Genomic DNA, 72,089 nt, shown 5'->3' on the forward strand with positions numbered 1-72,089 from the left:
AAAAAGGAAGGAGAATGACAAATGGAAGCCAGGATAGTTTTCTGATTTGCCAGAGTGTAACAAAGCATAGGTGTCTATGTCTGAATTAATACAAAATGATTGCTATGTTTTGATTGTTTTGTGTGTTTTCAGTATGCATGAGCTTAAACTGTAATTCTGCAAACAATGCACAATGTTCTCGCTCAGTAGTCTTGTAGAGTCTACTTTTCTCAGATGGAATTATTCATACATGTTAAGGTAAATAAATTCAAAGTTTTTGCAACATCAGGGTCAGATAAAACATAATGACAGTTTCAGTATGTCAGTTTCTGGGAACTTTTTATGTAGAATATGTTAGAGCTACCTAATAACCAGTTATTTTAAATGGGTTTGGTTTTGATGTATTTTAAATCGAACATAAGATACAGACATAAAATTATTTATACAGAGCACTGTAATTTTATAAATGTGACTCATGCTTTTGAATTTAATGAGACTCTTTGTATAGCTAAAGTTATTAATGTATTGGGTTTTTTTTCAGTTTTATTTGAGTCTATGGAGTATAATAGTTGTGTAAAGTACTAATGTGACCATGTATTTAATACTTTTAGACTCTTATGCAAAAACGTAGAGGGTAATTCAACTTTGTTATTGGAAATTAGCTAGTCATCTTATGGCACTGTCTCATTCAAGCATAAGTGCCCTTTTATAGTTCCTTTTTTTTCTGAGTTTTAGAGGATGAATGACTCAGCTAACGTCATGCAACATTTTTAGTGCTCCGGATGCAGATGCAAAGCCAGGTGTGTAATTATTCTGGCCTTTATATACTGTCGTCATCTACGTCCAGCCTTCTCACTAAAAGGAATAAACACATTCTATAGAGGCATTTGGCCTTTAGGCAGCACCTAGTTACTCTGTTCTAATTGCAGTTCTCTTCCTTTCATGTGATATTACTGATTCAGCATATGAGGTGAAAGGTATTGTGTTAGTCAGTGTTAGTCAGGCAGGGTTTTCCTTTCTTTTTTTTAATTGTGTCAAATAAGCTAACTTACATGACTAATATTTCCATTTAATACCTAAACTAGAGGAAAAGTCAAGTATACATCTTTTGTGGTAGTATGTGCAAGGGTTCAAATTTAGTACCCTAATTTTCTACCATTGTTAAATTTTTGTTTTAGCATGGAGTTTGTCAAAAAAAGAAATGGCACCTTGGCAGAAAATAACACTCCTGACAGGAAACCAGTGTATTGAACAACATGGTTGTTTTCTGTTTGGTTGCAGGAGCCTCCATTGCAAGAATCCTTGCAGCCGTGTATTCACCTGGATCAGGTTAGACTTCTTGTGATGCTATTGCACTTATTTCCTACAATTCAGTTGGTCTGCAGTCCTGAATGACCACTCCAACATGTGGAAGACCTGTTTATACCAATTGTTTTAAATTATATACACAACATCTCCTACCTAAATTATACGTAAAATACTGTCCTGTATGACCATTTCTGCATCTGCACAAAAGGTTTCTACTGGCTGTTTACAACTATCTCTGTTGTTTTGTCAGTGTTGCATCAGGAACTGCCCAGAGGACACAATGGATCAGCCAGATTCTTTATCCAAGGTAGACGCATTTTTAATAAATGCATAATAATAAATCATGTATGAATAGCATATGTATTAAAGCATACAGATGGTGCCTATCAAAAAGTCTAGACACAACAGGGTCTGTTTAGGAAAATTCCATGTCTGTCTGTGATTCCTGCCTGGAGAGCACTGGTAACAGAATTTTTGTTGTGAAGCTGGCTAAAGGCTCAGTCCTTGACTTTACCACAAAGTAGTTTCCTCTATATGGAGATCACTTGGGAAGCTCTTGCACAACCCAGGAATTCGCTGACAGAGGGTGTGCATGCAGCCACAGCACTGATACCCTGCTGTGCCACAAGATGGAATTATTGGATGGACTTGAATTTTATACTTATATCCCTATTGTAATTTATTTTACAGCTTTTACCACAAAACCAGTTGAGTCCTGTTGGAATTCTTGCAGACTGATGCATACATTCATATTTCAATTGAATTTTGCCCAAGGTCTTCTACCTGAATATGCTAAAAAAGTAAGAAACAGATTTGTGGTTTGGCTTGGGTTTTTTGTCTGGTTTTTTTTTTTTTTTTTTTTTACTTCTAACAATGGTATAAAAAAAGAAAAAAGTTCTATTGTAGAAGTACAGCTGGATCAAGTGTGTAAAGTTATTAGGTTTGTTCAGTGAGATCAACAGCGTTTTTGCCCTTGTGACACAGAAATAAGCATTCACAGACTGATAAAAATGGTAAATGAAAAAGCAACAAGACAAGTCATTAGAGTTTTAAAGAAAACAGTTTTCACTGTTCAGTTGTACAAATTGAGGATTACTAAATATAAGTAGGAGGTAGAACTTTAATTCAGGCAGGGTTACCAAATTGTAACTAATTGTAGCATGTAATGCAGTTGCATAACTCATCTTCCAAAAATATTTTTGATGGGCTCTCTTCTATTAATCTGAAGGAAATTTTTCAGCCGATCGTAACAAGTAAAGTAGCTACTTGGTGCTTTAGGAATTTGTCAGTCGTAACTATATGAACTTTATTATTTATGACTCAACACATGTATGATTATTTGGAAAAGATATTTTATTGGAAATACTCTGGGAACTTATCCATAAGTATCCATAAATAGAACTTATCCATAAGTATCCATAAGTAGAATAAAAGATAAGTAGAATAGCATAGAAGTAGAAGTAGACTGGAATAGAATAATTAATTTGGAAAGGACCGACAACAATCATCACTCCTATTCACCTCTACACCAAAACCTATGCACAATTTAAAAGGGAATCTCTTATCATGTCTATTTGTGACACAGTCACTGGAGGGCAGAAATTATGTGCTATATGAATTTTGCAAAATTTTAGAATCTATAGTTACTGATTCCAAATGGAAGCTGTGCATGGAAAATATTTTGTGTGATCTCACTGCTTAACTTGTTTGAATGCTTAAGATTGTTGTGATATTCAAGTATATACTTCTGTAGGAAATACCCAGATAGATACTGCTCTATTCAAAGCTATACCTGATATTTCCTGTTACATTTGGTGCCATATGCTGTTGACATTGGGATTAGTAAATTATATGATTAAATCTTTTAAGCAGCACCTGCAAAGTGTTCAATAACTAAATTCTCATGAAAACCAAAATGAAAGATATAAGGCACCTTGAATAAAAAGATCTTTAAATAAGAAAATTATTTTCTTGGTTCCAACTTCTATGACTGCATTCTCCCATGTCTGCATTTCTCCCAAAGGTAAGAGTCTAAAAAATATTATCACATTACTAAAATTTTTACGTGTTTACTGCTGCACAGTATTACACACTGCTTCCTGTATTTCATATCAAAAGAAATTATAAATAGTAATATATGGGTATACATGAGTTTGCTAATGAAAAAATAACCTTGCACTTACTGTTACATGATGTGTAAATAGATAGTAGAACAAGATCAAGGAGGAATATCCTAGGAAAAGATTTAAAGAGTAGAAATTCTTATTTACTGCTGTCTAAACATACCTATAAGTATGTTACTGAACCTCTGGGCGTGTATCTCACTCATTTTTCTTATACAGCATAAGGTCGTACTACAGAACTTCCAAGAAGATGCCATATGAATTCTCTACTGAGAGTATATAATAAAATCCAGTTTGGTTTGTTTTTGTTTTTTTTTCTTTTAAGTGTTTGAATGCTTTCAGTTTCTATGAAGTTATTGTAAGGTAATACGTGTTCTGATTATTCATGACTAAAAGGTCATTAAATTACAATGTCCCAGTAGAAAATACTGCAATTTACATGACATTTAGCAAGGAGATTATATGAATCTACTTGTGTTCTGTGAGTTTAAAAGGTGAGACTTCTTGCTCTTTTCAATAGAGTAAAAAAATAAATGAAATTCAATTCCATAACATTCCTTTTTATTTTTATTTGAAAGAAAACATTTTCTTAGGTGATTGTAAAGACATTAGTGCTAATAGAACTGTTCTAAAGAATTCTCAGCACGTAAGTAAAAACCCTAAAGTTAATCCAACATTACCATTAGTTTCTGGTAATGCTCTATTTTTTGTCTAACTGGTATCTTTTATCAATATACATGTTGTATTATCTCTTAAAGTTCTATTGATCTGAAGAAGCTCTATGCTATAAATAAATCTATTTGCTGCAGGGTGTGAAGCAAAGGTACGTGTGCTATGGTTTACACAGCATTGATAAGGATTAGAAATCACACCCTCAGTAGCATGTAATGGGATAATTCAAAATATGTGATCATATTAATATGAGACATAATAGCTATGCTCTGCCTAAGATACTACTGATCATCTTGGTGAAGAGTTACTACTGAAAAAAAAAAGGAGTTGTTTATTATATCCATGTCCTTTGGGGGTAGCGGCAGTACAATGTGAGAGACAGAAACTAAAATGACTGCCCAGGGTTTGCCCACATGCAAATATGGTTGCTTAGGGACATTAGGGTGCAAATTCAAGCTGTGTCCCTCTACAGTATGCCCCTTGTAACAGAAGCAGAAATTTGGAGGGTTCATTTATGCTAGAGTTTTTAGCAGCTTCTTCAAGCAAACCCAATCTCCACGAACGCACCTTTTAATCCAAGGGACTATAGGCAGACCCAGAGTAAACTCATTGAATGCCAGCAAGTTCCTGGTACCAAGTGCTTTGCTCTGCAGATGCTCTGCAATGTAATTCATGACCTTCAATGAGTCTATGTTTTTCATCTGACAGGTTCAGGTGGATTGCAACACCCCATAATTATCACCTTCTTTATTGCTCCTATTTTATTTTCCACCGAATAGTTATCACAAAATTTCATTCAAATTTATGATTGTTACTAACATTTAGTTTAAACTTGTGTACCAGCTGACTCAAAGGAAGATAAAATATGAAATTATTACACTTTTTTTTTTGAGTGAAGCAAAAGCTGAAGAATTGTGACTAATGTATGTAATTTTCTATAAGACTAGTGAAAAGTGAATAGTCAGAATAAGACTTGTAGAAAGCATGGGCTGATACTTTGCTAGAAAATGCTAAAAACTGTTTGCTTCGTCAAACTAGTCATCGGTACTTTTAAAGAAAGAAAAAAAATTCAGTACTCAGTACTCAAGTAGACACTTGAGTACACACTTGCACTCAGGTACACACTTGAATCAGGGTGCTGTGTTTCTACAGTTTCAAAATTCAATATCTTACAGTTTTTCACATTCTGTGTTGGTGTTGCAGTGACCCCTATGTGTTTATGGTGGCTATGTTCGTTACTGTAAAACAGAGCTTTTTAGCTTTTTTTGTCACAAATGCTGTTGCATCGTGGATAGCTGGGGTGGTTGCCATTTGCTTCTAACTACTGTTGATAGTTTCAGTCAAATCATTGGCAGTCAGTCCTTATCCTCTTAGAAGTATCTGTGAGATAAAGATCAATTGGAAAAGTTAATTTTTACCACAATTTCTTCAGCATCAGAAGGAATTACCACAGCTTTGCTGTTGGTACGCTACCAACTTTGTGACTATGTACTGGACGTCAATATCTAAGGTTGACAAGGCCTGAAATTCACCTGTAACCAAAATGTGCTGCAGTCTGCTCTATATCGCTAGAACTAAAAGCAAAATACTTTGCTGTAACACCACTTTTTCTGAGTCTTTCCACCCTTTAGAGCTATCAGTGGTAACAGATTGTAATTACCTTTTTTGACAAACCTCTAAAATACTGTGTTGTACAAAAATGGTGCAGAATTTTGCACCAAATCTTAATTGTTTTTTCCCATGCTGTTCCGAGAACCACTTTTAATTCTTCACCTAAGGGGAAAACAGGATGATGCATGGAAGACACATTGCAAATCTAAGCCTCTAGTTATTGTCAGTAAGTGTTCTTTCTGCTATAGCATAGCTACTTTGGCATTCTTTCAAAGAAAAGAATGGTTCAAAAGAAAATACATTTGTTTCACAAAGAACATATATTTTCTACTGTTGGAAATAAGACAATAAGGTGTGATGTCACATTGTACAATAAGTCATTAAAGTTACTGTGTCTTTTACTAATCTATTTTAGAAATTATTATGGGAATAAAAATGGTGTGCAGTGGCCCAACCTCTGTAACAAATACCTGAATGTATTCCATAGTTTTCTCCAGAATGAGAAATTTCTATTTAAAATTTAAATAAAATTAAAGAGCAAGATATTATCATAACATAAATTATATAGCTATTAAGAAAAAGAGTATTGAAACACACATTATTTAGGATCAGAAAACAAAATACTAAAGACATTTCAAAAATACATACTTCAGAAGCAAATTGAATTTGTGTTTTATAACCCTTCCTGGTTCCACACAATGAAATCTGCAACTATTTTCTCCATTGGGGGGCAATTATCTAGTAAATTCTTCCCTGAAAACTACACAGTTGAAACCTACTGTAGATTATTGTTACTAGTTTAACTATTTCATTGATCACTGAAGTTTCACTCTTTGAGATAGAGATAAAAAAATTGAATAAAATTAGAAATCCCATAAAACAACTGGGGAGAAAAAAAAAACGGAGAAAGCAGTACATAAGGTAGGAGGAAATGTACTGCCATATATTGTGAAGTGTACAACACACTTTTCTCTTTGCTAGAGGAAACCTTGAAAGAAATCAAATAAAATCTTACAAAAACTCAGGAGTGAGGTGAAATTAAAGGGCAAATATAAAAACAGAATGATTGATAATGTCAAAGCTTTTTTTAACAGTGTATAGGAGTATTCTGTCCCTGTTTAGAAACCTAACATGAACCAGCCAGCCTTTTTTAACGATGGAATTAGGGGAGAAGGCAATCAGGGTTATCCTGTAAGTCCTTTCAGTTGCTGACCTGTCTCACTTAAGACCATTCCCCCTCTTCTTTAGCCTTATCTTGCCACTATCCCAGTCCTGGGATGTCAGTGTTGCTGCATTTTTCAGTTTCCTGGTTTCAGGTAGTTACCTCACTACTCATGCTCTTACTGAGGGTTTTGGTGTCCTTCGCTTTGAAGGGCTGGCTGAGTTCCAGACAGAAGGCTGGAGGGGAAAAACCTCTCAAAAGCTGGAGCAGGGAGAGACTGTTGGCTTGCTGAATTGAATGGATGACTTTGAGTTGTGCTAGGCTGTGAGGAAAGAAGTCGAAAAAGCCTGATGAGTGAGACTACTCAATGGTACTGATTGGTGTCAGGAAAGATGTATCAACTCCTCGAACTGCTCTGCAATGTACTTCCTGTCAAATGACAAGAGAGGCCACTTCATTTTTCCCTCTATACTGGCTGTACTAAGGCAGTGGAAGTGTGAAATGGGTTTCACAGCAGATGCTTCTTAGCTGACTGGAACGGAATCTAGAAGCAAAGCCTAGCTCTCCATGTCATATGTAGGGAAACTGGAGAGCACTATAAGTGCTCCTGAAATCCCAGAATTTTATCTACCTGAAGTGAGAATGATGAGCAGGAAACTGCTGGCCCTGTGAGAATGCTGAGGAGAGGGTGTCTTCAGCCTAGACTGCACTCAGATTCCTTTGATGCTGTGGAGCCTCTACAGAGGATTTATATACCAAAAAGACCCTTAGACAAGAAGTCCCTATGATATGTCTTTCAAAAGAATTATGCTTTTAACAGAAGACAACTTTTCTCTTTTTTTATTGTAACTCCTGTTTGTTTGTTTATTCATTTTTTTTTTGTTAGTCTTCTTCCACAATGTGGAAGATCAGAATTTTGTTTTTCTTTAATTAGTATTACTCCATTCAGTATTCCAGGAAAGTGTTTTAAATAGCAGAATATACATCTGGCTTCAAAGAAGGTGTGCTCTGTTGGGATTTGTTTGTCGGTTTTGTAGAGTTGCTTCTCAATTACTTAAAATTGACTAAGATGACAGGAGAGAGAAGGAATAACAGGCTGTTTTCTATATGTTGTTCTTCCTTTTGAGATAAGGCATATTTATTTCACCCTTTTTTTAGAGATCATTTCAGTATGTGTGAGCTATTGCTTTGACTGCATATTGATACATTTTAATGAGTCTCTTCATTAATTTTGCAGTGAAGTTTTCTTTTTACACCATGCCCTGCAGGTTTTTCCCACTCCTGTACATCCCTCTGAGTTTCTTTGGTGGTTTAGCATCCTAATGTACCTAGAAGGGATGCTTAATGTTGTATTCATAGTAACAGCTACAGCATCTGCAAACAAATTACAACCTAAAACAATTGATCTTCCAAGATTCTGTACAAGTAAGCACTTTTTGGGCAGACGTATATGTGCTTTTTCCTGTCCTTAAAGACTAGACACCTCCTTCTCAAATTCCTCATAGAAATATGTTCCAGTAAACTAGCTTGTGTCTGCAATTAAATGCTTACACGCTAGGAACCCTGCTTGCAGGCCAGATGTGCACATACAAATGGGAACTTTGGTGCCCTGTTAAGGTACCTAAGGACAACTAAGGGGGCAATTACCTTGTTCTTTGATTATTTGAATTTAACTTGACAAAATGAATTTTGGCTCGGCAGTCAGAGGCAAATGTTTCAAACCAACTGTAACTACGCCGCATTCACACAGGACTAAATTTGGGCATACCTCAGCTTCTCAAATAATTTGCAAAGTAAACTGGTTCATACTGAAGAGCAGAAAACCAAAGTCTAGGACTAGGAGCAAGTTGTACTGTATATAGAACTTGAGAGAAAAGAGCTCTTTACCAGAGTTGATGCTCAGTGCCTGAGCTGCAGTGTCAGTGTGCAGCCTTCACTGTCTCCATCCAGTAATCACTTCTGCCAGTTTGTCTTCCTCAACCTCTACCCAAAACTCTTCTGCTTCAAAGCAAGCTGTTTAACTGACATTGTCAGCTGTCATAATACAGGTGTGCAGTGCCATTAGGAGCACACTGTCTTAGAATGGCAAGCACTGCAGGTGTTATTGAGAGCTTCGTTCAGTATTTTCTTTCCAAATGTGTAGGGGTTGTATAATGGAACATGAATACCATCTGTTGATCTCTTGAGGTGTGTACTCTATAAATAACTCAGAAAAGACTGCAATTCTGCTTCTGTAATTTGAGATATTTCAGCTGCCTCTAAGACTTTTGTATCTTTTGGAGTTCAGGGGTTTTAACTTAGGTTAAGCCAGCTTTCTGTTCACATCTGCAAAAAGGAATATTTATTGATCCCTAGGAGCCAACTGACTCTTTTTGTAAGCAGTGTATGTTCTACTATCACATCTCTGCTTAAGCTGGCTGCTACAGACTCTGTCTGTGTTAGTTAACAGTGCAGCACAATTAGTTGAATAGATTTGTAGCATGAACAGGTACCAAGAATTTAGTATCAACACTGTCCGTGTGCTGTTATTTACCCTTCTAACTAGCTTTGATGTGGTCTTGTGCACTGAACCATTGCTGTTTGTCAGCTGTGCTCCTGGCTCTCATCTTTGAGTTTCTTCATGCTCAATGGTTCCACTGCACAGATGCCAGAGTGTATGTCAAGGTGTGGTAAATGGATGTGAAGCTTTGCTCCGAAAGTTCATTTCTCCAGGATAGAACTCTAGTATGGATGTACCTATCAGCTCTTCAGTTAAGACATATTTGGCAAAAATGCCTTAGTACTTGAGATTTAGTGACTGAATAAGCAAAACATAGATTTTTGCTGGGCTCACAGTGGTTATGTAATTTCATCAGTGCATGAGCAACTGTCAGTGCACCGAGCTTTACACATGTGCCACTTATCCCATAGAATCCTTTAGACTGGAAAAGTTATATCATCAAGTCCAGCTGTAAACCCAGCACTGCCAAATCCAACACTAAACTGTGCCCTTAACTGCCACATCCACAGGTCTTTTAAATACATCCAGGGATGGTGACTCACCCCCTTCCCTGAGCAGCCTGTTCCAGTGCTTGTCAACTCTTTCGATGAAGAAATTTTTCCTAATGACCAATGTAAACCTCCCCTGGCACAGCTTGAGGCCATATCTTCTCCTCCTATCTCTTTTTACCTGGGAGAAAAGACCTAGGTTTACCTTTCTACAATGTTCTTTCAGGTATTTGTAGAGAGCGATAAGGTCCCAGCCCCAGCTCCCTCAAATGCTCCTCATTAGACTTGTGCTCCAGACCCTTCAGCAGCTTCCTTGCCTTTCTCAGGACACACTCCAGCACTTCAATGACTTTCTCGTAGTGAGGGGCCAAAAACTGATCAGACTATGCAAGGTATTTTGCCTTGGATCTTTGTGATTGAAGAAACTGTAATTCCCCTTGGGTCCTTACAGAATACAACAGTTTTTCCTCTTCCTTTGTGTCTTCAGTTATATGATTTTAAGAACCCTGAAATTGGACTTGTTTTACAAAAATCTACTGGTTTCCTTAATGAATTTTTCCTTTCACACAGAAGGTGATGATTACTTTCAACTTTTCCCTGTAGTTATGCACTTTTCATTTCTGTCCTGCTGTAGGATGTGTTTCTGGGTATCCTTTTCTGAGTTAATCTGGGGAAAGCTTAATTCAGTAGAAAGTATGTGGCAATTTCAATAAGGCAAGTATGCTTATTTCTTCAGGAACATTAAGGTTCATGATCAGACTTGATTATGCAAGCAATATTGAAAACTCAATGTTTTCAGTCTGTGTTCTCTCACAGTTGAATAACCAAGTTAAAAAATGTTGAAGAAAAAAATCAAATTTTCTTGTACATTCAGTCTATTGACTGTCCCGAAAGGTCTTCAGGAAAAGTCCCAAGTAATTGTTCAGGCTCACACAATCCTGCTCTCTCGACAGAATTCGAATAGTAAATCCTGCCTATGTGAACTGGTTGCTGTTCTAAAGCCCATCTTGAGTGAACCAGTGGGTAGGCAGTATAAGTAAGTAGGAAATAAAAAAAGTGTACTTGCATATAAATGTCCTGGTTTCAGCTGAGGAGAGGGTTAATTTTTTGCTGTAGCCATGAGAGGGTGGAGCCTGGAGCCCTGTGGATGGGGCCAAGACCCTAATGTTATTCAATACCAACCCCCAGGGACATGGGAAAGGGACTCTCCCTCTTACTTCCAGGAAGAAAAGGCATTCCTTTCTGGTCCTGGAAAAGTGTGGTGTGAGGAGGGTCTGTCTGCCTTTGTTTTTCATTGTCCCAGGCTTGGTGAGCATTTTGCAGGTAGATCGCTCTCTCTTTGTACACTTGTTATTGGTATTGTTGCTGTTACTGTTTGTTTTCTTATCTCACTTCTTTTTCCAGTGAATTGTTCTTTTCTCAACCTGTGATCTTTGCCTTTCTGTGCTTTCAAGGGGGAGAGGAAGGGAGTGCCAACACACTTTTGGTGGGAGCACTAAACTGGGGAATATCATTCCTAAACCATGCACTCACAATCTCACAATGATGTGTTAGAATCTATTCAAAGCCTACTCTAATTAACTACTGTCACTTAGTTACTACTTTTTTTATAGAAAAAGAGAACCTGTCTGCTTTCCATAAATATACTTGGTGGGAGGGAAGAAAATCTTTGATATCTTACATACATCAGTCATATGAATTGGAGGTTAAAGGCTAAAGTAAAAATGTTTATTACATCTTTTTGACTTTTATTCTGTTTTGCCAGATAATAATGATAGCATTCCAAACAAATGACAAAAAGTTAATCCTCACAGTATGCTGTATATTTTTTAAATTAGTGCAATGATTGGAAGAATGTAAGGATAATTGTCAGAATATCTGATTAATGGCTAGTCAGCATAAAAAAGACAGGGTAAGAGACAGGAAAATTAATACATTATACCCAAAGACATACCAACCCTGAACAAAAGTTGATAACGGAGACAATTGCAAAGACCAGAAGTCTTAGGGCACTAAGATGGATGGGCCATCAGAGGAATCACTCAGGCATATCTTTTGAAGAGGTTGAATCAGTACTTTGTAGCTGATAGAAGGGAGAGGAATGGGACACAAGACTTCTCATATATTTCATGGGAAAGAGTTAATTTAAACTATAGTTGAGAGGAATTGTGGGATTATCTCCATCTGCAGAAAACAAACATATTTCGTCTCTACATCTTTTGGTCAGCAAATAACTTTGCTGTCTTGAAGCTTAGTTTTTTATGATAGATTGACTTATCCAAACAACTCCTGAACTAGGTTTTTATCTATTGTGATGAGGTCATTGCTGTTCTGTTTGGATGAAATAGCATCCTCTTTTAGGATACACAGTCTGTGACAATGTGTAAGCACTGTTCAGCAGTAAATAAAACATTTGTGTGTTATCAACACTATTTTCAGCCTAAACGCAAAACACAGCCTCATACAAACTACTATGAAGAAATTCAACTCTATCACAACCAAAACCAGTACACAGTGGTATAAAAAGGAAATGATTTCTGAGAAAAGCTTTATTAAACCAGATACTTATCTTTGTTAAGAGACAATTAAAGGCCATACTACCTCTCCAGACAAACCAGAGGAAGGAATCACATCTGAGAGGTCTCTAGTGCCTCTTTCCATAACCAGGTATGAATTACCTCTTACTGCAAAGACATCTGACCTGCTATCATGACTTTTTGTCTGAGTATTATACATCTTAATCCTGAACAAAGTGTTTTGATAAGATGGTCATTCATATTCTGAAATGCCTGACCTGCTGAGAATATGAACACAACAAAGTTACATGTCTCTGCACTCACTTCCTCCCAGCACATTTACAGGTAATAAAAAGCTGGAAGGACTGATTGACGCACTATGACTGTGCTAACATTCAAAGTGAGTTTGATGGGCTGAGGAAATGGGCAAACAGAAATCTTACCAGTTTCACCAAACGAAAATGTGAAATCCTGCACCTGGGGAAGATTAATTCCATACACCAGTACATGCTAGGGACCAGCTGTTTGGAAAGCAGCTCTGTGGCTGCATTAGGAAGAGCATTGCATATTGAAAGAGATGATCCTTCCCCTTTACTCAGTGCTGACGACAACACACATGTAGTGCCGTTTCCAGTTCTGGGTTCCCCTGTATGGGAAAGATATGGACATGTGGGAGGAAGCCCTGCAAAAGACCACAGACATGATTAAGAGACTGCAGCATCTCTCATATGAGGAAGGACTGTCAACTGGAATTGTTTAGCCTGGAAAAGCAAGAGGAAAGCTGGGGGAATCTCATCAATGTGTATAAATACCAGTTGGGACAGAATATAGAGTATGAAACCAGACTCTTTTCAGTAGCATCTAGTGAATGGAAGAGTCAGTAGACATAATATTAAATAAAACCCCCCAACTATTTACATTTGATTTTTTTTTCAACTCTGAGAAAAATTGAGCAGAAGTACAGGTTGCCCAGAAAAGTTATGGGGTCTCCATCCTTGGAATTATTTCACATCAGACTGGACAGCCTGCAGGCATGGGCAACCTGTCCCAGCAGATCCTGCTTTGAGCAGTGGTTTGGATAAGAATATTTCCAGAGGTGCCTTCAATCGTTCTATGATATTGTGACATGTGCTGAATTTTTGAACAACTAAATATGGGCTCCTCATCTCATATAATTTCAGGGAAGTCCTTTTAACTTTGAAAGTCCAAGGATTCACTCTGACTGATGGTCCTAAAGGCCACTTTATCCATTGGTGCTGTATGTAGCTCGAGACATTGCTTTTAAAAAGATAGTGTATGAAATAAAGTGCAAAATTACAATTTTTTCCAGAACAAGTAGGAAATCTTCTGTATTACACAAATTAGAGAAGTAGCATCTTATTTCTGACTAGTTTACATGAGGACAGTCAAGGATCTGGGAAGACAAATATTTGGCTTGCAGCTAGCCTAGCTCTCCTCTGTCTGTCTGTCTGTTAGGGTGTCAGAATTATGGTGAAAGGTACAGCACGGACTCTCACTCTTGGGTTTTTTTATACATTGTTCCATTTCCAGTCAGGTATGTTCATGTATAAATGTTTTACTGCTTGTATGATTTACAGTAAAGCACTAGTTCTTTAGGCTTAGACATGATCCCTAAATTCATGTCATTTGAGGGAAGAAAGAGTCTGCTAATCTTCCAGTACAGTTAATTAATTCTCTATCTATTTTGCTAGAGTGAGTTAAATGCAAATGGACTCATCTGAATTCAGAAGTACTGGCTAGCTTTTTTTCTGATGAAACTTTCCCAGGCTTTAATGTGGGCTCACTTCCGCAGGCGGCCTAATAAGAAGCATTTCTGTACATGCTGCCCCGTGCTAATAGCAGCAGTTTACTCTGCCTTTCTCCTGACGTGGCCTGCCTGATCATGCATCTCCTGGACAGCTGTTTTAAGCAAAGCAGGTCTTGACCAAATCAACCATATGAAGTGTGCCCTGTTAGCAGGAGACTGATCAGTCAAGATGATTATATGCATTTCTTTCTGCAACCTTTCTTCTGGTTCTGAAAATGGTGTTTCTTTTACAGTTGCCTACCTTTTCTATATCCAGCCACTTGCAGAAAAAAAATCAAGGTTTCTGATTTTTCAGTTTTGAAAATCCTTTAAGTCAAAGTAGTTGTACAACACATATAACAGAGTTAAGAGGAAATTGTATCATGAAAGAATGTCATAAAAAGTAAAGTGAGTGTTATTATTTGTGGAGCTTAGGAGACCTGCACTTGAATCCCTAAGGACAGACAGTAGCAATGTGTGAAGTTGTATTCCTTGTTTTGGACACACTCCCAGAATGACCACTGGTGGGTGAGACAATTCAACTTTTTCATCCAGACAGGGTTTTTACGGGCTTTGTATTTTCTGCATTGATGGAATCAGTTTAAGGCTTTTCCATGATATGAACCACTTTCTTGGATATATGTATTATGTTTTCTACCTCTCCCTGTCACATCCAAGTACCATTTCCATCTATGAACTCATTACCATTCTGTCAGAGTACAGAAGCCCCTTAGCAATATAATTAGCAGTATTGTCCAACAAACCTCATAAGTTTAAATGGGTAAAGTTGTAAAATTTTTAAAAAACGGCATTCTTTCAAAAAAAGCAGTCTTTTCTCCAGTGTCTTTTTTTAAAATTTCTGAACTAGAGTGCTACAACATCAAATTTCCTCCTACTTCTCTTTCTAAAAGCTCCATAATGATCTATACATTTTCTTTGCCTTAATGCTTATGTTTATAAGTCTTATAGGCTTCTACAAACCTTTTTATATCACTAGGCACTCACTGAAGTGTACATAGCTTGTACAAATGGAGTATAAGAAAGATCCTGGTTTCAGCTTCCTAGATAACTTATTGGTTCTCTGCCTGATGAGAGGCAAGAGGAAATAAAAATCACTTTTAATGGTTGACTGCCAGTGGTGACTTCCAGGCTTTCTCTTCTTTTAAAAAAATCTGTTATTATAGTTGAGTGTCAAGAGAGTCTTGAAGAAAGAGCTGTAAAAGAAAAAAGGTAATCACTAACACTACAACAATTCAGGACTGAAAATAACCTCTCTGCTTATGGGACTGGGGGATTGAGAGTAAAATGTGCTATTTCTGGCCCCGAAATTTGTGTTATACGGCCTTTTCTATGTTTTTGTTAACAAATAATTTTCTTCACAAGCAACTACTTAATGAGAATAATAATCCAAGGTTTATTTTACTGGGGAACTTTGAAGCTGAGTGCTATTAAGGTATTTAAGAAAATATGAAATGAAACTAAAAAATATAAATCTTGAGTATCAGAATTAACAAGTTACAGCATGCAAAACACATTATCCTTTTCTCAAATACTTGCCTTGTTTTTCAAGAAAGCCTTTTTATTGTCTAGTTTTTACCATAATTTGGAAATATGCCCATACTATGAAGACTCAACAGTAAGCTACATAATTTCTGAATTAGACATAGTCAAAATGTATCCCAAAAATTGGATTTTGTAGTAATACAAATAAATTAGTGGTGAAGGTGTTTTTTTAGTCATATATTTTGGTCTACATCTGAAGCTCTGAGGTACTAAAAATGTTTATCAGACAGTTTTGGTTTAATCTTCAGCTTTTTTTCCCTGACCTGTGAATTTTTCCCTTATATATCATTAGTTGCACAATACCATCTTCTTGCACAGATGGGAACACTGTTTGCCATTTGGTCCAATTGGTCTGCCCTTTCCAGTGAGGAATTCCCAGAATCACAGAATTGTTAGAGATGGAACGCAACTCTGGGGATCATATAGTCCAACCCCCCTGCCATAGCAGGGTAACCTCAAGCGGGTTACACAGGAACACATCCAAGTGAGTTTGAATGTTTCCAGAGAGAGAGAGACTCCATGCCCTCCATGGGTAGCTGCTTCCAGTGCTCTACCACCCTCAGTAGAAGGAAGTTTTTCCTCATGTTCACAGAATCACGGAATATGCTGAGTTACAAGGGACCACAAGGATCATTGAGTCCAACTCATTGTCAACCCATTTTGCCATGCCATCATAGAAGGTTCTCACATTGGTAAAGCATGATTTCCCCTCAGTGATCCATGGAGAATACTTGGCATGATGTCTTTTCTTCTACATGCTTGGTGATGATCTCCAGAATGAGCTGTTCCATCACCTTTGCAGGGATGCAGCTGAGGCTGACTGGCTAGTAGTTTCCTGGGTCCTACTTTTTGCATTTCTTGAAGATGGAAGTAACATTGGTCTTCCTTCAGTCATCAGCCACCTCTCCCATTCTTGTTTTTCTTCATCTGTGCTTTTGTCACAAGAGTCTGGTCTTGGAATGAAATGCAGGAATGTTTAAGAATTATTATTCAAATACTAAGAACCATTATTCAACCTAAGTCCTTATGGTTTAGTACACCTTAGATATGTGTGTATTTGATTCCCATCTCTTTGGCTGACTCTGCTGTTTGTGATTCAGTATGCCCATAAAATTTGGGGAGACAACTGGATCGAAAAACTGTCAACAAAACAGAAAAAAAAGGTGAGAGTTTTTAGTGCTGTGGATTTGAATAACAACATGGTAATACCACTTTCACATTTTACAGTTGTGTTAATGGGACTAGAAGGTTGTGCAGTCTACTCTTCTAGTAGGAATTGGAAATTAGAATATAAGAAACTTTGGGAGGCTTCATAAGTGCTTTTGTGAACTTTTAGGTGAATGTCAAAGAAATGGCAAATGTTGTTTTGTGGTTATTTTCCTGAAAGAAACTCTCATTTAGGCTACTGCTAGCTTAAAAAGACTGAGCAAGATGGTAAAAATATTTCCAGATCTAGGAAAATAATATGGTTTTAAATGCCATTTGAGTACAAAGAAGATGTTTTTTAGCTTGCTTGTCTACCGAACGTAAAGTATACATGAAAACAGGAAGGCGATGCTAAATACAACTGTTTTACATATTTAACAAGTATTATCCTAGCATTTGAAAGCATGAAGATAAAATCTTGGAGCACAAAAGATTCATAAAATGATAACTAAGTACAACCTGATTAAATATTGGGTGATGCCCATCACAGAATTAGCATCATCAGGAGATAATTGTGTCAGAAGCAATCAAATGTATACAACAAAAATCTATCTCTCTGACTATGGATTACCAAAAAGCTGGACCTCACTATGTAGACTACTGGAAAAAAATTGCATGCCTACCTCATTGCTTTTACACAGGGTGAGAAACTGCACTCTAGAGAACAGGTTGTGGCTGATAGGAGAAGCCAGTTCTCATCAGCCCATCTTTCTAGGGCTGGAAACAACTCTACAGAGCTGTCAAGAAAGTTTCCAATTTCCATTAACTGTGAGACATCAGCTACAAGCCAACATAAATTTTCCCTTTACTGTACTCACAGTTATCCCCAAACAAAAAAAAATCTCTTCGCTTTTGAAGATATCCCACCTTCGTCCCTAAAAATGTAAGACCTGGGTTCAAGCCACATGCTTGTCCAAGCTTTTTACTTATATTTAAGGCCCCAAAATAATTTTTGCAAAGCCTTTTGGTTCTTCAATACCTCGACGTTGTATAAAGAAAAAGCTCTGCATGTGTTTCCCAAGAGATTTCTTTAAATTTAGTAAGAAAATAGGTATTTTGACAAAAGCTTCACAGCTTAACATACAACCAACGAAGAGAAACATTCCACAAAGCACCCAGTACACACCAACTCACACAGCTTAGTAAAATACAACCCACAAGTTTTAGATTACCTAAAAGAGAATAAGGAAAGAGTAAAGAAAGGAGATTAAGAGAAGAAACAGGAAAAAAGAGGGAGAAAAGAAGAGAGAAGGAGTAAAGGAAGAGATTAGAATAAGAGAATTAAATAGCTACCACCAAAGAGCCCTATGGAAATCTGGGGCAGTGGCAGGTCCCGAGAGAAAAAGCAAGATGGAGCTCCTGTGCTGCCGTATTTATGTGGTCTGGCTACCATGACCACCCCCCTCAGGCGAGATGTCCGGCTCACTCACCTCAGTGCCCTCCAGGCCAGAAGAAGGGGTGGTGTGGGCAATCAGAGGCAGAGCCAGGGGTCCCAGGAGGAGTAGTGTAGGTGGGCTGCCAGGCTGGCCTTTCCACTGTCAGCTCTGCCACGCAGCTTCCGTGGCTGCTGTGATACTGAAGGCCTGACCATGTGGAATCTGACCTGACCCTTCTGCCAACACACACACCAGTTGGTTCTGACACAGTAACACAGTCCAGTGAGATTCGAATCCAGTGTCTCACAAGTATAAATATAGATAAAGCTTTTAGTTCAAGGGTGACAAACATATGAATGTCTGGGGATCATAAAGCTAAAGAGACAGAAGTTGGGTACCTGCCAAAATATGCATTAGATATCTATATATTCTGCATGGCCACATCTTATTGTCACTTTTATTAGACTAAATGCACAACCTTCTATAGAGTTTGTTCATGTTTGCCTTGGTTTAGTGCTTAATTTGTCTCCTTACTTGCAGAGAAGGACAAAAATACCAAAATTACTGTAATGTACAAAAATATTTTTCTCTTCTACATTACCCTAATACACATTTGTTATAAAGTAAGTCTTTTCACAGGAGAAAAGTGTCTAAAGCTTTTACTCTATATTGTTATATTGTTTTACGTTAATCTACCAATTAGTCAGGTAAATTTTTATACAATCTTAGAGTTGTTTTCACTTTCTGAGCTGTGTTTTGGTTGGCAAATAAAGAGGAACCGGTAGAGCTTCTTCTCATTATGAATTATATGCAAGCATCTGTCTAAATGCAGTCTGCAAACTAGGACTTTATATCTTTCTAGTAAAGTTTCATTGTCATTTTTGAATGTACAGAAGTTCAGGAAGAACAGTTTAAATTAATCAAGATATAATCAAAATGGTAGAAAACATAAAGAGTTGTAGTCAGTATTGCTTTCAAGATGCCTTTTCGTGAATCAGATATTTTTAATCCAATATTTTTTTCCATGCTGTGTTTTCAAAGATCAATTAGAAATTTAATTTTTCTTAAACATTAAAATTGGCTCTTAAAAATTAATTCAAGAGCTGAAACAAAAAAAAAAAAAAGACTTTTAGTACTCATCATGTCACTGAACCATATTCGTTACTGCAATTTTTACAGTCCATTTTTACATCAGTGAAAGTCCATTGAGATTTCTGTTCTAAAACTAGAGCAGTAAGTCAGAGTAGTAAGTCAGGTTTCTCATAGGAAAATAATAAATGTCCAGTCAGAAATCTCGGGAGAGTGTAAGTTGAATGACCTTTAAATAATTCTTCCCAATTAGGTTATATAGAACATATTTATAGTCAAGGACTTCAGGGGTTTCCTTTCTCCTTAGTTGACCCAATTTTTTTTAGTTAAAATGTGTTACTGTAATCAGCTCATTGAACAACTAAATGCTGGGCTGAAATTTATGACCTTTTTGATAGAACTTACATGTTTTGTTCACCAAAGTAGATTTTTCTGGCAATGATGTTGTGGCAGCTTTCCTTGATATCTTTCCAGGCTAAAAATCATGTGTGAAGCTTAGTTGGTTTCCATCTGCTCATCAAACCTTTTTTGAATTCCTTTTATTAAAAATTTCTTTTTGCCAAAACACCTCTTTCCTCCCTAGAACACTTTTTTCCTCATTTCCCCCCCTGTGTTTGTTTGTTTTTGTAAAGCATTTAGTTTCTTTAAAAGACTGTAATGCTTACCAGCTAGGCAAGAGGCTGTAAGTAAAAAAGATTGTATCTGAAATATCAAAGTTATTACAAAATCCGTTCTTGAAGATACTTCTTGGTTTTGTTTACAAGGTGATGTTACTGCTAGTTAGGTGTAGGTAGTGCTCCTCTAAACAATTCCAAGCATGGAGCTTTGTGGTGAAAAAAAAAGGGGAAAGAAAAAAAGGACTGTTCCATGAGACAAACATTTCCTTCACTTTGCTACTCTAAGTGTCTTCACTTAGACATTTGCAATGTCTAAGCCTCTCAGAAAACCTGAAGAGTAACAAGGCAATGGGTTTGCAGCTCTGCACTAAGTTTGAGAAATGACCTACCAGAGAGCAGATGAACATAATGAGGGAACAGATGAACGTCATGAGGAGGCCAATGGCCTTCTATACAGCAGTTACTGACCTTGGCATTTTGCTGCTGTGCCTGGCTAAGAAGAATGGGACATATTCCTGCTGTGTTGGCCCATTCCAGTACTCACTCTCATGTCTTAATTCACGTAGGGATGGCACCCAACCGTGACTTTACATTTAGAATACTGTAACTGAAAGTTGTTTTCATATCAATTTTTTTTTTTTAATTTGAAAGACACTATTTTGATTTGCCAAGTTACATTATTTCTAAAGCTAAAAGTCAAACTTTAAGTTTGACTGTAAAGCAAAATTATAGAATCAGAATCATAGAATAGTTTGGGTTAGGAGGGACCTTGAAGATCAGCTAGTTCCAACCCCTCTTCCATAGGCAAGGACACTTCCCACTAGAGCAGGTTGCTCAATGTCCCATCCAACCTGACCTTGAACAGTGACAGGGATGAGGTATTCACAACTTCTCTGGGCAACCTATTCCAGTGCTTCACCACCCTCATAGTAAATAATTTCTACCATATATCTAACCTAAATTTCCTCTCTTTTGGTTTGTACCCATTACTCCTTGTCCTATCACCACAGTTCCTGATGAACAACCCCTCTCTGGCTTCCCTGTAAACCCTCTTTAGGTACTGGAAGGTTGTTATGAGGTCTCCACACAACCTGCTCTTCTCTAGGCATAACAGTCCCAACTTTCCCAGCCTGTCAATTGCTAAGTATTATGGTAACTATACCTGAGGGGGCAAATAGGCTCAAAAGATCATCTCAGCAAGATTTAATCAAAGGTTATGGATGGATGAAACAGTTTCACTTTATGATTGGAGTGCAGATGGCAAACAACTCAAATTCATCTGGTATACAGAAACATACCCAACAGATATAATGGATATGTAGATAGCTGCAGATGGAGGACTCTATGTGTGACAATAGCATGGGAGTATTTAAAATCCCCAGGCACATACATTTCTCTTAACTATAGCTAATTAGTAAATAGGAGTGAGTAATATTTCAGAAGGTATATTGACTCTAGGAAGAATATAATAAATAAAAATCACATGCCTAGAGGTGTGTTCTGGACCAGCAACTTTAAAGGTCACATTCTTCATTTACTCTTTCTGAAAATGTTAAATAAATAGCTGAGCTACGTTGACTATACTGTATTTGTATTAATTTGGTTTCTATTCAGAATGTCATTTATCCCGTTAGAGTGTGAAACTATTTAGAGGAAAGATTCTGTTAGTTCTTTGCTATATATTTACTCATTACATGTTCTGTAGCTAACCAAATATAAATAACTCTAAAATTCAGTGTTCTAGGGTGATAATTTTTATGTTTCAGGGTGCTCTTGTTTACTGGTTCTGGTATCTAGCAATATGAATAGCATGATCTTCCATCAGACTGGTCAAATAAAAGGCCTTTTTTACTTTAATCTGTACAGTTTTTTGTGTGTTTAAAGCAAATCAGAGACTGTAGACTAGCAACCATGAAAACTGAAATCCTTTGACTTTACTTATACAGGCTTTAGCACAAACACATTGCCAACATGCTCACTCATTTCCTGGTCTCTAGGTTGCAAGTAGTAATTTAGTTTTCCAGCAGTGCAATCACCATTAGTTCTGTTATAAACATCTTAATTCACAGAGCATACCTGTCTGTTAAAGCTTTTTGATTTGGCAAGTCAGAAATCTACTTACTCTTGTTGAACAATATCTTCATATATGAATTGATATTGTAATATTCAGGACTACTTCTTCTGGTTTTCCTAAATTCAGTCCTTGGACATAGCCAAGGTGGTAGTCATCCTTTTGTCCAGTGTGAAAAATTTTCCATTGCTTTTTTTTTAGCACCATAGAAAAATATAGAGATTGGGTTGTCATTTTTATACACTGCAGTGATAATTAATGATGTATAAACCTCAAATTTGTTTTTTTTAGATGGAAGAGATTCAGAGATTAATTTTCTTCTCTGTTATTGTGTTTGAAGTTATGCTCTTTCCTGATGACATTTTCAGAAGACTTTGGAAGGCTGTGAAAACCCTTCTATAAATCCTCCCTTCCCCTTTTTTTTCTTCATCTTATTTGACTGCATGTCTTTAATCCAAACAAAACTTTGATTTTTAAACTACATTTCCTTTTCCCTCCAGGCATTTTGGTAGTTTCCATGTAACACTAAAAAGCAAAGAACAAAACATAGAACAAGACTGATGGAACAGGGAGCATAGTGTTCTTCCAATTCAGATCTTGTGGGTTAAAGCACTGTAACATCTGGAGTTAAAAATGCATCTCTAATTCCTACTCCTGCTACTTACCCTCTGATTGCAAGGCATTTTAGAAAAAAAAAAAAAAAACACAAAAAACAAAACCCAAAACAACATAACAAAACACTTTTTATCTTTTTTTGTGACAATGTTATGCTTTACATAAGCAAAAATTCACTGGAGTAATGAATTCCAGAAATACTTGTTAATTTTACAGGCAGGGAGAGCTTCAGCTAGAAACATAGCCAACATCTCATGCATAGCATGTCCTTGATCTCATGTTGGGATGCTCACCTGAAGATGAGAACTCAGACCTCAGTTTCAGACTTAGTGTGAGGAATAGAGAAACATTTAAAGCTCGTGTTAAGAGACTTCACAACTTGATTCCAGTTTCTGTTCAACACTTGTCTCACTGCAGCCTGTTGCTGTGGGCAGAAGTTTGTCCACAAATATTGAGTCAGTGCTTGTGGCCCCCGGAATTTAAAAAGTAAAAGGAAGAAATTTTGTAACAGTACCTTACTCGTTTGGCATTCTTGCCTCCTGGTTGGATGATATTGGGGAGCTAAGTCATCTGCAGTGAAGGAAAGGAGAGCTTTGGAAAAACCCATTCTCAGAGTACTATTACACTGGGTCATGCAGGAAGCCTGCTGGCAGGTGTAGGCTTGTATTCAGATTCTTGATAGGCAAAGTAGTCACTGAGTCTGGACAGGTGACAAATATCTCTTACACGGGAGTGTGACAAAGAAAGAACATTTGTTCTTCTGGATTTCTTTCTTGCAAATACAATTCTTCCCCCCCACCCCACCCGAAGTTGTTCAGCTCATACCATACTACATTACTTATAGATTGATTATTTAAAAAGTTGTCCATGTGTAGCTGCTAGTCTATACCTTGTCTTTCTAGATGTATACATGATCTCAGTTTTCTTATACAGAAAATACTAGAAAAAAAAAGGATCTGAACATTCTGTGCCTCCCTGCCTACCTGTTTCTAAACCTTTAGACTGACATTTGAGTTCGTATTCAACCTGCTGCACATGAACTATGCAAACATAAGTACATAGCTGCACTAAAATGGTAATTTAATTAATTCTGCAGAGAAAAAGCTGAAAACATGCAAATGAATACTTATCACAGAGAATAAAACTAATCATGAAACTAATTCATTACAATCAGTTGAGGAGACCTTTTTGTACTTGTGTATATGACAAAGTAAATACGTCTGTATGAAGACAGTAGAGTTATACAGCCAAATTGTAGATGTGATTCCTGGATTTATCACTGAACTGGTGTCTAAAAGTCAAGCTGACTGACTGTGTTACCTCTGAAGTCATAAGATGAACAGGAGGAACATAATCCCTCTAATATATCTGTAAAACCCTACTTTGGATAGTTGATCTTGGTTTTGTATTTGTTGTGGGTTTTCTCCATCTAAATTTTCGTGATTAAAATACACCAGAACACCAGAACACTGGGACAAGCTGTTTGAAGCCTACTGATGAGGCAAGACTGGTATAACTTTCTTTGGAACAACAGCCAGAAGAAATGTTTCTAACAAAGAATAATGTAGATGGGAGAATGTAATTAAGCAAGTAGTTACGGCAGTAACTTAATTAACAACTAAATTAATACAAAAAGACTGTGCTCTTCAATGCATAATAGTGTGCTGAAATAGAAAGGAAGATCTGAAAATGAAATTAAATCCTTGTTGGATCACGTTCATCCAAAGTGTCACAAGTGGGATAATTTATTCTCCCACATCTACTGTGTAAGGACAATATATTCTGTATTGTAAGAATTGAGACTCTCCACACAAGGGCAAAAGAGATTATAGGTAATAGGTTGTAATGTTCATGCCTCATCCACAATGCCAAGATTATGAACAAATATGCCATTTTGCTTATGAGCAGAAGTGTTACACAGATATTAAAAACTGTCATGTTAACTCCTTTAATTATGCTTGATTAGTTATTTTTCATAAAGTGATCTGGAAAGAGCAGACTCTGTAGCTGTTCAGTGTCTACTGTTACAGAATCAAATAGAAGGGTCTGGAAAGGACCTTAAATATCACCTCGTTCCAACTCTGCTGCCATGGGCAGGGGTACCTTCCACTAGACCAAGTTCAGAGCTCCATCCAGCCTGGTCTGAACACTTCCACAAATGGGGCATCCACAGCCTCTCTGAGCAACCTGTTCCAGTACCTCCTGTCAACTCTTCCTCCTCCCACCTCCCCCCCCCCCCTCCCCCCAGTAAAGAATGTCCTCCTAGTATTTAGTCTAAGCCTACACTCTTTCAGTTTGAATACATTAACCCTTGTCCTATACCTACATGCCCTTGTAAAAAGTCCCTCTCCAGATTTCTTGCAGGCCCCCTTTAGGAACTGGAAGGCTGCTTTAAGGTCTCCCTGGATCCTTCTCATCTCCAGGCTGAACAACCCTAGCTCCCTCAGCCTCTCTTCATAGGAGAGATGTTCCAACCCTCTGATCATCTTTGTGGTACTCCTCTGGACTTGCTTCAAGAGATCCACATCCTTCTTATCTTGACAAAGATTTCTAAGTCAGTGATCATCCATTTACAGGGAAGTAAAAATTTGAAATGCAGTGATGTCTCGAGACCTGACTAATGCAAGACAGCATCTCATTCCAGGAATATCAAACCTTTGTCCTTAGGTAATGTAAATTGATTTGCTAATTTCAAATTAATCTGCTCTGCCCTGGTTATATGTGGGTTTTTTTTAAATTAATACTGAGTTTGATGCTACAAAGGAAAAGTGAGAACAAAATTTTAAGCTGTTGTTGCATCAGCAAATGGATGAGGGTTTTTAACTAAACCATTGATGTGTCTCACCACAGTCCCAAAAGATGCCAGCGGCTGTTTCAGACAGGAACATTTGTTCACACAGCACGGAATGAAAAATTGCCTTTTTAAGTGCTGGAATGAAGGGGTGTTACTCCTCAAAATGATGTTTGATGAAATGCAAGTACTTAATATTTTGTGCCCTGAATGTGGTCATGATGTCACCATCAAGCCTATTTAATGAGTAACATGATTTCTATCTGACCTACAACAACTTGCCTCTCTAAGAAAAGCTAAATAATGATGTTTTAAAAGCAGGAAATTATCCTTTCAAAATTGAAATTAAGTATTTTCTGAGGAGGCTAGTGATGGTTATGCAGTTGGTTTTAGGATTTTTTATAACTGTTACAGCATCTTAAAAATGTACTGGGAGTTTTGTTCATTGTTAAATATATTTACTCATCTTTCTAGTTTCAGAAATTTACCCTGAAACAAGTTAAGTGAATACTGTAATATTGTTTTGTAACTTCTGGTTTGATCCTAATGCATACCTGTGTTATACAGATTCAATTTAGTAACCAAAATCAGATCATGAGGCCAGTAGAGGTGGAAATATGGTGTATAGTACATCCTCATGTATTTCTGTTGTTTGAGTTACTATTATTTTTGGAAAGATGGTTAACTTAGCATTAATGTAGCAAATTAGAAAAAACACAACAAGCCTCTTTCATCAAAGGTGTTTCATAAATTTTAAATGGTCCCTTGCATAACTCTTTTGGAGTACATTCTAATACATGCTTTTGCATTCTAGTAAAAGTATCTTATTCTTTTCTTTTCTTGGGTTAAGCCTACTGGTGTCAGTAACATTATTTGCAAAAGGATTGTAGGTGAAAGTCACAAGGAAGTCCATGTTGAGCCTCTTTTTCAGATGCCCAAAATCTTAGGAAAATTCCTGCATGGAAATTCCATGTAGAGCAAGAACTCAAAATATAATTTATATTTTAAAATTCTAAAAAAGTTTTATGGTTTTCAATAATTTAGCTGTTCTTGTATAGGAAGTAAAGCATGCTAAACAGAGATGGGGGAACGAGTTACGTTATAGAGTATCACATTACTACAGTGAAGAGTGAATATAACCTAGCCAAATAAACTTCTTTTCCTTCTTTTCATACCACTCAAATCAAGGGAAACTAGAACCAGTAATGGGAATGTAAATAGATTAGAGAAGCTTCTTGAAAGCAAACTCATAGCGTAAGATTTCTCTAAGAGAACTAACTCAGTATGTTGCCTACTTAGATCAACAGATACCACCCGCCTCCATGTGGGATCCGGGACTAATTTTTGTTCTTGAATCTGTGGCTAAGTCAGGTTAAATGCTGTTCTCAAGTGCAACAGGAGAAAGCTCCTGGTATTAATTACAGATAAGTCCTCTTACCTCTGGGATGTAAAGGGAAAGACTTGAGCTCAAATTGTCTCCTAAGCGAATCAAACCCTTATTTGTTAGAGCATGATCTTAACTACAAGGCTGTAGGGCATTTTGGCATAGATTTTTCATTCTCAGCTGTCAGCATTTGTTTGTTTGTTTGTTTGTTTGCTTTTGTAGTGAATGGATGATCTTCAGTTCTTACTGAAATAGGCAGGTATGGTACTAGTTTTCTTTTTCATGTGAATGCTGTAGTCAGTGAGTGACAGCCTCTCTTACTGTAGCCAAATGAATATTGCATTATTCCATGAAAAATGAAAGTATTTCAGCAGGGAAAAATAAAAGTCGTAAGTTAATATATTTTATATCAGGTTGCTAGACCTGGTTTAAGTTGCTTCAAGTAAACTAATGTCTTAAAAGTCCCCAGTCTCCTACAGGCCAGGTGCTTGTTGTCACATGAAATTTGATAGCCTGCTCTCTGCTCCCCTTTCAGTTGACCTAAAACTTGTTCCATCATGTCCCCTCAGTTACATCCCTTAACATCAGATAACAAGAAAAGTAGTTATTTCATGCATATCATTGAAGATTAGCCAGAAGATAAAAATAATTGTGATTCATTCAAGCTTAGTGCAGCAAAAACTGCTAGAACACTTTAGTAACAGAAACATAGGCTTCATGCTTAGTCATTTGAAAAAAAAAGGTGTAGCTGCTAACAAGTGGATGTGATAAGGAAATAAAATAGATTGATAGGAAGCTAATAAGAATGTTCAGGAAGTACTACATAAATATCTCAGATGAGTTGAATATGATATATTGGATAATTTTTAAAGAATTTTTTTTAAAAATAAAATTTTTTGTAAAAATAAAAAAAGTCCAGCAATTGAGGGAGTAACATCCATTTCCTTCATCAATAATGTATCTATAAGTTCTTTGTATTATTATGGTTTTATTCTATGAAAGAATGGTTAATTATTTTTAATAATTTTTGTAGACAAGATTTTTGCTGTCAATTAGTTACTCAGTCCATTAAATCTCAAAACTTGCATCTATTCTTGACATAGCCAACTTTATAATTGTGGAAAATAGCCAATAATCTCCAATATAAAAAAAAGGTTTGTAATGAAAAAAAAAATTAAATTTGTTTAAAAAATCAGATTTTTTAGAGTATTTTTCAGTTGCTTAGGGCACAGTCTTCAGATAATTTCAAATGCAATTTTATTAGAAATTTTGACTTGAAAATATAAGCTCTTTAATAAAGGGAGGTGGATGAATATTTAAATTTTAAAAAACTAAGTAACTTTTTAGGTTTTATTAAAATAGATCCCTTATTCTTTACATCAAGTTACATGGACTCTACCTACTTCTTAGAAATAAAGAGAACCAAAACACTGAACTATTTAGCCAGATTTCAGGATTCAAGGATCTTTTTTATGTTTTAATAGAAATGCTTGTAGTCTAAAGGCTATTTTCCATGAATTACATTTTTATCTCCAAGGCTTGTGGTCTCTGAACTTAAGCAGGCAAATTACAAAAATTGAGGTTAAGTAAAAATTATGATGTAGTACTGCTAATTAATTGAGAGGGGTTCCAAAGCTATGGCAACATAGAAAACACAGACTTTGAATGGAAAAATATTTAGCACTTTTTTCTGTCTTAATTTTCTGTATCACCAAAGGTCTTTTATCAAAATTGAAACCCTAAACCCACTGGGCTAGTCTTTGTTCAGTTGTATACTTTAAAACAAAGGCAGATTTAAAACTGAAATTGGCTTAAAATGCAGGACTCACGTTCCAAATTTCTCTGAATGAAAGGTCAGGCTGCAGGCTAGCAGTTCAGTTTTCTACCTTCTGCCTTCCTGGTAGCTTGAGGGTAGCTAGCAGATTGTGCTGGAAAATATCTTGTCTAATCATAATGCTTAGAACCATTTAATTCACACAGCTTGGAGGGAAAATGAACAACTACTGCTATTCTACACCTTTGTAGCAAACCATTTATTAAATCCTATTTTCTGGGGACTTTAACAAGTTTTATTCATTAGCACAGCCCAGCTACATCTTGCACTGATTCACTAATATGTGTATATATGTATATAAACATACAGGTATTTGATAATCTGTTAATAAGGAAATATGGATAACTCATACCAGGAAAAATCAAAACAGAAAGTGCGAGTGGGGTAACTGGACTCAAAAGGGGAGTCCCTGAATATAATAGCAGTCTTATACCTGCATGTGGCAGCATCAGAACACCATATAAACAGCAGGAAAGTAAAGTATAAGCATAAGCAAAATAAGAACTTAACGGGCGCACGGTTCATTTGTCTACTTTGCACTGTCAGCCTTAAGAGTGAATGAACATTATGCCTTGGATCATCTGTTCATGATTCCTGAAAACGGCTTTCCTGTCCTTACAGAGCATTTGATAGAGCTCTGTTAAGCACAGCACCAACAGTACATCATCTGGGATTGCAGCTGTTACCCACAGAGAAGTCAGAAAGGAAGATGAAGAGAGGGGAGGAATAAATCAAAACCAGCCTGCTTGTGGCACTTATCACATCACGCTCATTTCTCTTGGCTGCAAATTTTAACATCTATGGGAATGGAGAGGATTATCTGAAGTACAAACATTCCTTATGGATGTTACCACAGGGACATAGATTCTTGAGCATTTGAACTCTCTTTTTCAGTCATTTAATTCAGTCCATGTTGCAGCTGACTGCAGCGCTTACAGGATCAATAGAAAACTCTTGTGTTTAGCATTTGGATGCATTTATAAAGTTATATTAGGCAAATAGAATGTTTATGACTAACTACTTTAATGTGAAGAAATTCCCATTCATTAAGTTTTGCCATTTGACTTCTTACAGGAAGGCAAATTGTTGCCTTTATACACACCTAAACTGTGAAATGCCCTGAAGGTTCACTTGGACATGGACTCAGATGGGCTGGTTGAATGGTTTCTTTTAGAAACTTTAGAGGTAGTTATCAGCAACAAAACTACTGGCAAAGCTTTGATACAGGGGTCTTTAAAATGATTTAGAGTGTGCATGACTAGGATAAATTTTCCACAGAACTTCCTGTAACATGGTTTTCTGTGTTCGTTCTGTTATAGAGTAATTTCTGAGCTGTGTTAAGCTGATTGTGATAAACAGACATCCTTAATCAGTCCCACTTTTGACTACCCAGAAAAGTCTGGAGTAGCAGTAGATGTATCCACATACAAAGTGGATTTCAAGCCCTATGGAACCACAGATTAAGTGCTTTCCTGTAGTAGCTACTCTTCAAGCTACTTATGGTGTCCATAACACAGTTATAGAATTATGTGGATTGGAAGAGATCTCTAGAGGTTATCTAGTGCAACCTCCTGCTCCAAACAAATCTAGTTAGAGGTTAGTCATGGCCTTGTACAATCAAGGCTTCAGTGTCTTCAGTAATATGGATTCTTCAAATTCTCTGAACAGCCTGTTCCTGTCTTTGACCAATTTTATGGTCATTTTTTTCTTTTTTCTTATACCTACTCGGAATTTCCCATGTTGTCAGCTTTTATCTCTTGACTTGTCCTTATGCACTGCTGCTCTGAGGACAGTCTGGCTTCACCTCCTATGAATCTAGTAGTGCTAGACAGAAATATGATCTGCCCCCAGAAACTTAGTTCTCTTGGCCTCTCCTTGTAGGCTGAACACACTTCTGGCTTGTGTTTATATTAGCAAAAACCCACAAACCGTTGCTATGAACATTGACATCTGTCACAAACATAATTGCTGTATGTATCCTCCATTTGCCTGAGTTATTTAAAACTGAGAGATCTATTCTGTTAGCTAGTTTTACTCAGGAGAACTCCTCAGGCATCAGGAAAAGCTCTGTGGACAAAAAAATGGTTGAATATTTTAATTCTTTTTTTTGTTTGGCTGATTCACTATGATTCTTTATCAAAAGCATAGTAGAGAAGGAGAATCACCTCCCTCAACATACTGGTCATGCTTTTCTTGATGCAGCCCAGGATATGGTTGACTTGCTTTCTAGGAGGATCTGCTCCATGATCTTGCCAGGCACAAGGGTGAACCTGAGTGGTCTGCAGTTCCTTGCATCTTCCTTTTTTCCCTTTTAAAAAATTTAGTGTATGCTTCCCCTTTCCCAGTCAGTGGGAACTTCACTGAACTGCTGTGGCTTCTCAAAGGTGATGGAGAGTGGCTTAGCCACTTCATCTGCCAGTTCCCTCAGGACCCAAAGATGCGTCGCATCAGTTCCCATGGACTTCTGCACCTTCAGGTTACTTAAGTGGTCTCAGACCTGATCTTCTCCTACAGTGGGTCATTCTTTATTCTCTCAGTCCCTGCCTTTGCCTTCTCTGACTTGAATGATGAGGCTGAAAAACTTGCTGGTGAAGACCAAGGGGAAAACGTTGTTAAGTACCTCAGCCTCCTGAGTAACCAGTTCTCCCATTTCCTACCAGAGTGCCCACCTTTTCCCTAGTCCTCCTTTTATCACCACCATACCTATAGAAGCTAACTCTTCTTGTTTCTTGTTATGTTCCTCATGTCATGTGCCTTTTCATAGAGACATTTGAGTTGGGCTTCCAACAGCTTACTCTCTTGAGTGACTGGAATTCCTTTGTACTGCTCTTCTGGTGCTCTCCTGCTGATCTGTGATCCCTCTCCAGGCTCTGGGCATCTCCTGCGGGCACTGACATCAAACTGCCAGGAATGGGATGAACTGAGGTTCCCCTTCCTTGGCAACTTTAGTTTAAAGCCCTCTTCACAACTTGTACTACGACTGAAGATTTACCTTTTCTGGCAGATAACGATTCAGGGAAACTCACACTTGTCTTATTTCCACAGCATGTTAAGTAATACCTAATCAAATAATATAGTCATCATTTCTTCAGTATATTTCCTAGGGTACTTTGACTGCAAGTTAAAGGTTTTATAACCAATTTTATTTTCCTCCTCTGATGTAATAACCTGAGTCAAATAAAGTCTCCAAGAGTATAAGTACTGAATCTAGCCATTTCATGAGTAGCTGAAAGTCTGAGAGTCTGACCGAGGTTCCCCAAGCTGTTATTATCTACCATTTATTGCAGAGAATAAGCACAGTTTAAATAGTTGCAATATATGATCACCTATCTAATAGCAGTAGAGGATATTGCTGCAAACAGCTAGATCTTAGTAAAATGTAACCTAATTACATAGTGCTATAATTACTACCTATTGCACCTATTGCACCTATTGTTAAAAAAGATGTATGTTGCTTCTGTATTTAATTTAGAAGGAATCATCTGGATGTCCTCTTTTGAGTTTGTTCACTGATAAACTGGGACCAGACTGCATATACAGGATAGGTTGTGGAAGAAAGAGAGGAATTTTACAAGTTGCACACTGGTGTTGTCAAAATGTATGAATAAGAATTTAAAGAACAAGGGTGACATATTCCTTATGCATCTCTTATGATGCAAGTATGAATAGCAGTATCAAGCTTTAAAGTACAGTGAAGATGAAAAATAGTAACAAGATTGCAGTGTAAATACTGAAGTATAGTGATTAGCATGGAGAGTAGAGGTGTAATTAATATTTGAACATGTGATATGGAAAAGACAAGGTGAAAAGTGCCTGAAAACCACATACGACCAGTCCAAATATTTCATGAACTGTTGGAAGTCAATGTAGAATTAAAGTAGATGGGGAAATGCCATACTGAAATAAACATAAATGAAGAAATTAAGAGCACATAGTGTATCAGACAGTAGTGTTGACCACCTCTCATTGTTTTAAATTTTAAATACGCGTATCTTACGCATTAAATTAAAAATACACTTTGTATTTTATGCCAATACACCTTTGCATTTCATAGCTTGTAACTGAGAACTTGCGGAGGAAACAATTGCTGAATCAGTAAATGAGAAGAGTGTATCTGGTTGAAGCTCACACATTTTCCTGCCTGAAGAAACATTGTTTGTTAACACCTCAATGCCATTTTGAAAAGTATTTGACTGTCAATTTTGTAAGTTTATAAATATTTAGATATCTGAACTTACTCTCTTCACATCCTGTAGTTGTGATTTGCTGGAGAAAACAAGTGCCCAGTAGCCACGCCACTTTGTTCTGAAGGGTTGGTTGACAGCTTCTATGAAATGAAGTTAAAACACGGTCTGAGTCTGCATCATAACCTTGTTGACATTCTGAAGCTAATTTAAATGTTTCATATTTGCCACACAAAGAGATTTCGTGGGGGCTGAGAAGAAAGGTTAGGTCTCTTACTGCTCAGCAACAGAACTCTACAATTCCATTTCATGAGGATACTGTAAACACAAACTTTCTGTGATTAACTATTTTACCTTTGCTAGAGGAAAACAAGAAAAAAAAGGTCTGCTTTCTTATATGACAGATGATATTCTGAAATTTTTTCTTCTTAGATATCTAGTATGTTACTACTTTTTTCTTAAATTTTAAAATATTAAATAAGAAATACTATATTGAATTTTAAAATATTAATCTAAAGCAACCTAAAACTTACTGAATTTCTTGGGGGTTTTGTTTTGTTTTTAAATTAAGTACAGTCGTTCAGAAAGACTGAACTTCTAAGTTCACTTCAAACCACCACAACTTCTAAGCTGAGATCCTTCTTAAGCAGAAGTGTTATATTCACTTTCAAAATGAAGTTCATGTTCAAATTCTGTAATACAATATTTAAATTGTGTTGTATTTTAAATAGAGCAGTTGAAGGATTTACTTTTTTTTTAATCCTGTGATAACTTAAGGTTTTTGACACTTTTTTATGCTAATTGAGACAAATTCAGAATTTAAACTATTTGCACATTAAAATCTATTTTGCAGACTAGACCAATCTAGTCTGTTAATATCGCTACCTAGGAAATACTCCAAAATTTATTTTCCAAGGTTTGTTAAAATAAAGGTTCATTAATTCAAACACATCTTAAGACCCATGGGGTTTGCCTATTTTTTCCTGATTACCTTTTAAAATATTTTTTAACTGTTACTAATCTGTTCCTACTACATACATAAACTAATGTAGTCTCTACCTAAAAGCACGTGCAAAGGGGTTTGTTTCTAGTCTAAATTTGATTATCTACATAGATGTCTCAAGAACAGTTCAGGACCATGACTCAGAAGATCAGGTTAGATGTCTGCATTACTGTGAGGTAAGCCACAGGTCTCCTTAAAATCCTAATTCTTACCATTTACTGTAAGGATAGTTTAGAGGACTAACTTTAAGGTTGACATTTTCTGTTTTGATGTCTAAGAACAGGTGAATATTACCATTTAAGTATAAGAGCACATTTGATATGGATGCTTCTGCTAAAATTCAACGCTTGCTCTTGAATTCTGCAAGTGTGAAAAAACTTGTCCAGTTGTGTTCTCTGTCTATAACCTCTAAAGCATATTAATCCAGACAATTTCAACTCATTTTGAGAGAAAGGCAAAAGGTTTTAGGCTCCTGCAAATTTGTGAGTATTGTCAGCATAGTAGAGGAGTCTCAGATAGTGCCTCTCATTAATGAAAATGTAAGAAAAAATCAGCCATTGAGGATTTTTTGTTGAGCAGTAACTGAATGTCAAAATTAGATTATGTATAACAATAGATCAGCCATAACACATGCTGTTTTCTTCCATTAGTATAGTGGGAATAAGGGAAGAAAAAGATATGGCACAGAACCTGAGCTTAGGGACTAAAAGGTACACATTCTTAAGAAACTATTGTCATTAATTCCACTACTTACAGAAAACTTATTAATGTTACATAAGAAAAGCCCCTAGTTTATGTAACTGAAAAAGTAAAGTGCTTTAGCTGATATGTGTTATTTTCATTGGATAATTACTAGGAGCTCCACAGTCAGTAGAACCCTTTTGCTGATAGAGGCTTGACCTAGATGGGGATTTCTGTACCGGTATATGCATTTCTTGGTTCGACTGGGGTTGAAGAACTCTTTATTTAGTTTTCAGATAATTAATCTCCTTCTACATATCTTTTATCAGGCATTTGTGTCTGACTGCATATGTTAATTTTGCATGGTATCACTTTTATGTGTCATCATCATCATCATGGCCAGTCTTCGCGAACGAAGATTTGGGAAAGGTCATTACCCTTCGAGCCTGTGCAGTGGATTTTTTAGGTGAGACACAGTGTGCGCTGAACTGAGCCCACCCTTTAATCCTGAGGTTCATCTGCCAGGGCTGAGTAAGCTCGGATGGTGGCAGCGAGGTCCTCAGGATGTAGATTTGTTTAGAGTGACCTTCTCTTAGATGGATGGCCTTACAGGGCTGATGAACTCCATCTGTCCGGAGGAGTTCCCTGACCGGGAATCAAACCCGGGCTGCAGCGGTGAGAGCGCTGCTTGCTAACCACTAGACCACCAGGGGGCCTCCACTTTTATGTGTATTATGTGTTTTAATAGACTGGGCCGGCAGTTATAAATCTAAAATGCTTTTACAGAAGAAAATGAAAATGTTCTTCAAAATAATAATTATGAATTTTTCAATATTTGAATTTGGTATACTCATAATGGAAAGTTTCAAGCTGGTAGTTTAACTGTGTGTGCACATAGACATATATCTATGTGTATATTTATATAGACACACATACATAGATATATATATGTGTATATATATAAACAGACATATAAAATACAAGGTGTGGGGATTTTTTGTCTTGTAGGCTTTGTTTCATGAGAGTAAATGATGTCTTAATTTGCTTTTAGACATAGATTTTCTGGCAAGGTGGTATCCACCTGAAAGGACACTTGTTCCCTTGTTTGAACTGCATCATTTCACTGTAGTGATGCATCCGATAAGACCTCGTTTAAACTCTACAGGTTTTTAGCCCCTTTATTAATTCCTAATGTGTGATAAAACCAAATGTTTAACTAGTGCAAATTTCCTCTGGCGTGCCAATATCCAATATTCAGGTTATTTTAAAGTCCTTAGTTGTCCTTGGAACGTTTGATGATTTTCTTCTTTCCCCACACACTTGTGTCTAAATGTGTCTTTTAAAAAGATTGTATTTATCTTTTGATCTTTGGTGTATCTTTTCTTAACCCAAAGTTTGCTTTAAAAAAAGTCTGTCATCCTACTCTCTTCTTGTGTCTCTTTACTCCTTCATGGAATGCAATATCTGATTTTCAGAAGAGGATAATGAGTCATGTATACATAAAATACCATGATGTAGACCTTCCCTTTCCTTGCTGCAAAACTATATGCTGTAAAATCTCAGGTCAAGTAGTCATCTGGCATTTGTGTGCTGTTGTTGAACCACATTATTGTTGTACACCTGTTCAGTAAGACAAAGGCACTGTCTGACAGTGTGTGACATGTTAAACAGTGTTCAGCAGGCCACAGTGACAAAATGTACTGTACAAAATGGAACACATAAATTGAAACTTAGCTGTAGTATAGACCTTTACAATAAAATTCATAACTGTGAATTTTACTCAATTTTCAGAAACTATGATTTGATTGTAGGGACTAAGTCATGTCTGAGAACTTAGATCATAAAGATGCAGTGAAACAGGTGTGTAAAATATCTCTTTTGAGATTTCTTTTAAATTAATATTATAAGTATAGTACAAAAAGTAAGTTAATACTCTTCTTGTGTAATTTAACCTCTTATGTCTTCTTTCCTGGTCATTAAGTTATAGTATGAGGAATTTTTCCTATCAAGGAGGATTTCAAAATGAAAATGTATTTGAGAAGAAAATTACATATTTCTTCTAAACTAAGATTTATACTTGCACTATATCAGACTGGAGAAATACACTAACTGGACATCTGTATGCTTGCAGTCCTTAGTACAACATTAGGAGTAGATTAGCATTTAGTTTTTCTAAATGCATATTCTAAGCGTTATGTACTAATGGATATAGTTTAAAGATTATTTGAATTCTCTATTACATTACTCTTCCATATTAGTTTTCATTGTTATTTTTTTCTTTTAATATTTCTTCTAAATGATCTTCATGAATATCTGTTTACTAGTGGGAAGGTGTGGTGGGGAAAAAAAAGTGGTTTTCCCCCTGGAGTTAAAAAAAAAATGGTAACCCCCAAGGGGGTGGTGTCACTTGATGTTGACCCAATCAGCACCTCTGCAAAATTTAAACGTATCACACGAGACCGGAAAAGAAGGATGATGACGTAGTTGGAGAAGAAGTGGCCATGTTTTAGGCCACAAGGGGAGAAGGGGCAGGAGCCCTGCTGGGGGCTAGGACCCCCAGCCCCAGCTGGGGGGCTGCAGAAACTCGGAAACAGTGTTAAACTGGACTGAGTTCTGTAGCTAAAAATCTGGGGAAGTTTCTCCACTGTGAGTGGGCAGCAGAAGACAGAAAAGCGGCAGCAGAGGCAGCGCTGAGTGAAAGGCTATGGCTGAAAGCCAAAAAGATAAGAAACAGGCAGCAAAGATGGCATGCAACCAAGCAGAGAGACACAGAGATGTCTGATGGGGAGAGAGAGAGAGGACTAAGCTCAACAAAGACAGTTTTGGGGTAAGAACTGAATCAAACTCCCCCAAAACCCCTTTAAGACCCCTCCTAGGAGGAGGGGATGGACTCCTACTTGGTGGAAGTCCTAAAATGCAGCATGCACCGGAGAGAGGAGCTGAAAAGTTCATAGACGTCCTGGAAGCTGGACTGGGACGACCGGACGGAATGTGGAGGAGGTGGCCTTGTCCCCCCCACTGCTGCCACGCTGGTAGTTTTGAGACAGAGCAAAGGAGCTCTGATAGAACACTTAGGGCAAAGACTTAACTGAAAGCTGCCCTAAATGTTCTGACTCAGAGGGTAAATCCCCTGAGGAAGGGACTGTCATGAAGACCCCTGCACTTCGTGATACGACGTGGTGAAGTGAGCTTTTGTCCCGGCAATCGCAGTCCACAGGAGAGAGATCTTCACTTGGAGCGCAAGGACCGAGGGGTGAGAGGAGACCCACTTGTGTGTAATGGAGAGAGAGATCCAGCTACAACTCCAGCTACGACTGCTGCATTGAAGAAGAGAGACACTGTTGCCCTGAATGTGGAAAGGATCTTTCCTTCTTCCCTTCTGGACTTTTATTGGAGGGAAAAGAGATTTGATCTAATGTAAATACTACTTTATCATAGGAGACATAGTTAGGATTCTGTATATAATGTATTATAATATTTATTTGTGTAATAATTGTAATATAATTTTCTTCCTCCCATATTGAGTCTTGTGTTGTGTCTGGAAAACCCCTCTCACACTGGGGTGAGTTGTGGGAGCGGGGCTTAGACTTGGAAATTGGATTTTTGGGGGTCTCAAACCACCACAGAAGGTGATTTTCTTTTTTTAATTTATGCATATATTTATATCAATGATGGAATAAAGTCTAGAAATAATATGTTTGTGGTAAGTGCTTTAAACAAACTTACCACAGTGTCTTTGCTAAACAAACCCTTCCTACTGCACGACACTGGAGATATCTGAAGGAGTATTGGGGAAGATAGTTCTGTTGAGTGACATGTCATGTGTGCTATATTGAATGGTGTTAAGAGAAGATATGTAAAGCGTTAATACAGCAATTATTTGTCCTGTATATTAGTTTGTAAGAGTGTAGGTGTTAGCTGTTACATTATTAGGTTTTTCAGTATTGGTTTATGGTTTGTATAGTGGGTTTATAGGTGTCTGAGACATTGTATCCAGTTTTTTATCCCTTAAAGCAAGACAGCTGTTGATAAACTGAAGCATGTTCAGTGGAGGGTCACCAATATGGTTGGGGTTTGAGTGCTTGCTCGAAGAAGATGAATCAGTCTCTTTTTGGTAGAAATCAGTGAACGAGTAAGAAGCAATAGACATAGAATCACAGAATGAATAAGGTTGGAGGGGACCACAGTGGGTCATTTGGTTCAACCTCCTTGCTCAGGCAGGGCCCCCCTTTGCACATTGCACAAGATTGCATCTCAAATGTCTCCAGTGAGGGAGATTCCACAACCTCTCTGGGCAATCTATTCCAGTGTTTGCTCACCCACACGGTAAAGAAGTTCTTCCTCATATTCAGGTGGAACGTCTCATGCATCAGTTTCTGCCCACTGCCTCTTGTCCTACTGCTTTGCAGCACCAGGAAGATCCTTGCTCCATCCACTTGACACCCTCCCTTTAGATACCTGTAGACATTGATGAGGTCCCCTGTCAGTCACCTCCCCTCGACACTGAACAGGCTCAACTGTCTCAGTCTGTCCTCATAAAAAATGTGCTCTAGTCCCTTAATCATCTTTGTTGCCCTCTGCTGGAACCACTCCAGGAGCTCCATGTCTCTCTTGTGCTGAGGAGGCCGAAATTGGACATCAAATCCCACATATGGCCTCATTAAAGCTGAATAGAGGGTCAGGATCACCTCCCTCAACCTGCTGGCAATGCTTTTCCTCATGCACCCAGGATACCATTGACCTCCTTGTCACAAGGGTACACTGCTTGACAGCTTGTTATCCACCAGATCCTTCTGCAAAAAGCTGCTTTCCAGCAGGCTAGATCCAGCCTGTACGGGTGTATGGTGCTTCCCCAGAAAACTGATACCAGTAGAAATACAAGAAAATCCATTTAAACACAGAAACACTGATCAAACAGTGAAACGGTTTGCTCAGAGAAGTGTGAAGTCTCCATCCTTGGAGACATTAAAACTCTGACTGGGAAGTCTGCAGTTGTGGGTGCTGGCAGTGCTTTGAGCAGAGGTTTGCACTAGACAATATCCAGAGGTGCTCCCTAATCTCAAATATTCTGTGACTCAGCAAGTGTGGTGAGCCAAAAAAATGGCAGTTTTGTCACATGCACAGTGCAAACAACTCTGTTTTTATGCTGAGAAAGGTGCTATTATGATCCCACTCTCCACTCAATGAGGAGGAGTATGTTCCACCATGGGAAGGCTGAGCTGGAAGAACAGTGGTTGTGTTTCTGGAATGCCAAAGCAACAACTGGATATTTAAAACTCAGCTGGCTCATGTCCATGGGTGTCTGTGGCTAAAATATTTTAAAAGCTGACCTCATGGATCATCAAAAGATGATCTTTATCATGACCTTCACTTCCCTAATCTGTTTATCCTTTTTCCTCTGGGAGCGTTTAAAGCATAGCATGCTATGTTCTATATTTCTCTGAAAAATTCACTTTACTTTCAGAGGAGATGAAACATTTCTGCTTTTCTTTCATCTTCTAGCACCAGCATTCCTTTCTGTTTCTTTCATCCCTCAGAGTTTCTGCCTGCCTCTTATCCTGCTTGAAAGAAAACACCTACCTCATTCAGTTATTATCTAATCTAGGGATCCTTCCCTGCTTCCTACATCCACCTCTTCTTTTCCATTTACCTCATTAGGGAACTCAGTCTCCAATGACTTTTCCTATGCACTCTGAAAAAGACTGATGCTATTTCTGTACTGGGAGGTAACCTAAATCATGGATTTCCTTAACAAAACCCTTGGAATTATATTCCACCTCCTTACCACCCACACTGGGCACGTTCTGAAAACCTTTGTTCTTAGGGATAGTAACTTAAAATTTTACAAAGAAATAATTTCAGTCTAGACACACTGATAAAAGCATACTTTGCTCATATAAGTAACCCATGATGTATGTTTAAACTGTCTTGGTCGCTGTCTTGCTACTCTAGCTGTTATCGTTGCTTTCCAACAAGACTTGTGTTCATTTTCCTGACACTATTTTTTTCACCTGAGACTCACTTTCTCTTTGCCTATCTGATGAAAGCAATATCCTTAGTTTTGCCTTCAAAGCAGCATGTGATTTTAGAATATTCTTACTGTAGGTGACACTAGAATATTCTTACTCTAGGTGGTGTCATACATTTTTAAACAATCACTATTTTTTAAATGAAAATTTAAAACTGATTCCTGCATAGTGCAGTTCAGATATTGGGGTCTCAAATCATTTGAAGAAAAATAAATAATAAAAAAAAAACTGATCCAGTTTCAGAGGCGAGTTATAGAATCTTGTACCAAATCTCAAATACATGTTCAAAAAGCATATACATAATTATTTACAAAAGAGGAATATGACAATTAACTACATCATGCAAGTTGTTAAAATAATGTCATTAGGAAGAATTTGAATTGGCATGGAAGGAAAGAAGAAGGAAATTAGAGAAATAAAGATGCATGTCTAAATATATTGCAGTTTGAAACCTTTCAATTTGCATGCAAATTGAATATTGAATAAAATACTTTAAGAAAATTAAAGCGTAAGTTATTTTATAAATTAAGAGAATATGCAAAAACTTAAAACATATTTTGCATATTTCTCTGCTATTTCCCTGGGCACATATACTGTGATTTGTACTACCCCACTTCTAGTAAAGAAGGGTAAAATGAGTTTAGATTTAATTTCAGTAGCAAATATTCTGCAGTACATCACAATATTATTGTGACAAAGTTATTAGCACTAATCATTATGTATATATTCTCCTTGATTTATTAAGCAGAAAGATGAAAAGAAAAAATTCATTTGAGGAACACGGTAAAAAAAAAAATAAAATCTCGTTTTGAAAAAAAATTTCAGCTGCATAAATATTAATTATATTTAGTTTTAAATGTGTCTGCAAATTACAGTAGATAAATTACATTGCCACTGGAAATTACATAATGAGAGCTGTTATGCAAGGGAATGGCTGTATTACTGTATTAGAACTGCACTCTGCCTGTTTTTATCTGTCTATCATTAAAATTCATGTCCATTGTCCAAGGTGTTGTTCATGACAAGCTCTCTTATTTTTGGATTAAGTAGTAATTTATTATCACAAAATGAGTGCCTCCTGTGTACTCTGTTAAGTCTACTGGAAATTCTTGTTTCAAAATACTTGAAAATAATTGAAAATAAAAGCTAATAGTCTCTTCCAGAGAAAGAAAATGTTGTTTAACATTTCTTCCCAAAGATGTTTATTTGTTTATAGGTTTATGTAAGGTAGTCCTATTAAATCAAGAGGAGACATGCGTGTGAGAATTAAAAAAATACTTGCAGTTGATTGGCAGGATTACATTATGGGATTTTATTATGAGAATTTTACATTTATTGGTATTTATCAAGGTACCCAAAAGTATAAATTAATTTACTGCGTATTAATATTTGTTTCATTTTTTTGTAGAAACAATATGGCTATTCTAGTGTGGTCATCATGTTTTATACAAATATCCAAACATCTAACTCTAAGTAGATCTTCAGTCTTTTGTCTGTTGATGTTAATTAACTTTGGGTGCTCTTCAGCTGTATTACAATTTTAGTAAGAAGAAATGTATTTGTGATGTTAAGTGAAGGAAACAGAAGGAGAAAAAAAATACATAGCATTTATGAAGACAAAAGCCATTTCCAAACACGCAGTCAACACTGATGTCACATAGCATTTATGAAGACAAAAGCCATTTCCAAACACGCAGTCAACACTGATGTCACAAAAAAACAAAGTAGAATTCCAAACAAAGCTAAGTTGTTTTTGTCATTCGATATCTGAAGGTTACCAGACTGTGTCTGCTGCCTGGCAGCTTGTTTAGCACAATGTATTGGGCATGGACTCTTATATAGTAACCTCCATAGAAGTGCCTAGGTCTCATTTTGGAGAATCCTGGTAACTTCTATAGATCTATGAACTAGGAGGAGAATGCTCTTGTAAAATGCTAGGAAAGACAAATTCCAAAGGAAAAGGAGTGAAAGTCCTAAGGTTTCCTGTAGTACATCTGAATTAAAGAACTGTCAAGGAAGATTCCAAGAAAAAAATGGGTAGGCAGATCTGAAAAAAAATTCTGCTGAAGACTAGGTGTGACATTATCACCTCAATACAGGGCACATCTCAAGGATGAAAGATCATCACCTCCCTAAGATCTTGCTTTATGGTGAACTTGCCACTGGCTACCGCAAGAAAGGAGCCCCAAAGAAAAGATACAAGGACTCCCTGAAACAACATCTCGTCCTCAGCCATATTGATCATCATAACTGGTCTACTCTGGCCTCAAATCAGGAGGCCTGGAGACACACCATCTATAACGCAGCTGCTTCCTTTTAGAACGCACTCAGTATCACTCTCGAGGAGAAAAGACAATGCAGAAGGAATCATGTCTTGCTGAATATACCACCTAGGGAGTCTTTCTGCTGTGCCTTTTGCAATCGGACATGTATCTCTCGTATTGGCCTCATAAGCCACCAGCGTGCTTGTAACAAACGTGGGTAGAGCCTTCCTAAATTTTCATTCACGAAGCCCAGCCATGATGACTTCTATGAAGTTTCTTTGCTTTGTGCTATATTTTCCTTAACATAAAACCAGAAAAAAGTGGTTGTTTGTTAAAACATGCCACACCTTTGAAGAAGGAGCCCACATCCAACATATCTACATAGTAGAAGGCACATGATGTTTCTTGCAGTTAAGTATAGTGACAGATTATGTTGCAGGAGGTATTGTACCCTAGGGTAGCAAAGACTCAAGAATTTTTCCCTCTGGTGTGTCTCTTCTCATAGCATTATATTTTCTATTTTCTCCTAGTAAAGTGTATGATGAAGAATGCCAAAATTCTGTGTACCTCATTTATGGGGAATAAGGAATGTTACCTAGCTTCATGCCATGGAGGTCTCCACTTCTAAAACAAAGGGTAATTAATTTACATGAATCCTCACAAGATTTTGAAGGAGGAAGGGTGTCATTACTGCACAACAATGATATTTCAAGTGCAGCAGGGTCGTATGTGCATGGGTCTGTCTCTTAAGCAGTGCACATCAACAAAATGAGTTCATACATCAACCTGAGTCACGTAATTTCATTCTAGAGCTGTCTATTACTCTTCAAGTTTAAGAAAGATACCATTCAGTGAAATACCATTTTAATACCATGGATAAAAGTAAAAATCTCTGTTTTCATACATTACTTGCAGATGATTACACATTATCTTTGTCAGATCTGTTGTATGTTATAATTATGAAAATAGAGACTCAAGCAACATTTGACTTCTGTAAAGCTGTTTCCAGGAGACAGTTAGAAAATGTTATTTCCCTTCTCTCTCCCTGTGACTATCTGCCTTTGGTCTTAGTCTCAACTTCTCCCTCATTACATCTGCCCTTAGTTTCAGGCTCTGCTGCTCCTTCATTCCTTCTCCTCTGCAGTGTCACTCCCCCTATTGAAAGTAGGATCTGAGGATCTGTGCCATTATTCTGTTGCTTTTCTTCTCTATGTCTCACATCTGACTGTTCCAGATGATTGTCTCATCTGTCTTAGATTTGTCAGGCTCTCAAGAAATAGTTTATCAATTTTTAAAGGAGACTTAGAAGTCCTTTGCTCCCTCCACCTCCTTAACAACGATGAGATTAAGTTAAATTAAAAAAAAAATTAAAACAAAGAAATATTTCCATGAAAATATACTTAAATAAAATTATTATGGTTATGAACTCTTGATACTAAAATAACTGTGGGGCTCCCATTTTTCTCCTGTGATGTCTTCTCTTTTGGGCCATTAATATTCCAATGAAATACATTCAAAAGCAGTACAGAAATCCTTTTAAGAGTACTGCAGTTACTCTTGACCTACGTCTGGCTCTTTGGCAGCAGTTGACTGTTTAGTTCAGTCAGATGACTGAAAGGAATGGGTTTGTTCTTTTTCAGGAAGACATTATGAAGTTTCAAACAAAAATATGCAGCTTGACACTTCCAGCAGTTCTATGGCATTAATGAGAAAAAATATTACATTTCTGTGTCTTTTTTTTTTTTTTGCAATGTAGTGTTTCAAGTTTGTGTAGAGTCTTTTTTTTTTTCTTTTCTGATTGATGCTCCATTATTGTTTCAGTTTGTCTTTTTTCGTGGTTTATGGCTTCTCTAGCTTCCCTGAGTTCATGGTTATAATGCTATGTTATGATTTAAGTAGTTAGTCCTGTACAGGGGATTAGGGCATATGTGTCAGTGTTTTCATCTTTCAACTATTTCATGAAGGAAGGTTGTGTTACTTCCTCAGAGGGTGTTACTTCCTAAGAGGGTTGTGGCTTATGTTTCATTATTTTTAATTGTTCTTAGCATAAGTTCCACAAAATTTAATCTGATGTCTATGAAGAAAGAAGCCTTATTCCCCCCATAATTTTTCCCATTTCCTCTCACATCTAAGAAACTAATGCCAAACTGAGCTTTATGACCTTTTTCTCCAGTTTTCTTTTCCTCTTTGAATTAACAGAAAACACATTTCATTATTTGTAGATTCTCACCGATTTTTTTTTCTAATAATAAGAAAAAATTCCATACACATGAGAGGACTGTTATGTTTTCCAAGTAAAAGTATTATCTATAAAAGGAAGTTCCTTAGATTAAGTTCTAGCAGAATTTATAAGGAAAAGTTTGTATCATAATATAATCTGACTTTACAATTTTCCCCAATACTTTCAGCACGTTTTTTGTTATACAATATTTACTCTACTGTGTCCTATTACCTGTCACTGCATCATGGAACTAAATGCAACCACATTCCTCCCAGTACCTTTTTATCACTTTATTTTTGCCTCTGTTTATTTTAGAAACTGCAAAGTAGTTCTGTAGCTGATTCTGCAACTTGAATTTCATAAGAAGGCTGCTCTTACTCTGTCATAAATTATGCTGTACAATACAGAATTGTGTGTAAAATACATTGGCAGTCTATTTACAAAAGAAGATGAAAGAGTTTTGTAATGGGAAGTAATGCTCAGAGAGACCTGGAATGCATCTCACTGTCTATCAACTGAAACAAATTTACTGCTGATGGTGTCACAAAGGGCAATAGTAAGGTAATATCTGTTCTAATGTAAAAAAAAAAAAAATAACTAATGCTTATGTTACCATTAATTTGATTCAAGCTCCTCTAGACTACAATAATTTATTTATTTATTTATTTTCCCCTTGCAAGTAATTTTTCAGGTTTCATCTGTAAATAATAATGACTTGTGAGGCATAATTTTACGAAAAGACTATTTTTGAAGGTTGCTAATACAATTGCTGGGAATGAAGTGAAATACCAATATAGGGAGCATCACACTGGAACCATTCACTGGAACCAGATAATGTCCCAAAGAAAAGAAAGAAGCAACTGGCAAAATAGATATATTTTTAGTTACTACTCATTTGGTTTCCTAACATTAGGTGAAAAGTTAGGTAAAGGGTCTGATTAAAATGAAACTCACTGACAATTTCAGGAAAGTATTGAGGAAAGAACACCTGATTAGGAAACAGAAGATTCTTGCACCAGTAACAGTATGCTTATTTGGGAGGACAGCTGAAAATGCAACCTTAGATAAGATTGAAAGAAGGATGAACAGAGGTGTTCACCAATATAGAGCCATAGAAGGGTTTGGGTTGCATGGGACCTTGAGGATCATCTCGTTCCAATCCCGTGGCCATGGACAGGGACCAGGTTTCACTAGACCAGGTTGCTCAGAGCTTCATCTAACCTGACCTTAAACATATCCAGAGATGGGGCATCCATAACTTCTGTCATGGTGTTCTTAACAATTTCTATTAATCTTGGATGCTGTTTTCTCGCCTTTACATTATGGTGGATTTACAAGCTACATTTTTAAGTTTTTTTTTCTCATATACTTTACAGTTCCAAGTAAATTTACCATATTCTAATAGAACCTGGGGCTTCACTTCTGGTGTTCTCTTCAGTAGTAAGTAAAAGGAAAACAAAAATAAGGCATAAATGCCATCATTTTATCTCAAGGCCATCTGCTACATCATTTCGGATGTACTCCCTCTTACTGTCATTTCATTCAAAGAGTGTAGCAGATGGTGTGGAACCATCTCATAAAGTACCTTCGCCTTCTTTTGTTTACAGGTATTCAAAAAAAAAATCTGTCTATAGATCATTGTTAACTAGATACTCTGTAGGAAACCAATAAAGTTAGGTGAGTATAATTAACAATTAATGACTCACATCCTGATGTCTTCACTTATTTTAAATTATAGAGCCCTTACCAGCGGGAAATTCTCCCTGAAGCATTACCAGAGCAAGGAATGACTAAAAGATCATTAAAGTTTCAGAATTTTCTCTAATAAACTGTTATTACATTCACTTTCAGCTTGTGCTGCATAAAATGATTACTGTTTTAGCAGCAAACACCATTCTTCAGTGAAATTGAGTTTTATGTAAGTCTGCATGTCTCCTGTTACCTTTGTGTAAAAGGATCTGCAAAAGAACACAGTGCCAGAAATGGTTGCTGAAGGAAGGAATTGTAAAAGACAATATGGAATATTGATTACGAATTCTCCTTGAGACTTTGTCCTGTGATGTTTTAAGGAGAAGGTTATTCTGAAGTTGTGCGTGCTACATAGCCCTTGGCATTTAACTTAAATGGCCTAGTTAGGAAACCATGATCAATTAAGAGAGAGCAAGAGAAAACAAATTAGTCACAAAGAGATTCAGAGGTGCAAAATTAGTTCCTGACCTTACCCCTTTTTTACAGGCAGAGCTCATCTTTCTTAACACAAAATGATCTTCAGAAGACAAACCAGCCAGTGTCAGTGACTGAAGGTGAGCATTACTAATCCCTCTGAAGGATATCTGTTGAGAAAAGACAGAACATGAAACAGCATCAAATGTCATTTTGGTTTAGGCAAATGTCCATCTCAAGGTTTTTTATTGCTTATGCAATATAATTGTGTGTGCACAAAAAACAGGGTAAGAATTACAGGAATTATAGTTCAATACTGTTGAATTGCAAACAAATTCAGAAACAAGTTAATTTCATCACAAGCTGAAATAAGTGATGAAATTAACTTCTCTACCAAGAAGCAAGTTGATCTCACTCTTAACCGTTTTACTCAAATGTGGTTAATAACAACAGTAGGGATATAATTCAAATAAGTGTGATAAAGTTATATTTTTTCCAAATTAAAAATATTTTAATGAATGTGTTACTAAAGGAAAGACTAAGAATATGTTCTAGTAAGTAGAAAGTTTTACACAAGTTTGGGGACAAGAAATCAAACGCTAGTAGACAATTTAAGCTGTAAGATTGAACATATCAATAAATTCTACCAAAAAGCTGTACACAAACTCATTTGTATTAATGTGCTGTAGCCTGAGCATGTAGAAATGTGACATCAGAAAAAATGACCATGGGATGTTTCTGGAGTGTCAGACTCTGAGGTTATTGTGTTTGGGAGTTTAAAATGCAGTGTGGTTTGATTTTTGTTTTTCTTTTTTTTTTTTTTTTTTTTGAGAAAATAGCAGGTGCATGTAATTTTAAAGCTGTCTATTCTCCAATAGATGACCTGTAAATATGAAAATAAAATAAAGAATTTGGACTGCTTTTGTGTGAGCGTTGGCCTCAGATACACAAGTTTCTGATAACTTACTCCATTTGGACGTTGAAGATAAAAACAACCCCGAAGACACGTGATAGAGAAAAATGCCAGCAAAAACCTATAAGGGCATAACACAAGAATAGTAGGACATCTGCAAAGTGTGCATTGTTTTTCATTCTTAGATCAAGCAAACTGAGAAAAAAAAAATGAGGCTTTCATAGCTGTAAGATGACAGGTTCCTTCCATCATGCTAGATCAACTTGGAAGTTAGAGAGAATTTTGTTGTTGACTTCAAGTACAGACAGAATTTTCTCTACTCCTACTTTTTCTGAAGTAGAGATGGAAAATCAAAGAATGGTTCCAAAAAAATTATTCGAGTGAAATCTAAGAAGATGTTGAGCTCATAGGGGCCAGGGAAAATGTTGGATTAATTTAAAGGATTTTAAATCTGTAGTAGATTCTACATTTGTGCTTTAGGAAAATAATTTGCATCTAGTAAGAAAGTCAGTCTTCAGATTTTGCTAGTAAAAATCTTCCTGTGTTTGAGAGACTTTCATAACTGAAAATTGGTTCACATACCTGAAAATTGTTTAAATGTGCAAAGATTCATTGCATAGCATTTTCTATTGAGAACACTGATATTTACCTGCTTAGAAAATTTGTCATAGTAGCTAAAGACACTTTTTGTCCTACAGAATGTGACTAAATCTCTCATTCCATGTTTCTTTCCTTTGGTCTTCATGTGGCATTTCTTTTTTTTTTTAATCTTTCTACTTGTCATTCTACTGTTCATTTGTTTTTGCAATACCCAATTTTACAGACAGATGATTAAAATTATGATTATTATACAGTAGGATTTCTACATTCCATGCAGAAGACAAATAGAAAAATGCCTTTGATGACTAATGGTATGTCTATACAATCTAGTTTGAAATACATTCCAGCATTCCATTATGGAAAAGGTAATGAAATCAACTGAGTAGAACAGGTTCTGGTAAAATAAACAAACTTACCAGTAGGGAATTTCTGCCCTATTTTGAGGCCAGATTGTTTAAAGAATTCTGCTGTTCTCGCTTTTAAATAACTTCAATAAGATCTAAATTAATTAGGAGTTTGATTCCTGAATGCATTATTATAACCCTTAAGTACTTCAGTAAATGCTTATACACAGGTTTTTAAGCACAGTATATAACTGGTGATGCTGTTAGGCAGAAATGATTAGTGCTGCCTTGCTTTTATCACTTCAGAATTTCCTTTTCTTGTGAACGTGTGACAAAGTGGTGTAAAACATACACTTCAAAGTGATATAAGTTGCTATGCTAATCAGTCCCAATTGTTCAAACTGATCAGGCTACACCATTTTCACACAGAGAAGATTATTTGTAATCTATGAATATTGTCCTCAGTTATATTTAAGACATAAATATACTCAAGATAGAAAGTATTCACAACTAAATTACTTTATATTTGCAGATAATAAGGAGCTGGTTCTTGAAATGTAATTTTAAACCAATAGGTACAGTTTTGGGTATCAAAAAGAAATTGTTCACTGATAGGAATTCTGTCTTTCTATAGACCCTGCATTATTTTTAATGTACAGCTTCCTCTCTGAAATGCATGCTCCTGGGCTTATCCATTGTCTCATGTGACTGGCCCTGAAACATCCACTGAATAAAACACGGAGATTTTTCGTATAAAAAATTTCAATCTCAAAGGTTAAAAACATGAAAATAGCATCATAATACATTGATTTCACAAAGTGACTTTAAAAGGCTTCTTTGGTGATGTACGCTGTCTCCAATGATGGAATGTGTAGGTGGAAGATGATGAAATCTTCAATTATAGAAAAAGTCTTCTTAAAAAAAAGACAGACCAAATTCCTTATCTTTTCAATTCTGACTAATACCATTTGTATTTTTCAGTACTTAGGGGTACTTAGGGGTATATGCCAAGTACATACCTAACTTTTGAAAACAAAAGGTGTTAATTCTGAATTTAAGTCCTGCATTAACAGTACGTTGCAAGGAAGAAACACAGAATAAGGTTGCAGTTAAGGTTTCTTCCCCCTGCCTTCCAATCTCTCCTTCCTTTTTGCTCTACAGGAAATATTGTCAACTGATTCTTACGTGTCACAGGTTATTTGGGGTTTTTTTTTACATTGGATCCTGCAGCTAGAAGTTATCCTAATCACGCTTTCTACCTGTCTGCTCTTATGCCTGCCCAGGATGAGTGATAGACCTTTGCACTCTGCTTCTGATACAGATAAATAGTGAAGGTAGAGGCAGGGATTTACTCCTTTGCAGGCAACCAGAGAGTGCCTTAATTCAACACAAATATTCTAAATATGTTTTAGAAACTTTCCCATTAATTCTACCATCAATCTGGCAGAGCTCCACAAGAGCAGTACCTAATTTTTCATGCAAAAAACCACTATTGTTTTAGAAAAATAAGTGCAACTGTTGACTCTCATTTCTTCATGAAATCCCAAAGTAATTACTGTTTGTGAGGTAAGAAAAGAATTTCACTGCTGATGTTTTTCTGGCTGTATATTGTAAGACAAAATAACTTCCTTTTCTGTTATTTTTAACAGAAAGTTTTCTTCTGATTAAGCAAGTCAGCTTGTGTAACAAATTGCATTAGGCTGAGACTTTTGGAAATAGTATTTCCTCACTGTATCATCGTCTTCGATGCTACTGTTGTCAGAGAAACCCCTTGTGAATGTTCTTGTTTACAACAAATCAGCACAGCCTTGGAAAGCAATGCGTGATTAGAGCTTGCCTTTTGTGGGACATGCCAGGTAATTTGAAGCAGAGATATTCCAATTTACGCTTGCCATTCACTATGTAAATTCTATTTGGAAGTACAAATTGTGTGAGCATAGATTGTTTTTGTTAAAAGGCAGCAGAATGGAGTAGCTTTCAAGTATTAAAAAGGCTTCCAATCCTTTTCTCAGTGGGATCTTCCCTTTAGTCTGTTTAGACCAGTACGAGCATTGCCATACATAAGTCAGTTACTCCTCTTATTATAGTCTAACCTCAGCCTAGAAAGAGTATATTGAGATCCCACAATAAATTTCACTCAAAAAAAAGCTGATATATATAAATATAGAAATCACAATATTGAACTCCAATATGTTTTCATTCCTTAACTTTCCCAGCAAAATCTATGCCAAAATGTAAAAGACAAGAGGGAATGGCCTTAAGCTGAGACAGGGGAAATTCAGATTAGGTGTTAGAAAATTTTTTTTCACTATTAGGGTGGTCATGAACTGGAATAGGTTGCCAGGGAAGTGCTGGAGTCACCACCCCTGGGGATGTTCGAGAGGCATCTGGATCTGGCACTGGTGATATAGTTTGGTGGTTAGGGGTTACAGTGGTAGCACTGGCTGGATGGTTTGACTGGATGATCTTGAAGGTGTCTTCCAAACTTGATGATTCTATGATTCTGTTCCTTTTGGTAAATTATTTTCTCTTAAAGGAAATAATGGAAAACACACTTGCCATGGAGAAATACTTGTAAGGAGTTTAATTAAAAATTTTATTTTTACTCAAGTAATTCATCACTAGGCATGCTAGGACTGATAGGAGTACTGCTTTTGTGAACTGAATTACAGTTTCTTTCTTTGCCTACTCCTACCTTCATTCCCATCACAAAGCAAATGCAAACATACATTTTTAGTACAAATATTGCTATTATTTTTAGTTGGAGTATACTATAGGGACATACTCCTAGTATGTGACTTCAATTCAAACTACTGTGATTTGAAAGTGTAAAATATTCATGGTTCCTATATAGACATTTCTTTTCCAAGTTTCCTTTTCTGCTGTGTCTAAATAGAACTTAAACTTGTTATTAAACGTTATTAACATATTTAAAATGTTAAATAGAAAATAATTACACTGCATTAAGTTTGTATGTTTGATATTAACATAGGTTTAATTAGAGGCAGCCATGAAGACACTAACTTAGTACCTATTCAATCTTCCTGTCAGTTCAGTTCATTGAGGTGATCTCCAAAATCAGGCTCATCTGATACTTCTGACCACTAGTTTTCAGGATCTTTAGATCTTGACTTAGTAGAAAACATACTCTTCTGGAAAAACCAACTTGTAAAGTTTAGCACAGACTATATGCTGTGAGGTTTTTCACTAAGGAGTGGTCTTCCGAAGAAGACCGTATGAATCGAGCTTTTTCTTTTAATTTAAGCCATATCACTTTTCCTGATATCTTACTCTCTGGATCAGGGCAAATAGCAGGGACAAAAATTAATTTATCATTTGTGTTCTCTAGCCATGGATACTAGAGAAGATTAAAACAGATGACAAAAGTATTCAGCCGAAAAATAAAGACAGTACAATTCTATTTTTAAAGAACTGATTAATATTATTATCTTTTTATAAATGGATGCACCACAGTACAAAATATCTAGGGAAACATGCTCACTTTGATCAGCTGTTTCATGCAAGAGAAGGAACACAATAAATTGAAGAAGTTTAGAAAGTATTTTCACAGAGATAATTCTTGAATTCCAATTCACCTAAACCTGAAAGTTTCGATGTATATCATGATTCAGAAAAACTTAATTAAAATCAGCTTTTTGCATTCCTCTGTAAAAAATTAGTTCTCAATTAATATTTTGAAGTTCATGATAAATGCAGACTTCTATATGATTTTGCCTTTCATACATTTTAAAAACAAACAAGTATAGCATTTTTTCATAAAGTCTTAAGTCATTATGAGAGTGGGTACATTTCAGAGTAAATTGAGAACTGCGAAATTGTTAGTAAGAATGGGTGATCACAAGGCAAAAGAAGAAACTAAAAGTGACAGATATGTGCTGGTGTGTTATCAGTAATATATGTGACCGGACTTTATTAATTACTGTGGTGGCAACAAAGCACCATGCAGAGGAAACAAATGGGAGGAGGAAGGTTTATTACTTACCTCTTAAAACCTTAATTAAAAAAAATAATCAACAACTCTAAAAAAGTTTTGGATGATTTATCTCTTAGCTGCTTCCAGTTTACAAATCAAACAGCAGCATAATTTTAATCCTAGTAGATATGTTACAGATAATCCAAGCAGTAAAACATACATTTTTCCTCCATAGGAATCTCATTTTGAGCACATTCGCATGGTTGTATACAAAGCAACCTGATTATGTATAAGCAGAAAATAGTATTATAATCACATCTGCAAGAAATGGAAATGTTCTTTGAAATCTCTTTATGTTGTACATATTTGTGCAATAGCATGATCAGCTAGTGTTCAGCTAGTGGAATATTGTACATCAAGAATTATAAAACTTGTGTTGCAGTTGTTCATATATATATGCATATAAATTCTCAGAAATTTTTTTTGCGGGTATATTATGCTGCAATGATATAAACCTTTTGTTAGCACTACTGATACTATTTTCTTCATGTTTGTGTTTCCCTCTCACTGTTGAAACCAAGCACTCAGTAAGAGAATTATGTATATGTTAGGCACAGCAACACTCTATTGTTATCAGAAAAAGCACCAAGAAGCCTACAACTTTCCCATCATCATGAATAAACTGCTTCCAAACTCTATAGTATCCTGCTGACCCACAGCATCCTGGTGACCTGTATCATCATATCATATATCAATCCCCTTCCCGAACTGTTGCTAGCAGTGGGGTCCCAGTTCATAGAAACATTCCTAATCAGGATTGCATTGCAGTATCCTTAAAAATTATCCCTATTTATGGGTTTTAACTGCATGCCAGAACTTCTTTTCAAGATCCAGATTAAACATACTATTCACTCAAGTCTGAAGAAAGACAATATTAGTACTGGTAACTAATAGGGAATGAAACAATATGTGAATCAGAGCGTCTTTGGAATTTGTATGAATCTGTGTTCCTGTGTATATTCTAACCATATTCTTGTGGCGGAAGTGTTACATGATTTAAGTGCAAGGATCACAATGTGGAAGTAACTCACCTAGAATTATGTATTAATCATGAACATACAAGTAGTGGTTTTCTTAATTTGGAATGCATCTAGAATATCTAATTTTGGTAGGTTTTTTTTTGCTGAGAGAGATGCATGCTGACAGCAGTGTATAGCAGCATGATTTGAAAGTCTCTGTTTAATCACACTGAGACTTGTAAGTGGAAACAACTAGCTGTAGGACACCAAGCAGCAAAAAAACCCCAAGCAACTCCCATGAGGATGGAAAGCCAGGTCATGGTATTTGTTTCAGTAGATGTTAATTTACATTCTGTAATATTTCAATTTTCATTCCAGTTGTCATTAGTATTTACTAGTATGTGTTGCTAGACCTAGATTTTTCATTGTTTTGAAATCACTGAAATCTTATATAAATTATTAATATATTCTAAAAAGATATATGTTTTCCCAGATATTTTGGTGTATTAATTTGCATTTATGCAGAACAGAAAATTGATCCTGCAAATTATTGAAAAAATGTTAGTTAAGTGGAGCAGCCTATGCCACATTAAGGTCCTAGAATGAGATTTTCTGAAGCTGAAAGAGCATTTTTGGGAACACAGCATTTCTGTTGTAAGATTTATTAGGCACAGGAGAAGCATATCCTCAGCCCGCAGTGTCAATTTTGGTAGAAGTGTCCGCATTGCATCAGAAAGGCATGTCTGAAGCAAAACTCTTAATACCAATTATCAAAGTTTCCAGTGCTTTGGTTTGTGTGCATATGGTATGGGAGTGCTCAGACTTGATTTCCTTTGGATGAAACTTGACTGGAAACTACACTCCATCTTTTAGTGGTTATTCAGTTGATTAGATTTACACTAATCCAGGGTTAGTCTGTAGTAAAAATATTTGAAATACACTTCATTTAATTACATTCCCAGCACAACTGTTTCGTGCTACAGACATGCTCCTGACCAACATTTGCCCACTCGGATGTAGGCATATCACATTAGATTTCTACTTGTATCAATTGCCTGCATTATCCATAATATAGTTAAGCTTGACCCAAACGGAAAATCTCATTCCTTGTATCTAAAAAGTCTTTGGTTCCCTAAAAATTCGATTTTTTTTCTTTTAAGAAAATCCTGGAATTTAATTATATAATGCCAGAGGGCACAGCATATCAAGACATCTTTTAATTTAGTTTCTTGATTTCATGTGAAATATAAATCAGGTTTGTTAGATTTGTTTAAAGCACAAGTTTTAGTTCAACAGTAGACAAAAAAACCTCCAAACAACAAACAGAAAAATGCAAACCAACCAACCAAAAAAAACAAACATAAAAAGCCCAAACCCTACAAAAAACAACCCAAAAACCCAGTCTTGCTTTGATGAAATCTGACCTGCAAAGGAAAAGAATGTAAGCTTGTGACCTGTTCTGCTTTACAACAATGCAGTCAGAAAGGAACTATAGGGGAAGAGGATATTGAGTTATATTTTTTGCTTAAATCTTGGTTTTCACCTAAAAATCTGCAAAAGGAAAAAAATGTCATCTCTTCTGTTTTTATAATAAGCTACTCATAAATATAAAGAAGAGGTCTGGGAGTCTTCATGTCTGTGAGTGGAAGGACCAGGAACTGAATACCAAGGAGGGAAACAGGCACATAGTGTGATTCTTTGGGTGCCCAGCGCAGGGTGAGGAGTTGAACTCGACGATCCTGATGGGTCCCTTCTACCTCAGCATATTCCATGATTCAATGAAATATCTTTTGCCTAATGATTATGCAGGTATTTAGATTAAGCAACATCAGCAAAACCAAATAAAATAACAAGGTTTAAGTAGTTACATTAGTGTTAACCCTCAATTTTCTGCTTCACTCTTGGGATAAGAACGTCAGGAAATGAACCTCATCACGTTTGAAGTGCTTTGGTTTTGAAGGGTCAAATCTTCTGTTTGTTACTCTACCAGTTGTCCAAGCTTTTCAGGAAAATGATTGTTCAATGTCTATGGTAAAACAAGAGACAAAGCCCAACCTATGATTTAGATAGGCCTTTTGTTTCAGAGGCATGTAGCAGTAGTAGAAGCAGTTTCTAGCCCTGTCCCTAAATTCCAGTGGAAGATTAAAAATCTTTTTTAGATCTCCAATTTGTTGTTCTTTACAATTGCAATGTTTTCTTTCTTCATGCACAACAAAATAAGATTGCTGCTTGAATAACAGAGATAATGTTTAATTCATCTGTTGGAAAAATGGGAAGAAAAAAAACTTCTGAAAAGCAAAAGAAGAACTTGTATATTTCTAATAGTATATGTTCCTTTTGTGTGCAATTATGAAAAAAAACCCTGTACTTTTCCTGCCAGTTGTATCTTGCATGATAGAAAACTACATGATAAAAGCATACACTTCTTATCTTTTATATTCATTAAAAAATCCACTGAGTTACATATTTTAGGAATGTCTGAGCCTTTGAGTTCAAAGTGAAGGGTTCAGGCAGTTTGCACAAGAAATTGCATTCTAACACCTTGAACTGAAAGAGTCTCTGACCTAACAACAGGTCATGTTTGGAAGATGTAACTAAAGAAAGGGCTGCTTAGTTCTTAGTTAGCTTAGTTCTTAGAGAGTGGTGCAGAGCCCAGCTCAGGTTTCTTTTCATTCCCTCTTTGTCCATTGATGTAGGTAAACACAAAAGAGATCACATAGAACAATCAAAAATTGAATTGAGTGAAGATTCCCTCCTCTGCACACCCACTTTATGGCAGTGACTTTTTCTCACATTGTTATAAGTATTTTACAGTAGTAGGCTTGGGCTATGCCAGCAAGAGTAAGAATAAAACCTAGGACCTTTACAAATTAAGCCCAAACTTTTAAAAACTCTTTTTTTTTTTTTTTTTTTTTTTTTTTTTAAGATTTTTGTTGTCCACTGGTATGCCAGTATATTTCCAATTTGTTACCTGATCTACCAGTATTTTACCTTAAAATGCCCTAATTCAGTAGCAGCATTGGCCATTTGTTGTTATGGAAAAGGTGGTTGAACTCTACATTTGTTATCTAATTATGTGCCTAGGAACAGTCCCTATAGCTTGCCTTAGCCTTTATTGCTTTAGGCACTTTAATAATAAAGTAGTAGTGACTGCATTAATCTGCACTCTTTTTTTTGAAATTGCTAATGAATCCAGATGGTTTAAAAATAGTTCCACGTCTGTCTTGGAGTGGTAGGCAAAGGGAAGAAAGGGTAGGCAAAAGTCTGTACAGGTCTTGTTATTAAGGCACACTGCGCAAAACCTAGTATTGTTAGCAAGAGATAAAGCCTCCCATGCATAAGTAACCTCTGTACAAATAACTCCCAAAGATCCACCTAGATAATGAAGCTTTAACATCTAACTGTACATGAAGCTGAAAAACAATGTTCTATTCTCTTCAACTCAATGTTCTGTGTAACTGCTTTTTGTTTGTCATCAATAATGCAGCCAGTTGAAGCTGTCTTCATGTTCCACTGAGCTTTCATTAGGTCAACTATAAGTTCATTCATGCTTCTAAACATTTTTTATTCATACCTTTGAGTTAGAACAATTAATTCATTGTTTGAATTTTTTCTTCTAGAAAAAGTTTTGTCTTTGCCAGAGAAATATATTTATTCTATTTACATCAACAAAAAACCAAACTAAAACAAAAAAACCCCCAACCATCCACAGAAAAAGGAAAGAGAAGTATGCCTAAAGAGATGCATGGAACCTGGTATTTACATACTGTGTGAAGCACTTTGGTGAGTAAATGGGCTCAATAATATAATTTTTAGGATGAAACCAAGAGACGAAGAAGTGCAAATGAATGGTTTGTAAACTTTCTTGAGTGTGAATCAAATATTTAGAGAATGATTATGCTATGAATCATTACTTTAACACATACTGATTCCCCAATCACTGTTCATTCTTTCGGAGCACATTATTTACACATCATTCAAGTACCCTTTAACTGTTGTTAAAGCACCATTTAAATTTGATTTGTAGTTAAAAAATCTGTAGATTTAAAAAGTATAGAAAACAGCTACCATTACCAGAGATAATCATGGGAAATTTAGCATTTAGCAATGAAAAATAAATGCACTCTGATTTCTATAAATCAACTTTTATTCCACTGTTATTATAACTGAACCTATTGAACAAAAAAGAAGTTTTCTTATATTGAGGGGAAAAAAAACCCACCACAACCTTTACAAAAGTCTCATACAAGAAGATATGGAATGCATACCAAAAATATGGCAATTTGTGTGGGTTTACTCAAGCTCCTAATCAAGCTTTATGCAAATATTCAGGTACAGAGTGCTTTGAAGTAAGTGACTCAGAGGTCTCTTCCTTCTGCCTGATGCCTAAAGCCTCTATTAGTTTTTTATTTTTCTAGTTTGTAAGCTTTATAAGTTTTATAAGTAGTAGAAGTAGATTTTAGAAGCAGCAGACCTCATTCCCTTTCCCTGTAGTACAAGTAGTTTACACATTCCTTAACCCTCTTACCCCATTCTATGCTCCCCATATCAAATCTACCCCTGAATTCAGTGGCAATGTTTAGTCTCTTGTCAAGGCAAGGCCTAGACTGTTTAGAGAACACTCATTTCAGGGCCTGAATAACAAAACAGAGTCAAGAACTAGGTGACTGTATACCCTTTGTGCTCTGAAGATGATGAATGATGAAGAGGTGGTCCCGAAATGCACCCCAGACTCAATTCTAAGGGGGTGGACCCGGGGTGGTCCGGAGCAAAGGCTACGGGGTGGACACACTTGGGATTGGACAGATAATATTATAAAATGTAACATCTTGGGCACAGCTGCGCGCGCGTCTTGTAACACCTATTGCCTTGGCACAATTAAACCCTTTCCTGATCTCACCCCTAATTAACTGTTCCTGAGTTATTTTTTAGCACCAACATTCCATGGCATCATGCCCTAACTTCCTTGAGTGTTTACTAACCAAGAATTTTACATCCCCTGAATATTTCTCTATCAAAGACTTTCCAAGACCTTATCTTTCCAATAAACTAATGGAGAATTTGCTTTTTACTACAATCCATCTTTTTTCCTTCACCTTTTCAGGTCAATTCCTCTTTCTTCAGCTCTAGCCAGGTAGCTCTTGCTCTCCAAGCTAAAGACACAACCAACCTCAAGGCTCCTCACCTCCATTCCTTCTACAGCAGTCCCTCTACCCCAGGAATTTAATTTATGCAGAAGCTCTTGGCAGTCGCAGGCAATTTTTCCTAATCCTATTCTACTTTACATCTTCATCCAACTGCTGGCACTGTATTCTTGGCAAGGATTTTCTTTTCATTTACCTAACTCTTCAGAGGCATATCTCTGACCTCTGTTTCTAACAGAAATAGAAAATAGTTTTATGAATATCTTTAGTAGATTCCAAAGGAAGTCAAAAGGGAAAAACACCCCAATCTCTGATAGCCTAAAATCTTGAGTAGGAATCAAAATACTGTGTGAGAATAAAATACTCCTGACCTGTGAAGCTGTCTTGGCCTATTTTTTCCTTATTACATAAGTTTTCTGGCCTCAGGGGAGATTTATTAAGTACTGAACAAGTAGTTACCTGAGGTACTAGGTCAAATGTAATGATTTCTCTTTTAACCACAACCCAGAGATATGAAGTGCTCTTTTTTAGTTTTAGTTTCCAAATTGCTACTCTTATTCTTGCATTCATACCACCCTTCTATGGAGTAGTTGTAACTGCATTTTATTAGTAAAGCATATGGTCATATTTTAATAAAATTGCAAGTCTTTAACTTCATGGCTATGTTACTTTTTCATTTCTCTGGTCAATTTTGAGAATGCAGTTTTTAACAGTTCCTTTTTTCTGAGGTATTTATTTATTTCAATGAGATTTTAATCCGAGTTGAATTTCTGTTTCAAGTGGTTTATGTTACTTCTGCTTACATGTTAAAGTAATTCAGTTTTAATATACCTTATATACCCTGTAAAAACAGTATACTTCATTTTAACAGTCCTATAAAAAGCAGTTCTGTATTTCTGAGCTTAGAAAGTGGGTTTTCTGAACCACTACAAGATGCCTAATATATTTTTCAATTATTGTAAACATTCTGAATACATGTGGCTTATGTTGCTACAGATTTATTATAAGCTGATTCAGTTCCACATTCATTCATAAATTAGCTCAATATTTATGTAGCAATAATATAAATCATAGCAATAATATTTAGAATTTTGTATGTGAACATAAAATGTAAAAAAACCCCATAAAAATGGATTTATACCCTGCTAATCATTTAAGAATAAAAACTTTCTTTTCTTTGAGAGGAAAAGTCGGATTGTTGTAGGCAGATTCTTCTGGGGAGGTGAGGGTGCTTTGAGTGGAGAAGGCATGAGAAGAGAAACAAAATGTTCATTGACAAGAATTCATAAATCTACAGTCACTTCATTCCTAACTAAAAAAGAAAAGTAACAGTAGCCACACATTTGAAAACTGTTCTCTATTCAACTCCAAAAAGCAATCCATAGCCATGCTTTGGTATCCTTTTAATAAGCCAAATTTACAAACCTGTCAGTTCTTTGAAATACAAGAATAATTCCTGTAAAAATTTAATGCTAAGAATACTCTGCTCATTCACATGTTTAGAACCAGATTGCATGAAGTATTTCATAAAAATAAAAGACATCATAAAAGGACACCTTTCTGTCTACAGCATAGAGATTCTGCAAACTATTTTCTCTGAAGATTGAGGTATTGTTCAATTAACCTTGCTCAATTTCCTTAGCAATTTTCTGAACACAGTAAGCTACAGCTGTATGTTTTTTATTGCTTTTGCTATGTTGAATGACATTTCCTATATTATTTCATTGTCACAGTGCATTATGGAATCATTCTGTCAGATTTCATCATAGTTTGTGTAGTCCAAGATTAGTATGTAAAGAAAATGAAACTTTATGTACCTAAACTACAAGTTTTCAGGTTTGAGTTATTTTTTTTTAATATTTTTAATATATTTAAATATTTTTCTATGTTTTATATACATGCATATATATAAAAATTATATATGTGTGCATATATATATATTAGATTTTCAAGATTAGAATTTTAAAACAGACATTCTTTTGGCATCATCTTGGTTTGCTGAGAAAATTGATGTAAAAATTACTTTCCTGTTTCCAAAGCAGTGAGACATAGAATAGAATTGAGCCATTTTAGTGGTTTTGTTGTATTTCAAGTACACGATTTCCAGGTAAGAAATTCCAACTTACACTAGAAGGAGAGGGGGTTAATTTAATACTAGGGTTTTTGGATAGATGAGAGAAGTGCATGTACTTTATCGTATTGCAAACAAGACATTATATTACTTTGCTATATTTATGGGTATTACTTCAATATATTACATAAAGATTCAATAAAGGGAAAAGAATGGGAAAGAGTAACTGTTGTAAATTTGGTTATAACTGTTGTAAATTTGGTTATAAATCACAAAATTGGTCTGTTATGCCTGCTTTGACTATGCTAGTAACCTGTTCCTGAAATAGGGCCACAGACCAGGAGATAAAGAGGCTTTTACAATTATGCTGAATTCTTCAGTCCTGATCCAAACTACTCCTTCTCTGGAAAGAATTAGACTCTTTGTGGAATACTGGATGAATTTGGTCCATTTTTTCATACTTACTCTTCAGTAAGTGTTAACTTCTCTCTTCCCCTTTCTTACTAGTTGCTCTTGTCAGTATTTTATTTATCTGAAACCTTATTGTGAAATAACCACTTCTGTTACTGGAACATTTGCTTAACTTCCCATGAATATTAATGCTTTCCTGTAAATTCACAAGAGTATATTTTTATATTCATAAGGACGGTGAAAGAGATTTAATTTGAATTCTACTAGTTTCATTCTGAATGACAGAATGAAAGTGTCTAATTAAATTTTACTTTGGATTTACTTTTAAAATTCTACCACAAAAAAACCCTACCCTTTCAGGGAATACCTGAAATTTCAGGGCTGGATGGAATAGCAGGGGTGGCCAGATATGATGCTGATGACATTGTTCTTCTTGTATGCTACTGAGCAAAGAAACTTGTGACAACTGTGTTAATTCAGTGTATCCATGGAATAGACCTTTTATTATTACTATTTCCTGTACTTTTAGTGTTGCATCTCAGAGCACTGTCAGCTGTTAAGAAATTTAAATACCAAGCTTGTAGTTATGTTCTTGGTTGAGGAAGGATCATGAGGAATACCATGCCACACACCTGAGTTTATTTGGCTCCCATTCATTAAGAATCTTAAACACTGAGAGAAGAATTTACTAGTTCTGTGTTAACTGCTATTTTGGCTAACCTACAGGTGTGAAAACTAGGCATTGTGGGTCTTTTGCTGAATGAAAAAAGCCAGGCTTTCATGTTGTTTTTAAGCACTGTTACAAGAGCAGTAAAGGAGTCTTTAACCTGTCCTTTGCCATTATCACTAGCTGATGAAATACTACCATGAAGCATCCTACGGAATGGGTTCTGGAGATCTGTATGCTGCCCTTATGCACTGCCAGAGTTTCAGACTATTTGTGGAGGAGGCACATGCGGAAGCACATAGGATATACAAAAACTTCTTGCTTACATGTATCATTTGAAAATGGAAAGCCTGTAATGCACAAGGAACGAAATACTTAAATCCCGGGCAAGCTTTTAATTGCACAAGTCATCACTGAATAATAACCTGAACAATAGTCAACCTAACTGGATTAAGATCCTATGATTTAACTACAGGGGTCATGGCAGGTGGTTTCTCTGTGGGCCATGCAGAGTTTCAGCTACAGAAGAGCCAGTGATGGGTAGATTATACAGACAATAACTTCTGACCTGATTGATGTTGTATTTTCCACTTATTTCCTCATATTTCTCATGTATTTTCCTGAATCAGGAAGCTGAGTCAGTCACGGAAAGTGAGGCAAGTTTGAGAAAGATTTTCCAGAAAACTAGCAGCTTGTTTAACATAGCACAAAATAAATGTGAAAGATTTTGGACTGTTTCCTGCAGAGACAAACACATGGAAAAGAACAAAGTTCAATAAAAGGAGCTTGAGATATGGACAACATTTCATGAAATGGACACAAATATGTTTAAATTAGAAATAAGAAGAAAATAGACTAAGCCAGTAAGGTTAAAGGACAAGCTTCCAACGGGAAGAACACAGGGTAAATAACCTAAATAATTTTGAGATTAAAAATGATACATCTGTGAACAAGCTGAATACAACAAGGTTGCAAGAAAATTACTACGAAGTTCTTTTCTGGTTGTCTGTAACAAAGAGAATAATCTTGTTCTTAGAGTCAGGAGATTCTGACTCTCAGTTTAAGGCCATTTCCATTAGTGTCATGTGTATTGCTGTTAAGTTAGGCTTAAAAACAACTTCACTTCATGTGCTGGGGTTTTTTTTGTTGGTTTGTTTGTTTTTGTTTTGGTTTGGGGTTTGTTGGTTTGGTTTGGTTTTCTGTTACAAAAATGTAATTAAACTTCAATCAGACAAAAGGAAAAACAAAAAATTAGAAAGAAGGGAAGCAGGGAGAGCTGACCAAAACTTGTTATAAGCAGCTGGAAAACTGAAAAATCTAATATAAAGAAAATAGTGGAAAAATGAAACCATTTAGTCTTCGCATACACTTGCAAAATTTCAATACATTTAAGCAGAAACAAATCAGGACATTTGGACTTTTGTTTAGAGTTCTGTACATCAGTATACCTGCAAACTATTTTGAATTGCTGACAGGAATATTAGCATTTATTATCCTCCAGTTTATAATCGAAGACTTAAATGAGTATACTACACTAACCTCAGAGAGAGAGTACATTGATTGCGGAGATTTAGAGCAATTACAAGTGTTTAAAGCATGAGGAATATTGAAGCTTTTGTTATAAGAGCAGAATTATGAAGAGATATGCCAGCTTAACATTAGAAAATTACTTTTTGATATAGAGTAGTGTAAAATAGATTCTATTTTGCAAGAAAACATCCTGAGGAAAGAAAACAATTTGCTTATAGAATGCTGTGCCTTCTTTCTTATTTCTCAAGATATGCAAGAATTTATAACATCCTAAAAGCTGTGAGCTGATAAACTAATATTCTGGAATAAAATCTGATTGAAAATCACGTTGTATGATTTCATAAAATATTACGTGACTTACTTTCTCTTTATAATTTGTTTGCAATCTGGCTTTTGTGTTATGGCCAAGTTGTGTGGCCTTTTTCATCAAACTACAGCAGTTATGCTGGTTTTTTTCAGTGAGATAACGTGAAGACTGCAGGTAGTTCATTGGCAGGATGAAGTAAGGGGTTACTAGGTGGTTCCTTTCTGCATGAGATAGTCAGAGTGAGTTATACCCATTTCAGTAGGTACTGTGTAAAAGATCCGATGATGGAATTATTTTCTATTGGTTTCTTTATCTCCGAGTTATGCATGAAGTCATACACTCAGGGTAAAAGCATTAACAAAGAAAGAGATGTCTCTCACTTGTAACACCATAGGCTAAATATTGGACTAAATACAGTCTTCACACTAGGTCCCTATGCTGTACAAAACTATTTTCTGGGAGTCCAGAAAACAGTTTCTGTTTTCCACATAATGTCCATCAGGTCTCATGAAATCTGCTGTTCCCCAATAACTTAACCCAGGAAGAATAAAGAGAGTAGCAGAGAGGAATTAAAAATGGTTGGGGGAAGGACAGGATTTCTGTTCCATATTAAAGGACATTCACAGATATGGGAAAATTTTGGTTACATGAAGCTTTTTTTTAACGACCTTGGAAGAATAAACTTGTCTCTTGAAAGAGATAATGGCTACATGAATGAATCAGGATCATTGGATATCCAGCAACTAAAAGTTATGGGTTTTTTAAAAAAAATCTTATCTTACACTTAGGATAGGGAATTTTAACTATAGTGAATACATTCTATACAGATATTCAGGAGGAAAATTTAATAGGGAAAGTAGATATCAGAAATATGTCATAGATAAATAATAGTTACTTATTTTAAGACCAACCTGGTGAGCTGATTACAACTATCACGTGTTCTGAGTGACAATAACAAGCACCACTGCCAAACAACTCAGTGAGTGATCTGAAGTACAAATATTTTTTTTACATTTCAACAGCAAAGCTCAAAATGATTGAATTTGTAATTTTTTTGATTGAATGCAAACATTTTAATTTATAACATGCATCATAAAAAATGGCCTGGTTTGTTTTGGGTTAGATTGATTGAGGGAATGCCATGAAATGCCATTTGGAATGATATTTCATTACTTATGATGCATACATTCTGTCCTTCTTGTCTGTTTAAAGAGATCATTATATTGAAACACAACAGTTTGCAAATACTTCTTGTATGTATAAATTGATCATGTTTGAAATATATTTTATTAGTGCCAAATTTTGGTCTATGGAAACAAACTACTGAGAAAAAGAATGCTTACAATTTTCTTTATTTAATAATTTTACTGTGACAGTTCTATCCATCAGGAAAAATAATAGCTTGGAATATTCAGATGGGAAAAGATTAACTCTCTGACTGTGTCCTCTGTACTGTTGTGTATGATTCTTTCTGGCTTATGTCAATAAAGACATCATCTCCATTTGCTCTTGTTTCACTACTATGTATGTATTGCAACCTTCATCCACACTGTTGATTCTCTGTTGTAAAAGTACAGGATGTGTATTTTAGGAACTATGTCTGATTTCCTATTTTTGTAGCAGATTATATCTTTTTAGAAATGATTATGTTATTATGCTTATTGCTATATAACTTTCCCATCTTTTGTGGCTCTAAGTAATGACGATATTTTAGAAGCTATGACACATGGGATTCTCCTGAAACTGTAAGTACCTGACAACTGTCTCTTGATTCTAACTAACTGGGTGGTGATTTTGGATAAACCTCTCCTGACTGTAGGCCATTTGTTTGTGCTGAGTATAGGAGAAGTTTGGCTGGGTTTTTTGGCCTTCTGAAACGTGGAAAACTAGTCATTTCAGAAACTGAGAAGTCTAAAGTAGACTGTGTAGGCAAGATAGAGGCTATAACTACAGCTGAAACATAATCACTGTGGGCACATACATTTAGTTCTTTATGATAACACTGTATTGTTCATAGAAGTTTTGGGGTAGACAGTTATACTGGAAATCTTAAATCACCTTTTTTTGGTCATAGATCACACAGCTTTACTTTGACCAGCTGGACCTTAGGAAAGAAAATGTAATTACCATTGCACCTTGTGTTAGTTCTAAAGAATGAAGACAATGTAAAAATGTCTTCAAAATCACTGAGGGTCAAATAGGTGCATTCACATGAATTTGACTTACCTGTAAGCACATCTGAAATTAGAGACAAGTTGTCCATAGGACGTTGTCGGGTTTTCTAAGGAACCTACATCACCAATAATGAAAGCTCAAGGAAGAGCAAATATTATTAAATTTGACATATGTGCATGCATCTTAGCTATGCAGGGGGATGTGGGGTAGAAACTGACTGCAAATGCTTGTGTTCCTTCCTTGATTATACTTAATAATAGAAGCATGTGTATCAATTTTCTATACTTTGTAGATTTACTTATGAAATAAGTAGAATGCTTGGGAGGGCAGAACTGTTGCAGGTTTTATGGCTATTGTTTCTGGTTTATTGTCTGGACTATATAGGATATAAATTTTCTTGATTTATACATTGTTTTGCCAGTCACCATTTTTAAGGGAGTATTTCTGTCCTTGTGAGTCTTGACCCTTGGAAAACTCAAAATGTAAGCATTAAACTGATTTGATCTTTTGATACTTTCATAAAACCTTCTCACACAAACATGTCTACATAATTCCATGCAAGATATACAACAGCAACCAGGACTGCCTGCAAAAACCGCAGCTGTCTAAACATCAAGTATAATGATAAAACAAAAATTGTGTATTCAGAAGAGCTGCTTGTAATGATTTGTGCAAATTTTTATGCTTTTGTGTTTTTGTGCTGTTGAATGTAATTGGAGACACCAGCTGAGAAAGTTAAATAGAGAGAGGGGTAAGAAGCTTCCACCCCTTAAAATAAAGTTTGTTCTTATAATATTTGCTTTTGGTCCTCCATTTTATTTCCTTCTCCTTCTCCATGGATGTATCACATGTTCTACATGATTACCCATGGAAAAAAATCATATGGAGCATGGTGACCATAAAATTAAAAACATTTGCAATGGGTATTGTATTTCTGTCCAAAAGCAACTATGGAACTCTAGTTTAGCTTGTTCTGTAGTAGGTAGTCTGTAATAATTGGTTCTTACAGGAGATGGACCAGAGAGTCCTTAAAAAGAGTGTGAATAACAATCCTGTTTCACCATGGTGCTTCAAACTATAAAGACAATGAACATGTAATTTTATTATCAAGAGTTACAGAATATATACATGTCAAATTGCTGCTGCTACTACTACAAAGAAGCAAAGTTGTGGTTAAATGAGATTTGATCAGATTTTTAGTGTTGGCTTAAGAGTGTCTGAATTCTCATGGTGCTTCTTGTGCTCTGGTATTCTTCAATTTTGTTTAATCAGGATTTCCTTTTGATTTCATTTTCCATTGCCTTCTGTTCCCACAATTCACTTTTCTGCGGTTTATACATGTTCTGCAAAACTCATTGAATCAGAGGTTTTATCACCTCATGTTATCACATCTCCCACAGACACCAACAGTCACTTGATGTTTCCTCCTACTTGTTACAGACTTCAGACCATTTCAATGTGTTTTTTTATCATCACTGAATTGGATCAAAAGCGAGTATCTATTTCTTTTTAACAAGTGCAATTTTCTGTTGGTTTTGTTTGTTTGTTTGTTTGTTTTTATTTATTTTTTTTTTTAAATTATTTCTTTATCTATTTTGGCAATTTTCCTGACTAGGTTTAGGAGGACTCCAAAATGTTTTCTGAATAACAATTCCTCCCACTGATTATGTAAAACAGATTGCAACTGATGATGTGCTACAAAAGATTTTAGGAAAAACTGTCTTCATTTTAGCCTTGTGATACTGTTGGATAGGCTGTTTGATCCATTTTAAACACTGGAGGCTAGTTTGTTGACCAGTTCAATAAAGAGCTGATATAGTTCTTCATTCTCTAGATAAAATTATGGTATGAGAACATATCTTCCAGATGTTCCTCCTTCTAGTTGCCCAGTGTGAATATTCTTGTTACTTGACAGAGCAGGGGATAGTCATATTTTCAGAGCCTAGGGCAGTGTAGAGTGAAACGAACAGATAAAATAATATAAAGTGTCATGCATTTTACAAACAGAATGGCTGGATGCCCACAGGAGCCCTTATACTTCCAGTAATATTTCAGAACAATCCACAGAATCATAAAGTTGTGAAAACTCTAATGTAACCTGCAGATACTCAATAAACAAATGCTAGGAAACACTACACCACAAGTTCAGAAAAAGAGTCTATGATATTGATACTAGAAAGAATCCACAAAAGTACCATGAAATAAGGGACTGGAGCATCCTTCCTCTGAAGACAGGCTGAGAGGGCTGGAACTGCTCAACTTAGAGAAGAGAAGGCTCAAGAGGAATCTCATCAACATGTACAAATTTCTGAAAAGAGGTTGTAAAGAAGGCACAGACAGACTCTTTTCAGTGTTGTCCAGTGACAGGCTAAGAAGCAACAGGCACAAACTGAAAAATAGGAGGGTGTCTCTGAACATTTTCTCTGTTGCCCAGAGAAGTTATGGATGCCCCTTTCTTGGAAGTGTTCAAGGTCAGGTTGGATGGGGCTTTGAGCAACTGGTCTAGTGGAAGGTGTTCCTGCCCCTGGCAGGGGGGTTGGAACTAGGTGGCCTTTAAGCTGATCCCTTCCAACTCAGGTCATTTTATGATTCTATGATCAGCAAACACTATTTTACTTTTGGAGTTACTGAGTACTGGGACAAGTTTCACAGAGAAGTAGGGGAGCTTCCCTTCTTGAAGATATTCAAAAGCTGTCTGAAAATGGTCTTGGACAAGTGTGCTAGGTGGTCCTGCCTCAGCAGGGTGTTTGAACTGTATGACCTCCAGAGGTCCCTTCCAGCCTCAGCCAGTCTGTAAGTTTTTGATTCTACTTTGAAATTATTTTTCCACATATCATTCATTGAATGTCAATATGCATACATTGTGAAATTCTGTGGTTTTTTGTGAATCTTAGCAGAGAAAGGATGGGCAATGAATGATCTAGTTAACAATTACTTTTAGAGGTTTTTTTTTTTTTTAATTATGCAGAAAAAGAGCTGAAACACCACATGGTAGAAACTGAAGGACTTACACATCAGTACACGATAATTTGTTAGAGCTTTGTGCATATGCCCTGCCCCTCCATCTGTGTTGTAACCACAAAGGGATGATCTATTATCATGATTGCTTTTACCTGTAAAGTAGCAGCATAAGAGGCCAACATTCTTCTCTTCTGTTCCCTTTGCTTCTTGAGTCTGGTGAACTTTATAAGGTACAGACCGGTAAAAATATTTCTATTTTATGAACAGAGGTATTTTTAAACTATTAATTTGTTATATCATTATTTTACTGTCAAGGTGTTAGAGGGAGGCTACGACATTCTTCATTTCCCTTCTCCCAATCTGTTTTCACAGCAGCTTTAAATTGTATCTACAGATTATCTTTTTTGTTATTAATTTACCAATTTTTTCCCCACCACTGCTTAAAAGGGAACCCCCACACTTTTTTCATCTCCACGTACATCAGATGGGAGATGAAGTATTTTTATTTCAGGCAGGTGTTACTTATCTGTCGTTACATAAACACACTCAAATGCATTTACCTTTCCAAATTCAATGACAAGAGTGGTTTTCTTAGCTAATTATCTATTTTCCATATGACTACTGATAACAACCCTGAGATTAGTTCGGTTGGTTAGAGAATGGTAATAAGAACACCCAGATCATGGGTTTGATCTCCATATGGACCATTTGTGTAAGAGCTGGACTTGATGATCCTTGTGAGTCCCTTCCAAGTCAGAATATTCTGTGAAATCTGTGAGACTATATGGCCTACATTATGTTTGAAGTCATAGACCTTCAGAAGATGTGATATTGTCATGGGATGTATCTCATACGAAGACTACAGCAACCACAGTCTTTGACGTTTCCTTTTGGTCTCTCATTGCCTGATAACCTCTAGAAATGAGGCAGCAGTGATTGATGTTTGTGTAGCTTCTGCTGAAGCTTCAGAGTTTCTCCTCAATGAATACTTTATTTTCCAATCGTTCTGTATTTTTAGGGAAGATATTCCTTTAGATGGAATGCAAACACCTGACACATAAATGTTTGTCTCTCACATAACTGTACTCATTTTTCTTCATTCTTCACAATGAGCAAAACTGTAGAGAACTGTAGAGTCTTTCAGAATTTACTGGTGTCTCTTGCTCTTTTTGCAAAGTCTTTTATATATGTGTTACAGTCAGAAAAGAAGAAAGTGCTGCCAGTAACTGCTACCTTTTATCTGAGAGGCTTCATAGAACTTTCACAAAATATTGTTTCTCTCCAGGGGCAGCTTTGACTTCTTCTGGCAAAATTACTACAGTACAATGCAGTAGCATTTGAACTTCACTGTAGGGGAGGTGTGAGGAAAATTAATGCTTAGCTTCTAAAAGTGAGGCTGTTCTTTATGATTTCCCTTAGTTATTGACCTTATTCCTGAGCTATAAGATGAAAAAATAAATCTATGTATAATTTCATTGCAAGAGGAAAATTGTGATTTAATTCTAATTTTTTATATTTTGCCAGCAAAAGATTGTGCCACATGTAGACACATCAGCATTAAAAAGGTGGTGTGATACAGCTACAAAGACCTAATTTTTCATAAGCAGGAGTTGAAAATGCAAACCAGATTAAAACTCTTACAGAAGAAAAAAATTAAATTACTTGTATACAAGAATTAAAAACAAACAGTAACACATATTTCCTATCGTAGAAGAGACAATACTATTAAATCATGGTTTTTGATATATAAAAGTACATTTTGAGGAAAATTATAACATTTTTTGACCTCTACTATCTACACCATGATGTTCAGGTGTTAAAAAATAAATACATGGTAGAGTCATTTGTACTCCAAATAGGAAAGGTTCATAACACAATGTCCACAACAGAAGCAATGGTCTTCAGTGCTGCCAGAATCATCAGTATTTATTACATAGGACAAAATAGATGGAGTTATCTTGTTGGCTATATAAGATGTGTTTCTTAATCAGGAACAAACCTTTGTCCTCAGAGTCATAGATGTTGCCACATCCCAGCAGGATAATTTGGTAGTGCTTCAGTTCTGGCCAGCGAAAGTTCTGTGGTGAACAGATGAATTCACCTTCAGTGTCACCAGAGCTGCACACTGGCACTGCCTACAGCTTTAGTTCCAGGGGAAAGGCTGTCCAAAAGTATTTTATTTATTTTATTTTTCAATAATGAATAAAACTAAGTCAGATCTTTCAGATAAACTGGAGAAAATGAAAGAAGAAAAAAGACTGAAAAATACAAATGAAATAAACCACTTGTTGGCAAAATTGAAATATGAAGATTTGGAAAAATGAGGCATTGTAGATGGAAATTCAGACTTCTGCACTTACATTTGAGGTAACATTCTGTCAGACTGACTGTATAAAGAAAGCTCTTTTGAGTCAGTGGAACCTGGGAAGAGTCTGTTCCACTGGCAGCCTGACATTAGAACTTAGAGACTGTGAAATCTTAATCTGTTATATACGTCCATAAATTATAGGTTGTATAACTGTCTAGGGAGGGCATATCATCCTTACATTAATTACCAGAGCAAGTAAGTAGTCCTGAAATTTCACAAGATTGAAAAGCCCACAATGAATGTAAAGAATTACAAAAAACTAAGGTAAAGGAAGTACACTTACATCTTAAGACATCTTTTCCAAGTCATATACTGGATTCAGAGATAATTAATGCATTATGAAAACTTTGCTGTAAAATGGTAATACTATGGTGAGAAACACCATCCA

At 36.1% G+C, this 72,089-nt stretch overlaps 1 long non-coding RNA gene across 1 annotated transcript; it reads left to right on the forward strand.

Moving 5' to 3' along the window:
- The first annotated feature begins 1,808 nt into the window (after positions 1-1,808).
- Positions 1,809-57,770, forward strand: LOC127461995 (uncharacterized). Its single transcript, XR_007900272.1, has 3 exons — positions 1,809-2,087; positions 47,330-47,397; positions 57,688-57,770. It is a non-coding gene; the product is annotated as an uncharacterized LOC127461995 (long non-coding RNA).
- The last annotated feature ends 14,319 nt before the right edge of the window (positions 57,771-72,089 follow it).

Source organism: Manacus candei, unplaced genomic scaffold (assembly GCF_025592945.1).
Source record: "Manacus candei isolate 608988 ecotype Guabito, Panama unplaced genomic scaffold, ASM2559294v1 h1tg000008l, whole genome shotgun sequence".
In the NCBI taxonomy this organism is placed as follows: domain Eukaryota; kingdom Metazoa; phylum Chordata; class Aves; order Passeriformes; family Pipridae; genus Manacus; species Manacus candei.